The sequence below is a fragment of the Natator depressus genome, chromosome 24, assembly GCF_965152275.1.
Source record: "Natator depressus isolate rNatDep1 chromosome 24, rNatDep2.hap1, whole genome shotgun sequence".
Taxonomy (NCBI): Eukaryota; Metazoa; Chordata; order Testudines; family Cheloniidae; genus Natator; species Natator depressus.
The window spans coordinates 21,960,220-22,027,597 of record NC_134257.1 but is presented as its reverse complement, the minus strand read 5'-3'; the positions used below and the strand labels follow the sequence as shown (position 1 = coordinate 22,027,597).

The window sequence follows — 67,378 nt, the reverse complement described above, 5'->3', positions numbered from 1 at the left end:
ACGTTCCCTCTCCTTCTCCTGACGCTCCCTCTCCTTCTCCTGACGCTCCCTCTCCTTCTCCTGACGTTCCCTCTCCTTCTCCTGACGCTCCCTCTCCTTCTCCTCCTGCTCATGTTGACGTTGTTTCTCCTTCTCCTCCTGCTCATGTTGACGTTGTTTCTCCTCATGTTGACGTTGTTTTTCATGATCCTCCAGCTCCCTCATTTTCCTCTCCCTCTCCCATTCCAGCCGCATCCGCTCCAGGGATGGGGAGCTCCGCTGGGAGGATCCCCTGCTGGCTGCTGGGGTCAGGGGGCCCTCGGTATTCGCTGGGCTTCCCACAACCCCTCCCCCAGGCATAGGTAGGAAGGGTCTCGGGGTGTCCTGGGCAGCAGTCTGACCCCTCCCAGCCTGGTCAGGCCCCACGGCCCACGCTGCGTCCGCCGGGCGGCTTCCCTCAGGGACAGGGATCGGGTCATCCAAGCGATCCCTCTCCTCCAGCTGGGCAATCAGCTGTTCCTTGGTGGACCTCCCGACGCGCAGCCCACTCTGCCTGCACAGCTCCACCAGGTCGCTCTTAAGGCGTTTAGCGTACATCTCCCGGCTGGCCACTCGCAGGCCGGGCAGCTGTCCACGGTTTCCAGGAAAAGCCCCTAGTGTGCCAGTCCTTCTTGAGGTCACCACCTCTTTGCCAGGGTCGAGCTGCAGACTCCTCCGCCCCTGGGACCGCTCGCTGCAATCCCCCGGGGGACCCTGTTACTGCAAAAGTCCTTCTCTCTGGTCACACACTCCCAGGGGTTAACCGCCCCCTGGAACCGTCTCTCTCTGAATCTTCAGCACGCCTGGTCCCCGTCAATCCCCCTTCGTTTTACTGTTCCCCAGTCACTTACTGCAGGAAGCGCCGTTCACGGGGTGCAGTAGATCCCACCGCTGCCACCAGTTGTCACGGAGTGTGGGGGAGTCCAGGCCCTGCACCCCTCTTCCTGGGATTCACTGAGACTCTCAGCCAGCCAGTAAAACCGAAGGTTTATTGGACAACAGGAACACAGTCCAAAACAGAGCTTGTGGGGACACCCAGGACCCCTCAGTGAAGTCCTTCTGGGGGAGCAGGGAGCTTAGACCCCAGCCCTGGGGTTCCCTGTCTTCCTCCACCCAGCCCCAAACTGAAACTAAACCCACCGAGCAGGTTCCCTGCTGCAGCCTCCGTCCACATTCCTGGGCAGAGGTGTCACCTCCCCCTCCCCCTCCTGGCTCAGGTGACAGGCTCTCAGGTCTCCCGTCCCCAGGGCACATTCCCAGGTCAACACTCCCCCCTCCCTGCTGCGTCACATCGTCACAGGGCCCAACCAAATCATCAAAAGGAAACATTTTGTTTTGGATCAAAGTGGAATGAAAAACTGTCAGATTTCCCGGCGAAATGAAAATAGTTGAAAAAAATTATTTGGGGTCAAGTTAAACGTTTCATTCAACCTGAAACAAATGTTTGTCTCTGTTTCTTTTTTGTTTCCTGTTGTTTTAAATTATTTTTAAAAATAAAATGTCGGTCCAGCCCAGCCCAACCTGCCTTTCTGAAACAAAAAGTTGAAATATTTTAACATTTTTAGAATTGTTGTTAAGACCATAAGAGCGGCCAGACCAGGTCAGCCAAAAGGTCCATCTAGCCGAATGTCCTGGCTGCCGACAGAGGCCAGTGCCCGGTGCCCAGAGGGAATGAACAGAACAGGGCAATTATCGAGTGATCCATCCCGCTGTCAGGTCCCTGCATCTGCACTCAGAGGTTTAGGGACACCCAGAGCACGGGTTTGTGTCCCTGCCTATCCTGGCTAATGGCCATTGAGGGACCCATCCTCCAGGAACGTATCTAGTTCTTTTCTGAACCCTGGTATTCCTCTGCTCTTCACAACATCCCCCGGCAGTGAGTCCCACAGGTTGGCTAAGCGTTGTGTGAGGAAATACTTACTTCCTGTAGTTTGTTTTAAACCTGCTGCCTGTTAATTTCATTGGGTAACCCCTGGTTCTTGTGTGACATGAAGAAGTAAACAACACTTCCTTCTTCGCTTTCCCCTCACCAGTCATGATTTGCAAGACCTCAATCACGTCCCCCCTTCGTCCCCTCTTTTCCAAGTGGAACAAGTCTTTTTAATCTCTCCTCGCATGAAAGCTGTTCCATCCCCCTCATCATGTATGTTGCCTTTCACTGCACTTTTCCCAGGTGTCACGGAGTGTGGGGGAGTCCAGGCCCTGCACCCCTCTTCCTGGGATTCACTGTGACTCTCAGCCAGCCGGTAAAACGGAAGGTTTATTGGACAATAGGAACACAGTCTAAAACAGAGCTTGTGGGTACACCCAGGACTCCTCAGTCAAGTCCTTCTGGGGGGCAGGGAGCTTAGACCCCAGCCCTGGGGTTCCCTGCGTTCCTCCACCCAGCCCCAAACTGAAACTAAACCCACCCAGCAGGCTCCCTCCTGCAGCCTCTGTTCACATTCCCGGGCAGAGGTGTTACCTCCCCCTCCCCCTCCCGGCTCCCGGTTACCGGCTCTCAGGTCTCCCATCCCCAGTGAAACCCCCCTGCCACATTCCCAGGTCAACACTCCCCCCTCCCTGCTGCGTCACACCAGGTCTAACAGATCTTGTCATTGACCAGAATGATTTGCAACAAATTGGCCTAAATTACCACTAGCTTTGGTTGCCCTGAATCTGTGGGGAAAAAAACTTTCTGCAAAAAATGTCTTCTAACTCTATTAATGTCTGCTAGCGAGAGCGGGGTTTCCCTGGTTGCCGGTGACAGGAGATCGGCTGCTGGACGGAGTTTGACACGGAGAGCAGAGAGATTTTCTTGGGCACAGAGCCTGCCGGAGAGGCAGGCGTGGGGATTTCTGAGGAAGGGAACTTCCTGCTGCTGTACAGGCCCCTGTGCAAATCCTTTATAAGGAAGCAAGAGGACACCAATGAATACCCCTGCAAGGTCAGGAATTCTGGCGAACCCCTGGGCTCAAAGGGGCGACAATCTCTAATCTATCTCCAGAGATCCTCCTGTGTGGAGCTTAGCTAAGGAGCTAAACACGGACGTGTTATTGCTGAGGCATCCTGCCACAACCCGTGACCGGGGGTTCAGACTGTGTAAAATCATGCTGTAGCACATAGGACTAAGCCAGCCCCCCCCCACCCCCCAGAGCTACATACGCGATGCATGTTACCTGTGGTCGTTTGATGGATTGGTCCGTCCATGAGAGCGGTTGCTGATCGGCTGGAGTTTATCAGACTCTGGGCTGGGGTTATCAAAATAGGCCCCCCAAATAATTTAGATGCTTTTGAAAAATCTCACCCCTCGTTTTGATTTTTTCCCTGTACAAGTGAGCAGTGATTTGAAGTTGCTCTGGGAATCTCGCACCATTATTTTAGTTCCTGTGGGGCCCTACATTAAAAACGGATATTTTCCCCTATTTTTCTTTTAAATTCTCCTGAGGCTTGCTTGGTTTTTGCTTCTCCTTCACAGTATTTGAGTCTATGCCTCATAGTTCACACGCGCTAGATTGCCTTGTGACAGGCAGCAAATAATTCAAGGATGAAGAGGTATTTAAATCCAATGCGGTATTGATTTATAGTAAGTGAATTTCACGTGGGTGGAAAATACTGGTTCGGTGACCCCTAAGAGACACACACACACACACACACCCTCGAGTGTTTAATCTCTTTGGTCACTATTCATTCTGGCTGCAGGGTTTTTTTTAGAAGGTTATTAGAGGTTTAACTGCCACCCTTTGTTTCAGATAGCTGCAAGAGACAGATAAGCACAAGTCATTGCCCGAAGCAACTCAGAAATTGCAAACATCTTGGCGGAGGGGCGTCACTGAATATTGCTTTGGCTTAAGAGTCTGTGTGTAAGACACGGCAGAAGGGGGGAGACACTCAGAGACAGAAGGAGCAGAAAGCGAGATGCAGCCCGAACAAGCAACTGATAGCACAACCCTGAGAGAAGCCCAGAGAGGGAGCTTTTGGGCACAATACTGGCTAAAAGAGGCTTCGAATTGTGAGCAAGGAAACTGTCTCCTGTTAGAATCAGAGAACCATAGAAGATCAGGGTTGGAGGGGACCTCAGGAGGTCATCTAGTCCAACCCCTGCTCAAAGCAGGACCAACCCCAACTAATTCATGCCAGCCAGGGCTGTGTCAAGCTGGGCCTTAAACACCTCAAAGGATGGAGATTCCACCTCCTCCCTAGGGAACCCATTCCAGTGCTTCACCACCCTCCTAGTGAAATAGTGTTTCCTAATCTCCAGCCTAGACCTCCCCCACTGCAACTTGAGACCATTGCTCCTTGTTCTGTCATCTGCCACCACTGAGAACAGCCCAGCTCCATCCTCTTTGAAACCCCCCTCAGGTAGTTGAAGGCTGCTACCAAATCTCCCCTCACTCTTCTCTTCTGCAGACTAAACAATCCCAGTTCCCTCAGCCTTTCCTCGTAAGTCATGTGCCCCAGGCCCCTAATCATTTTCGTTGCCCTTCGCTGGACTCTCTCCAATTTGTCCACATCCCTTCTGGGGTGGGGGGCTCTGTTTTTCAAGTCCTCCTGTGTTCAGGAAAAGTGAATTTGGTCCATGCTTGGTAAATAAACGGGACTGCACCAAAGGAACCAGACTCCATCCTCAATTTCTCCTCCCAACTGGAAGAACGCACAAGATCCCAAATTCTTGGGTCAGAGAGGGTAACGCTCGGGACACAGCGAACTATTTATTCCTGTGCGTGGGACGTCACAAGCACCGTCACCACGCAATGGGGTGTGAGTCTCTCTAGTTTTGTGCTGCTAAAGAACGTCTCCTGCCTGATCCTTTGAAATAACCTTTCTTCATGGAACTGAAGAATTTTTTCCTAAGACGTGGGAGGAAATTAGGGAATTTCTAGGTCCAGTTCGATCAGAAATCCCCCAGACTAGGGCGACGTACTGGCTTTCTCCTCCTCTGCTTCCGTCAACGTTTTATCTGCTCTGAGGGTGGCATCTGTTGCTGCCATCTCACTGGCCAGGAACTGGTCCAGTACCTCTTCTGCCTGGGAAGACGAGATCACATAGTGTTGAATTATTCATGAGCACTCATGAATATGCTAATCACCCTCGTCTCCCAGGGGCCTGCGGCCAATAAAACAGGTTTCCTCTTAGCAAGGGCCATTGCTGTAGTTTTAAAACAAACATCGGGGGGATGAGGTAGGAAAGCCCTGCTGTGGATACAAGGGCGATGGAAGGTCCCTAGAAGTGGGGGGGCCACCAGCGCCCGGACCGCGGCCCCGCCCCTGCACTACCCTTCCCACGAGACCCGGCTCCCACTTCGCCCCTTCCTTTTAAAAGTGATGGGGCTCTGGCCCCCCGTTCTGCCGCCCCGGTGTGGATAGTTACGCCCACTTTCCAATGAAGGGGTTGTCACCCACTCACCTTGACCCCGTTCTTGGGTGTTGCCCGGAAGTTCACCACGCGGCTCTGGTCTCGGAGGTCTTGGTAGCCGCCAGGTAGCCGCCAGGTAGCATGTAAACCCCGTCCGTGTGCTTCTTCCACACAGCGGCCGAGAGCTCCTCCCGCAACACCAGGCAACGTTCCTTGGAGATGCTTCATTTCTGCTGAAGACGTTGCCAAAGGCCTAGCCAAGAAAAGGAAAAAACCTCATTTCTGTCCTCTGCAGCCTCCTCTCTGCTCTCGCTTGTAGCTAGCGGGCGGCCCCTGCCCCGCTGGAGAGAAGGACACAGTCCTGGCCTTTCTAGCCCTTTCACCAGCGGGTAACTTACTCCCACTGCTCGAGCCAAGCTCACCTCGAGCGTGCGAGCTCACAGCGGTTTCAATCCTAGACAGGCCCCGGCACGGCTGCCCTGGGGGATTGAACCGGGGACCTCTAGAGCTAAAAGCACGAGTGTGTTACCATAAGCTCTTGCTGATACCTCACTGTCTCATCCTTGAGGGAGAGCTGCATGAAAAGCTGCAGAGCGTCTGCCAGGCTTTTGCCATGACACTCCGAGAGCTTCATCATGGCCGCCAGGAATGCCACCCGCGTCTCTGTCTCAGCCACGTAGTGAGCCAGCGCCTCCGTGACGCCCATCTCGTTCTCTGTAGCCGTCACGGCGTCCTCCAGGCAGGGCACGTTCCCGCTGTGTGTCGTGTCCACGTAGCTTTTGACCAAGGCGCTGAGCACTGGGAGGAGAAAGGAGCAGAGGGTTAGGAGCTGGGGGGCTTTTTCTGGGCCCTCCAGGGCTGACGGTCTATGCGGGGGACTGGTCCCTTCCTCTCACTCCAAAGCAGCCCTTTGAAGACAGCAATGGACAGGAAACAACTGGCCCCTGCAGGGTGGGAAACGATCATGCGATTAGAAGAGGAGGTGATCCCACTATCAGCTGCCAACCCACTGGGAATCTGGCCCTGCACCAGGCTCAAACGGCTCATGCGATCCTGCCCAAACAGGGGAATCTCGAGTCTCTTCCTGGAAAATGGATCTCACTATTCACACCAGCTTTAGCCGTTTTTAGCCTGAGTGGCTGGCCATATTTGGGGTCTCGTATGTTGTTTCTGTTATTGGGGGGGGGGAACATTACTGATGGAGTCAGCTATTTCTTTGCTACTTCTTTATTTACAAAGTCCTGTTCCCCAGAACATAGCAAGAGGCAGTTTTTTTACTCACAATCCCAAGCCTCTTTCCAGCCAGCACGCTGCCCAAAAGATCTCCCTTGCTCTTAGCCTTTTTCAGGGTCATGTTAGAAGCACGTCTCTGAGGCTTGCTGGCTTCCTTCTGTCTCTGCTTCAGTGGTGATTCTGCTGCTTCTCTGCCACACCCTCCCCTCAAAAACACACACACCTCCACCAAAAACAACACCCATATAGCTCAGATTCCTGAGCAGCCTTGTATATGTCCCACATTTTGGGTGGTGGCTTCTTTAGTCTCAGTTGCCTGGTTCCATAAAAGGAGCTTAATTGCTTCTTTGACACTTATCCTGATTGAAGGGCTGCTGCGACCCCACCGGGTTTCACCCTGTATACCAATGTTGTGTTTCAGTAATTTGCTACTGGGGCAGCCCCTGGGCACTCGGAGCAGGGAGCTTAGCTGGGGGCACTCATTAGGGAGTGCCGGAGAGCAAAGCGGCTGTGTGGGTCTGTGGCTTCCCAACGGGGCTGCATGTGAATTTGAAGCACCCCTATTGATCCCTTTTGTTTCCCGGCCCGTTGATCAATCTGTTAAGCACCTGCATTAGCACAGCGCCTTGTGTCTGGCTGCCCTGCTGCAAACCGACCACTGGCTCCTCCTCTTTGCTGTCTCTGAGCTGGGACATGACGCCACTTTTTGCACCAGGACATTCATTCCCTTTAACAGCTTCAAGCCAGCGGGTGGTGCGAAACTCCAGGGGAGATTTATTCGCTTCTCCTTTCTGCTAAAAGTTGGCAGGGATGGGACTCGCGGCTGATTAGATTTCAGGCGACGGAGTTCGAGCATGTGGAAGTTGCTGGGCCTGAAACCCCCCCACGCAGTGCAGACAGCTCTGTGTCAAATGGAAACCGAAAGCGGCCAGGAAAGCAGCCGCCCTTCGTATAACAGGATCCAATGCTGGGAATTCCTCTTCATGTCAACACAAAGCCTGTCTTGTGTTTCGCTCTAAGCTGTGGGGAAAAGGCACAGCACCATCCCATAAAGTGAGGAGTAAACAGGTACTCTTCCCTCCCCCACAGACACCCGCAGGGGTTTTACTGCCCATGGGTTCCTGGGCCGCCCTCCCCACCCTTTTTAAATATTGGCATAAGAGCTTTTTCCAGTCCTCTGGGACCTCCCTTGAATGCCAAGATGTGTTGCATATCAACATCAATGGTTCAGGGAGATCCTCGGCCAATTCTTTTGCTACTCTTCCATACGGGGTACCTGGTCCTGCTGATTTAGAGATGTGTAACTTTAGCATCTGGTATTTAACATCCCCCCCAGTCACTGGCCGAACAGAAAGCCTTGGCCCCCTTCCTTCCACTCCAGGGCAGGAATATTCACAGAACCCGTCTGCCTTCTTCGCATCCCTCATGAGGCTTTTCCCAGCTGTGACCATTAGAGTGCCCGGGGGTCACATTTTGTAGCTTTCTCCACAGCCACGAGGGCTCGAAGCTTCCTTTTTTTTTAAGCCTGAAACCAGCCCAGACCCACCTGACTCCAGGAGCTGGGGCTTTAAGGAAAACGATAATACTCATGAGCTTTGGCAGCACTGGTCCCTGCTGCCCTCTGGTACGACTAGCCGGGTATATAAAGAGACTGTAGCAGCCACGGGAAGGTCTTGAAAATAACAGGTTCAAGGGACGTGGCATCCAGCAGGACACGCTTTGGGGGGGGTGCCACACTCGGGAGGTGGCTCAGGGGATAAGAAGCGGCTCTCTGGGGAAAGGGGCCTCACCATGACTGAAGGCGGGTGTGATAAATGAAGGGGGGCGGGGAGCTCCCTTTTATGGACACCCAGCCAGCCAGTAGCTATAAAATCCCTCTGAGTAACTGTTCTCTAATCGCTCTGCCTGTAAAGGGTTCAAAAGTCTCACTACTATGCCTAGGTAAAAGAAAGTGAGTGGACGCCTGGCCAAACGAGCCAATGGGAACGCCAGAACACTGAACAGTTGAACAGAGACTCCCCTTTGGTCTGTCTGGGGTTGTTCTCCCGGGGAGAGGAGACAGGGCAGCAGCGATGCCGGAAGACGCTTGGGGCCAGTTTCAGTATCATACCTAGAAACTCCTCAGCTGAAAGCCCAGATACGTAAATAGGTCAGGAAATGTCTCAGAAGACGCGATCAGATTTGTCCCTTTTTATTTCTTTATGGCTTGTGGACTCCTCCCTGCTAACCCCGGGTGCTTTTGTTTTGCTTGTAACCTTTTAACTGGACCTCAAGAAAACTAGTCTTGGTGCTTAATCCTTGAGTTACTCTTAAAATCTAGCAAATGCCTAAATTACCAGATGAATTTTCTTTTCTTTTTTAATAAAACGTATCGTTTTAAGAACCGGACTGGACTGTTGTGTCCTAAGAGGCTTGTGCATCATGTTGTTTAATTAGCTGGTGGCAACAGCTGATTTCCTTTGTTTTCTTTCTCAGCTCTTCCCCAGAGGGGGGGTGAAAGGGCTTGAGGGTACCCCCCAGGGAGGAATTCCCAAGTGCGCCTTCCTGGTCTCTCAAAGGGGTTTCTTGCAGTTGGGTGGTGGCAGCATCGACCCATCCAAGGTCAGACACAAGCAGTGACCTTGGGAGTTCAATACCAGCCTGGAGTGGCCAGTATGAATTTTTAGAGTCCTTGTGGGCCCCACCTTCTGCACTCAAAGTGCCAGAGTGGGGAATCAGCCTTGACATGGTGGCAGCGGTGGGATCATTTTGAACCAGAGGCACAGACCTCAGGATTTTAAAAGGACACATTTTTCCTTTTTGCAGCCTGCAAAGCCAGGGAGGTTTTTTCTTTCTTTTCCTTGCTTTGCTGCCTGAGGGGGACAGGCTCACAGAGAGTTCAGCCTGCCAAGCCAGGGACTCCAAGAAGCAGATATTTTTTTTCTAGCTTTGTGGCAACGAAATAGCTAGGCTAGCGTTGGGCAGACTGTGCGGCAGGTTGCAGTCGGGCACCGACGGCCGAGAGAACCCAGTCTTCCCAAAGCGGCACGCCACGGAGCAGACAGACCCAGATCCAGCCCAGACATCCAGCTCCATGACAGAAATGCAGGGAGGGGATGGGGGACCGGAGACTCCCACCCGAGGGAAGGGTCAGCCCTCCCCTCCCCGGGATCCGGGTGCCAAGCTGGAGGGATGCCCTTAACCCAGACCGAGTTCTGACTGCAGAAGACAGGAATTTCTTCCTGCAGATGAAGCGATTGGAGGTGGAAACGGAGGAGAAGTGCTTAGAGCTGGAAAGGGCGAAGCTGGGTCAACCAGGTAGCCCTACAATCTTCCTCCAGGTACCGCTCTCAGCCTTGACAGCGGGTGTGATAGGCTGTCACCCCCGGGGTGCAGTCTGGGAGCCGTGGGAACAGCTGTGGGCTCTAACCCCCAAGCTGGGCAGGCCTCTCCCACACTGCTTTGTTGGAGATTCAGCCAGCCTCACCAGGCCCTGTTATCACCCAACACGAGAGCAGGTGGCGCCACGCACCCAACTCAGCTACCTGAGTGCTTTACCGCAGCCACTGAAGGACAAAGCGCCCATTTCCCAGCTCCCCTGCCTTGCACCCTTGCTGGAGTGTGACCCTGGAATTAGACCATCATGCACTGCATAGGGATCTGTACAATCTAAGCTCATTAATAATCCCCCCTCCCACCCTCCAAACCCCTTGATCCCAGCCCGGAGCACGCTCCTGCACCCCAAACCTCTCATCCCCAGCCCCACCCCAGAGCCTGCACCCCTTCCTGCACCCCGACCCCTTGCCCCAGCCCAGAGCCCCCTCCCACACCCTGAACTCCTCATTTCTGGCCCCACCCAGGAACCCACACCCCCAACCAGAGCCCTCACCCCCTCCCACGCCCCGACCCCAGTTTCGTGAGCATTCATGGCCCGCCATACAATTTATATTTTTCAGATGTGGCCCTTGGGCCAAAAAGTTTGCCCACCCCTGGGCCAGGCTGTCTCTCCGCAGACTGGCTCTGGTTGCACGCTTCCTTACGGGGCCCCCAACCTGCCACCAGGCCCAGGAACCCCCCCGAGGATTTAAAGCTAATGCAACGCGGTATGAAGTGTCTGGGCCGGGTCTGCCCTGGCATGGCCAGCGAGATCAATGGGCATCTGGCCCCACCCGCCTCAGGCCGGGCTGAGTATCCCACTAAGTGCCTAAAGCCCTTTGGGAATCTGCCCCCTCGGCCTGGTTTAGCGGGTGGGGCTGAGCCCCTACAGCACCTGTCAAGTTGAAAATCAGCCCGCAAGTGTCTTAAGGGGAGAGGGGTCAGAGACGCCCCCAGGTGCCCTCTGCAAGCCAGCAGCTGGAGTGAACCTACAACTTGTAAATACCACAACCGATGCTGTTATTTCACTGTGCCAGTAGATGGTGGTCTTCACAGCAGGGCTCAGCCCCTCCAGCAGGGGGCGCACCCACACAGGCACACACCCACACACGCATGCGCACACCAGGGCTCAGCCATGCAGAGCTTTCAGTTAAAAGCCGATTTTTCGGCACGCTCGGCAGTGCTCGCGCCCCGGCAGGTTGCCTCGCGCCAGGCTCTGCAGCACAGAGTCCCTGGTGAACATTCGGGGTGTTCTGGTCAAAGCGGTTCGAGTTAAATGCCCAGACTACACCCCGCCCCCGCTCAGGAGTGGGGGTCCTGCCGTCTGACGCCCCCGCGGAGTCCCTGCCTGTGAGCCGGTGGAGAAAGGCAGAACAAGAACTGCCGGCTGGGAGCTAAAGCCAGACACGATGCAGCTGGAAATAAGACAATTTAACCAGGCGGTTGATTAGCCACGGGAACACGCTCCCAGGGGAAGCGCTGGATCTTTGCAGGGCCCCAGAGCCAGACCGGCTGCCGTTCAGAAACCTGCTGCTGCCCTTCTGGCCCGTGGGGTTGGCTGATTACTGGGGCATAGCAGGGTTGTTTCTATTAAGAGGAGAAATCGAAGCTACGAGTCAGGTCTGTTCTTGGGTGCGATCCTGTGTCTTTACAACGAATGCCCACCCAGGCCTGCCTCCTGGACTGCAGTGGAGACATACAATAGTGGGAAGTTTCTTGCTCAGACATCCCCAGCGTGCCTCTCCAGCCAGATCTGTGCCTAAGAAGCTGTCCCTTTGCTTCCTGCTCGGGCTCACGCTCGCTCGCCATTGCTTCTCTCCCTTTCTCCTGGATTTTCTGCTCTAAACACCCACAGACACATCAGCCCGAACCTCAGCCACTGCCTTTGCAACCAGGGAAACTACCTGCCTTTAATTTTTGCTCTAGCCTCGGCCTGTGGCCCAGTGCCTTGGACAGTGGCTTCTGTAATTTCCGGCCATCTCACTCCATGAAGGGGCTTAATTGCTCCTTCCATTTAGCTCCGATTGTAGGATCTTCTCCATATCAATATCTGTCAGTGTGCAAGGGGGAATCTAATGCTGCAAAGCCTCATGGGACAGCTGCGTGCTTCCGCAGAGGAGAGAAATAGCCCCTCCACCTCTGTGTTTTCTCAGTGTGGCTGGTGGAGGGAGAGCGACTGCGATTGACTCAGGAGTGTCGTTAATACAGACACTGAGACAGGGCTGCTCCAGCTGATGCAAACCTGTTTAATTCATACCCAGGCTGCAGGGCGCAGAGTCTCCCGGCGCAGGGAGATACAGGCGTTGGAGAGCTTGTAGCCACGTGCCAGCAGCTCCCGTTACAGCCGGGGGGATAATGACGTAGCTTTCAGCATGCTGAGCCGGGGAATGGAGACATTCCCACAGCTGCCTCTCCCTAGACACCCGGCAGCCCCATTCCAGCGCCGGCAGCGGGGAGAGCCCTGGGAGTGGGGTTGCATTTACACATTTATAGGGGCAGAGAGGGAAATCGGAGCCATTTGCTGGAGATCCCCGTGTTACCCCTGTGCATGTGGATAGCACCATCCGCTCAGCACCTAACAGACATACAACGCTTCGTCCTCCCCACCCAGAGGGAAGGTCCCCATTTCACAGAGTGGAAACTGAGGCACAGAACAGTGAGCACAACGTTACACAGAATTACAGTGCAGGAGCTGGGGACAGAACCCAGGCGTCCTGGCTCCCAGCCCAACCACTCTGACCACTAAACCCTGCTCCCCTCTCACAGCAGAGGACAGAACCCAGGAATCCTGTGATTTCCTTTTGCAGACAGCTCCAGGCCGTGTTAGTAGCTGTGGGGGCTGGCAGATCACAGGAATTAGTCAGCAGAAGCTTTTGATTCTAAAGGGAAGCAGCGTTTGTGGGACTGGCTGCCAGGGGGGCTACTTTCGTCTCTGGGTTTTACTCGGGTTACTCGTCCCCTTCCCCTGCTGGCGCCTGGATGTCAGAAAATCGGACACGCTGGCGACGGTTCTCAGCCCCTCCTTGATGGTGCTGAAAAGGCCTGACAGAAAGTCAGTTTTGCTGGCGGAGCTGATCTCCCGCTTGAGGCCCGAGATCTCGTCCTCCATCAGCCTGGCTTTCTCCGCGAAGCCCTTCTGCAGCATGGCCTCCTGCTCCTTCAGCTTGCTCTCCAGGGCCCGCTCCGCCTCCTGCCGGGCACTGGCCAGCTCCTCCGCCACCTTGGCCTCCAGCTGCTTCACGTTCTCCTGGTGGCTGCGCTCCTGGTCCTTCATCAGCTGCTCCGTCTGCAGCTGCTTCTCCTCCACCGCCTTCCGCTGCTGCTCCAGCAGCTCAGCCTTCTGCTTCTCCTCTTTGGGGGGAAAAGAAAGGGGGAAATAGAGGCGCAACCCCTCCCCCAACCGCCCGGAGCAGCCCCCGGGCACCATGCAAACCCACGCCCCCGACTCGGTTGGCATGAGACAGGGAGGGGTGACTAGGGAGCCATTCCCATGCCACCAGCGTCTCAGCATGGGACCTACCTAACCACGGCTTAAAGGGCAGTTTGGATGGGGACCCACAGAGCCCTGGGCATGGAGGAGTAGGGGGCATGCAGAGCCCTGGGCATTGGAGGAGTGGAGGGCATGCAGAGCTCTGGGTGTGGGAAGAAGTGAGGGGCTTTCAGATCACCTGGCATGGGAGGAAGGGCAGGGGGTTGCAGGGAGTCTCTAAAATAAAGGGGGCTGGGAAGGGGCATCCAGGGAGTTTACTGGGGCGGGGGGATGCAGAGAGCTCCTGGGGGTGCAATGAGTTTGGCTGACAGATGCTCTGCAGCGTGTGACCCCGGTATTCTTTGCAGTCTCCCTGGCCGTAGCACCCACGAGCCCCAGTCCTGGCCCAGGGCCCCGCGGCACCAGGCACTGCACGGACATGCTGCAGCGATGGAAACTGGTTCTGCTGCAAAGAAAAGCGGGCAGGGACTTGTTTGCGGGGTCTCACCAGCCACGTGCTTCTCCGCCTCAGTCAGCAGGATGTCGGCCTTCAGCACGGCCTCTGCCTCGACCTTCTTACTGGCCAGGAACTGCTCCAGAGCCTCCTCCGCCTGGACCAGAGATGGCCAAGTGCTGGATTATTCATCCAATCGATATGCTAATGAGCTCCCTCCTTCCTCAGGGGAGCAGGCCTCTCAGGGGGACTCTATTCCGCCTCGGGGCAAAATGTTCTCCCCACGAAGCCGGCGGGATCACAGGGGCCGGAGTCAGGGGTGGGAAGATGGGAGCTGAGCTGCAACACAGGGGCTGATCCCACCTCTCTGCAGCCTCATCCCCTCGGGGGAGGAAAATCGACACTTTGGTGGGGGTTTCCCGACAGTGCACCAGACCGCAGGGTTAGAAAGCAAGTGACTGGGTTGAGAGGAGCTGCCTTCCCACAAGGAAAATGCTCGCACCCGCTGGGGAATGAGGGATGTTTCTCTGTGAGAGCTGCTCTCCTTAAACAGGAATCACTTCAGGGACGTCCTACGCCCTGTGCTATGCAGGAGGTTGGACCCATTGATTACAGGGGGTCCCTCAGTGGGCTGAGAATCGATGAACCTTCTCCCGGAGCTGCGCTCGCTGTTGTAACTGCCAGGCTGGAGGGGAGGGGGGGCTAATTTCAGACACTCACCTTGACCCCTTTGTTGGCCTTCGCCCGGTAGTCCTCCACCACCCGGTTCTGGTCCCTGTCGTAGGCCTGGTACCCGCCGGGCTGGGAGTAACGCCCGGCGCTGAGTTTCTGCTGCATGGCGGCCGAGAGCTCCTCCAGCAGGGTGCGGCAGGTCTGCTCCGAAACGGCCTCGTTTTCTGCGAGGAGGTTTGCGTATCGCTCCGTGATCCCGGCTGGGCAAGGAAAGGGAGAAACCCCATCGCAGAGCCACGGCTGGGGCTGGATTCCGGTGCCCTCCCGCCTCCTCCGGCTGAGACCTGCGCCTGACAGCAGGTCACTGGCCAGTCGGGGGACTGGGGGAGCCGAAGGCTCACTGGCCACTCGGGGGATCAGAGGGTCACGATTCATTGGCCAGTCGGGGGATTGGGAGGGCCAATGGTCCACTGGCCAGTCGGGTCACCCGGGGATTGGACGGTCCCTGGAGCAGGCACCAGGTTTCGGTCGGGTATCCGTACAGCATGTGGCACTACGGGGCCCTGACCCACCACTGGTGCCCAGCGGGCCCCCCTGCCCTGCAAATCCATCCCAGCAACGCTCTCCTTGCTGCTGGGCCCGGCCCGGGACCCCCCACCTACCACCAGCTGCTTCTGGAACCCCTGCTCCTCGTCCTTGAAGGAGCGCTGCATGAAGAGCCGCAGGGCGTCCGCCTCGCACCTCCCGTGCGCCGCCGAGAGCTCGCCCAGCTCCGCCGGCAGCCGCAGCCCCCCCATCCCGGCCGCGTAGTGAGCCAGCGCCTCCCTGAGGGCCGCCTCGTTCTCGATGGCGGCCCGGGAGGTCACCGTGTTGTTCCCCTGCTTGTACCCATCCTGCTCCCCGTCGGCGCCGTTCCCCACCAGGCACATGGGCTGCTCCATGGCCACGGGCTGAAGAGAGGGAGCAGCGGAGAGCCCAGAAGGAAGAGTGGGGTGTGTATGCGAACAGCTGGTGTCCAAAGCGCTCCGCCCCAGAGGGAGACGTGAAGGGAGCATTTATCCCACAGCAACAAATGGCTCCAACCTCAAGTGCTACACCCGGGCTGACCCATAGCTGTAATGATCAGGCAAACGGGTCATTGTGTGGTCATTAGGTTTCAGAGTTAACAGACTGTCACTAGAAATGGGGCAGTGCACGCCACTCACAGGGCTTTCGGCTGGGTTAAGGCTCTTTGCACACTGAGGCAGAAAACCCTGCCTGGAAGAGGTAACATTTGGAAGTTTTCTTTGTAGCCTCAAGGGCTGGCGAGGCAGGGCTGGATTCTCACTGGTGCTAGGGCCCCTTTACACAGCTCAGGAAGGACAGAGCGTTTTATTTTCACCCACTTCCACAGGGCCCCCGTGTTCGAGAGAATCTGGCCCCATACTTCTACAAAACCTTCCCAGTGTGACCTGAATCCACCTGGTTTGCTGACTGTGTCTGCAGGGAGCCGGACCCCAGTGTGAGTTGTGTCTTTCATAGCAATGGCATGTTACCCCTGGAACCTAATGATTGCTTCGTTATCTGTGTCACTGATGATCGTTTCAGCAGGAACACCCAGCCCCGGTGCTTAGTCCGTGTCATTGTGGGAAATGGGGCAGATCTCGGAGTCTTGAATGGAGCAGGCTAAACAACACATGGCCAGCTGGCGACAGGAAGGTGAGCTCCCCCAGGACCCTGACCGGGTCGGCATTTCACACAGCAGGGGGCTTGGCTCCGTGTCCATTTCTTGATGCCAGCCAATCCTGCTGCTTAAACTGTCCGCCAGCATTTGCGCTGCTAGGACCCCCCTGGGTATTTCACTAATGAGCATGGGAGAACTCTATGCCCTGACGGGCCCAATCCTAGCTCCCAACGCACCTGCTCTAGCCACTAGACACCACTCCCCTCCCAGAGCTGGGGATAGAACCCAGGAGTCCTGGCTCCCAGCCCCCTCCGCTGTAACTACTAGCCAATCTCCCAGCACTGACCCTGCCTTGACAGCCCAAATTCAGGGCAGCTAGGGCGGGTTCGCCACTTGTCCCGGCACGCCGGCGTCCGTCCCACGTTTCTTCATTTCAGGGGTGTCGATTCCCGTCACCAGAGAGCCGCAAAGAGACCCAGACACGTGGGCGAGGTTCGTGGGGAGGTTTATTGAAGTGCAGAGTTTCAAGCCGTGTGGCTGCAAGGCAGGGAGAGAGGCATCCCGCACCCATGCCAGCTCCCATCCCTCGGCCTGGGGCAGGGGAGGTATCCGGGGCAGAAGGCCACCTCAGCTCTAGGTGTGGGCAGCATCTCACTCCCCCAGGGGGTGGCGTTCTGGTGGCCACCTCGCTTGGGTCCTGCCCCACAGACCAGGCTAATAGCCCCAACCATCCCGGTATCCGATGGTTGAGGACTTGAGGACTTCAATAGCTCAGACAGAGGTGAGAGGTTTTTCGCAGGAGCGGGTGGGTGAGATTCTGGGGCCTGCGTTGTGCAGGAGGTCAGACTCGATGATCATAATGGTCCCTTCCGACCTTAGTATCTATGAATCTATCTCTCTCCAACAAGTCCTCTGCATCTTGAGGTCGCACGTCTCCCACAATGCACCCTCCCTGCAAGGCCCTGTGGGGTGAGATATTTCTTCCTGACCCCACCAGTGGGGTGGGGGGACAGCCCAGGCCATGAAGCGTGGCGGTTGGGAGCCCTCGGTGTTGCTCTCAGAACCACCCAATGCTTTGCTGGACGTGACTAAGTTGCTCGCTGGCGGCGCGTCCTGTGGCGAGGGGTTCTGTGTGTGAACAGGCGAGCGGGAGGCCGGGGGCCCCTCAGAACAGGCGCCGGATGAGGCTGGTGACGACCCCGGCAGCCTTGCCAGCGTAGCCGGGTAGCACGAGGGAGGCCACGTCGCCCAGCGTCCCCAGCGCCGACTGGATCCATGACGGCTTCCGGATCTCCTCGTTTGCTGCTGCAGGCGCCGGATCTCGCTCTCCAGGCATCCGGCCTCCTCCCGGAACCCCTCCCTCAGCAGGGCCTCCTGCTCCTGGGGGGCAGCGACAGCGTGAGGGGGATCCCCAGCCCGCCCCATGGGACAGCCCCTGCCCCATGGGTGGGGGGGGGATCCCGCCCCTTGCCTGCCATTTGCCAGTGTCCCAGCTACCCCATGCATGGAAGTCCCACCCCCGGGCAGGCTGAAGCTGGTGGCAGGGGCGCCCTTCCCCAGGCTGTGCCCATCCTGTCCCCCCAGAGCCAAGCATCCGCAGCCCCCACCGGTACCTTCAGTTTTTGATCCAGCATCTTGCCCTGCTCCTCCAGCAGCTTCTTCCTCTCGTCCTCCAGCTTCTCCTCCAGCTGCTGCAGGTTCTCCTGGTAGCTGCAGTCCTGGTCCTCCAGCTTCTGCTGCTGCTCAGCCTCCTTCTGCTTCAGGACCTCCTGCTCCCGCTCAGCCGCCTCGGCCCGGGCTCGCTCGGCTGGGACAGGGAGAGAGAGGTGGGTTGGCACGGGGAGGGCCATGGTGACTCTGCCTGCCCGGGCTGCGGCCCAAGCACCCTCCCCCTCCGCCCCAGCGGCGTGACGTCCCCCCAGTGGGTACCTGCCATCTCCTTCTCCTTCTCCGTCAGGGCCTCGTCCGTCTGCAGGATGGACTGGGCACGTCCTCCTTGGACTGGAGGAACTCCTGCAGCACCTCCTCGGCCTGGGGATGGAGAGTGGGAGCCACAGGGTCGGGGGGTTTGTCCTGTGGGGCTGGATCCAGGTCGGGATTCTGGATCACGGCACCGGAGAGTAACTGGCTGGCTAGGCAGCTGGCGGCTGGGAGACAGGACCTTTCCCGTCTAGGGGTTGCTGGCTCTGATCCAGTCTCAGGGCAGGGGACTGGCTAGCTCAGGGGGGTTGGGAAGGGGGCATGGGGCCTTTCCCCTCTAGGGGGCGCCAGCTCCATAGTTAGCATGTCATTCCCACTCGACACCCTCGACGCCTGTTCCGGATGAGCTGGGGGCTGAATCTGGTTTGTAACAGGACAAACGGCCTCATCACCTGGACACTAACTGGCCCCCCACCAGCAGCCCCAGCAGAGTGGCTGAGGACTGGGCTGGCCACGGGAGCCTGGCCGGGGCCACGCTGACAGCGGGGGGGCGGGGCTGTGAGGGTGGGGTAGACGTATTCTGATGCTGCCCCTGATCCCTGGTTCTCAGCAGGGCTTCCTGGGCTGCAGAATGAGGGGACGCACAGACAGACAGAGCCAGGCTCCAGCCCTCTCCTACCTTTATCCCCTTCCCTGGCACCTGCCAGTATCTGTCCACCACATGCCGCTGGTCGTCCAGAAAGCGCTGGTAGCCCCCGGGTACCAGGTAGACCCCCTGGCCGATCCGATCGTCCAGCTCGTCCGACAGCTCCAGCAGGGTGGCCGTGCAGCGATCCAACGACGCCAGCTCATTGCGCCGGCAGAGCTCCTGCTTCTGCTCCTCCAGGCGGTGCTGCCAGGTGGGCACAGACAGGGCAAGGGTGAGCAAGGACAGGGCCCAAATGGGGCAGGGATGTGAGACAATCCGCATGCAGCCGGGGCTGGAGATGAGGCCGGGTCCCCTTGGTCTTGCATCTTGGGTCTCCAGCTAAGCAGGGGCCTGGGTTGGGAGATACCTGGGGAACGGGATCAGGGGAGCCCCATCCCTGCCCATCCTGCAGCGGGGCAGCTATCCCATAACCCCTGGGGCCAGCACGAGGGGCCGTACCATGAGCTCCCCTTGGAAGCTGCGGTCGTCGTCCTTAAAGGCGCGCGCCATGAATGCCCGCAGCGCCTCCCGCTCGCACTGGGCGTGCAGCTCCAGCAGCTCCTGCACGCTCTCCGTGGGCAGCGCCGCCCGCCGCGCCAGCTGCTCCTCGTAGACAGCCACGGCCTCCCCCACCGCCGCCGAGTTCTCGATCTGCGCCAGGGCCAGCACCGCGCTCTCCATGCAGGGCACCGCCCCGCTGCGGATGGCGTCCACGTAGGTCACCGCCAGGTTCCCCAGCACTGCCGGAGGGGCAGGGTCTGCGCCAGGTTCCCCAGCACTGCCGGAGGGGCAGGGTCTGCGCCAGGGTCCCCAGCATGGCCGGAGGGGGGCAGGGACAGCGCCGGGGGCCCAGCGTGGCTGGAGGGGAGCAGGGTCAGTGCCAGGGTGCCCTGCCCCTCCCAGAGCCTCCCCACAACTTCCAGGACTCCGGCTGCTCCCTGCCCCTCCCTGCACCCCTTGACCTGCCCTCCCCCTGCAGGACAGACACGGAGCATGGGACATGCCCCCCTCCCAAGCCCAGATGCGCTCCAGTCCCTCTGAGCATTTAGTGCCTCATCTCTCGTTGAGACGCGCTTAGCTTCACCCCCCACCCACCCCAGCCGCAGGGCCCTGCTCTGCCTTTCTCTGCAGCCCAAACGGCCCTTTGGGACCCAGGTGTCCCTCCCCGGGGAGACGCGCCCACCCTCCTATCTAGGCCTCTCCCCATCTCCCCTGGGATCCACTAACCAGATCTCCTCTGTTGGGCTCCCCCCCACCCGGCCTGTTCTCCCCCTGCGGGTCGTTTCCGCGGCTTTGTTCCACCTCTTGACAATTTTCCAGCAACCCTCCTAACCGCACACCCCAGAGCTAGGCGCAGGCTCCAGCGTTGGCCCCACCAGTGCTGGCCATAGGGGACCCCCTCCCAGCTTGGTTCATCCCGCCCACGAGGCCCATTGGCCCCAGCATCGCATGGGGAGCTGGTGACCCCGTGATGAAGTGGGTTTTTCCTCATTATGTTGTACGTGAGCCTATGTGAGCCTGACTGTTTTCCATGAATGTTGTGTGTGCCTCAGTTTCCCTCTGTATTGCACCAATGCCTTGGTGGTGGGAATAAGGGTGTGTGACTTTTGCTGAGACCCTCGGGGCAGGTGAGGCGGCTCCAGCTGCCTGCACATGGGCAATGGCCCGTGCCCTTCATAACCTGAGACCCAAGAGGGGGATGCAACCAGGTGACACTGTGCCGGGGCCGGGGGGCGGGGGGAGCACAGGACCCTTTGGCTGTGGGGACTCGCTGCGGGGAGAACAGGGGGCTGAACGCTCCGAGGTCAGACCCAGGAAGGCCGAAGCCGTGTAGTCTTCTTGCCCGGGTGACAGAGGCTCAAGCAGAGTCCTGGCTGGCTTCGTTGGGAGCAGTTCCAGGGCATCGGCCCCCTGACTCCGGGACAGCCCTGGCCCAAGGGCTACCGACATGCACTGGCCCCGGTCACCACGTGACCGCCTGGGATGGTCTTGGGCTTCGACGTCTCCCAGACGTGGTGGCAGAACCGGGCCACCTGCTCCCGGAACTCGGGCTCCAGCTCGTCCTCCTGCAGCTCCTCCAGCCGGGGCAGGTCCCTCCTGCCGGCCGGCGGGACAAAGACGAAGGGTTTCCGCGCCGGGAAGAACTGGCGGATGCACTCGCGGGGCAGGTTGTAGAGCTGGGCTCGCCGGCTGCTGCCTGGGGAGGAGACGGGAGCTGGGCAGCAGCCCTGCGCCGACATGTGGCTGCTTCTGGGAGGCAGCGCGGCGGCTGCTGGACAGATTCCCCCCCTGCGGGAAAGAGACCCCCACTATCCACAGGGGATTGAGGGGAGCCGGGGAACCGTCCAAGCTGGAATGTGGCTGGGACAGCGAATGCCCCAACTCCCAGGGACCGGTAACACCCACAAGGTGTCACCAGCCTGGGTTTGTGTCTCGAACAAAAGTCACCCTCTCTGCAAGCATGGCGCCCCCCAGTGCCACCCTGGGGCCAGCCCTGACTGCCAGGGGAGAACCCTGCCCTGCCCCCTGCAGCACGGCACCCCCTAGTGCCACCCTGGGGCCAGCCCCGACTGCTGGGGAGAGCCCTGCCCTACCCCCTGCAGCACGGCGCCCCCTAGCGCCACCCTGGGGCCAGCACCGCTCCCCTACCTGGCTTTAGTTTCAGGCCGTTCTCCAGGTACTCGTCCTCGGTGATCTCCCGCCCGTCCAGCTCCAGCTGCAGCGTGAAATCCCGCACGGCCCACACGAAGGCCGGGAAGAACCGCACGAACTCGGCCGAATCCTCCCGCTCCTGCCGGCTGCCCTCGCCTGCCGCCTTCACCTTGATGTGCTCCGTCAGCTCCGTCACGTAGCTGGGGACCGGCTAAGGAACTGGATACATGGTGCCCCCCGCAGGGGGGTCCCGATCCCTCAGGGCCCCCCAATCCACCTGCGATGGGGGCTCAGAAGGGACCGGGGGAAGGGGAAGATATTCCATCACAACACCAGGAAGCAGGGATCGAACCCACCACCTCCAGGGTCCAGAGCAGCCCCCTGCAGCACTGCAGCCGAAGCAGTGATTCTGCCAGCTGGTGGCAGTAGTGGGTTGTTACCCACCACGCAGAGAGGCCGCTAGAGGGGGCCGTGGTGTCACGATTTCACTGGGGGTGATGAATTTGGATGGAACCACGGGGTCCTTCTCCGGGGACATGGGGCCCCCCAACCTCCCAGCCCCGGCCCCCAGGCAAGGATACTGCAGCTGGTCCATGGCCTGCTGGCTGATGGTGCCCATGCTGTTATAGACCAGGGTGCTGCTGAGCAGCACGGCCAGCGCGAAGATCCACGTGTCGTTCTTCGTGTCGCCCTGGAACGACACCCACCGTCACCGGCCCGAGTGCGCCCCAGCCACAGAGCTCCCAGCCCATCGCAGAGTACGGTGGGATCCCCGGCCCCATGGCACAGATGGGGAAACTGAGGCATGGGGGAGGGGTGGCTAGTAGAACAGCTCGCAGCTCTCTGGAGTCCCAGTCCAGGCCAGGCCACAGTGAATTCCCATTCTTGGAGCCAGGAGAGTCGCTATTTGGGGTTGGCATATTCCCCTCCCCCACCCCGTTAAATCTGCAACTCCCAGAGGCATGGGATGGGGCAGGAGCTCCCATTGCTCTTCTTTTACTGAAGTATGTTTCTAACCCACGTGGCTCCATTTAAACTTTGGGAAGGCGACAAGCCCCTCCCCCTCCGCCATTGGGTCCCGCTGCTCTCGTGCATTTTTTGGGTCCTGACTTTTTTTTGCCCCCTGGTGGCTGGCGATGTCAGCTCTTCCCTCCATCTACAGCAGAGCGATGCCGACATATGGCCAAGGCTGCGGGATCCTTCTCAAAGGATCCATCTTATCAGCCGGGTCTGAGCCCCTCTCCAGAGTGAATGTATTTATCGTCACACTCCCTCTGGCGGGCGGGGTGGGGAAACCGAGTCCAAGGTCACACCGGGGGTCTGTGGAGAAGGGATTTGAAGCTGGCTCCCCCAAATCCCAGGCCTGCCCTCCCCGACTAGAATGGGTCATGAAATTGTCACTGGAGACCGTTGAATTGTTGACACCAAAATCACTGGCGAAACAGGGTTGGTTAAGGTTTCCCGACTTGAAAAATTATTGGGGGAAAAGTTTCAGAATTGTGGAAATGGCCCGACTGGCTGTTTGTCTAACTGGAAACTGGATGTTTCTCAAGGCAAAGTGACGTCTTGTTGCCAACATTTTGGTAAATTTAGACCCAGTCAAGAAAGAAAGAAAAAAAAGATGGAAAATCAAAATGTTTGAAAATGATCCAAGTTTTTGCGTGACCCGGACCCAGGAAACGTTTCCGATTTTCAAGCCCTGACACTTTCACCCCATTTTGACTTTTCATCACGATTCGGGGACAGGAAACATTTTCGCTATCTCAACAGTTCTCCCCGGCCACGACAGGTGTTTCCAGCCACGCCCTTGGGCCTCCCTTCCCAGCCCCGCCACGGCATCCCCAGCCCTCCCAGCATTGGCACTGCCCCCCTCAGAGGCCATCAGCCCCACATCAGACAGAGCCTCCTTCCCCTACATGGGGCTCGCTGAGTCTGCCCCTTAGCAGTGGGAGCTCCTTAAATACCCCATCCCCTTTCCCAGCATGCCTTGCCCTGAACTACAATGCCCAGCATCCCCTGGGAACTACAAGTCCCAGAAGCCCCTGGGAACTTCCATCCTGCTCTGCAAATTGGCTGATTCTCATACACTGCCCCCCGCCCCCACTCACCTTCTCCACGTCCCCCAGCCCCTCGGTGTCCAGCAGCACCAGGGTGTGGCCGGCCCGGCGGGGGTGGGGCAGGCACCACATCCAGATGCCCTTGGTGTGCGACTGGATGGTGGAGCCCAGCGAGAACCCTGGGGAGAGAGGGGTGGAGCTGGGACAGTCGCAGAGCGAGGGAACCCAGGAGTCCTGCCCCGCCGACCACTAGAGCCCACTCCCCTCCCAGAGCCAGGGAGAGAACCCAGGAGTCCTGTCTCCCAGCCCCCCCGCTCTGACCCACTAGACCCCTTTCCCCTGCCAGCGCCAGGGAGAGAACCCAGGAGTCCTGCCGCCCAGGGTCTCCCACCTGTTCTCTTGCCAGCCAGTTTGTTCAGGAGGTAGGACTTGCCGGTGCGGTACAGCCCGGCGATGGCCACCACCACCACGGGCTGGGAGATCTCTGCCAGCACCCGCAGCGCCTCCTGCTGCACCCGCAGCTCCCCCGCCGGGCTGTTCTCAATCAGGCAGATGGGGGCCAGCATGGGGATCTCCATCACGCCGGGGGGGGCGGCCTGCAGGACACAGAGCAGGGAGGGTCAGCGTGAGGGGATGAGACACTGGGGCAGACGACAATGAGACACGGAGCCAGGCCCCCCAAACTGTGGGAGACCCTTCCACCCGCCCCGGGTGCAGCGTACGGACCCCAGCACGGCCCACGGCAGCTCACCCTGGGGCAGACAAGCCCTGGTGCTCCTGGGCATCGCTGCAGACCCCCTGCCAGAGCCCCTTTAGTCGCACCCGGCGGGGCTGCTGCTGGACAGGCAGGTCGGTCCAGTGGTTACAGCAAGACTCCCCGCCACTTGGGCCAGGTTTTGAAAGGTGTTTTGGCAATGCTGCACTCAGCATTTCAAGGCCTGACCATCCCCGGTCTCAACTGCTCTGTGCCTCAGTTTCCCCATCCGTACAATGGGGATAACAGCACCTCTCTGTCCCCCTAGGTGGAGTGAGGGACAATACATGAGGCTGCTGTGATGGGGCCCCTAGAAGGACCATAGAAGGGGAGCCAGAGGCCACAGGGATGGAGCCATGGGGGCATGCGGAGGTCTCTTGCCTCAGTTGCACCCCATCTCCAAGCTCTCTCCGGCTGCCTGGCAGCCGCGGGCTGAGCGAAGATTGAGTTTTTTCCCATTCAGTGGCCAGAATATCCAGGGGAAAGAATTGTTTCGACTCCATCCAAGAGGGGAACATGGCTGGTGGTCTTGCCGAAGCAAAACCCCGCAGAATAAATCCGTTTGGGGGCGGAACGAAATGTTTAACCTTTTCCATTTTTTGTTTTTAGAAGAATCTCACCTGTTTGCGAACTTCGGCTCCAAATGAATCATTTGACCCCCAACTGCCCCCCTCTCTTTTCCATGGCATTTCTAGGAGTTTTTTTACCCTTTCTGGCCCTTTGGTTTTAACACAACCCAGCTCCCTTTGGACACAACCCGGCCTTTCGAAACAAAACGCTGCCACCGGTTTCCCCTTCGGTTTTCTTCCAGCCGGTGACCCCGTGACACTGCATCCCGCAGTCTTCACAGTGCTATTAGGATGATAGGATTATGGCATAATTCTGATGCATTTTCCACAAGTCCTGTGAGCTGTCGCTGGACAAGGGACGGTTTGCTGACTAGGACTGTCCTATGTGTGTGCATGTAACATTTTGTAAAAAGAAAAAAGAAAAGAAGTACTTGTGGCACCTTAGAGACTAACCAGTTTATTTTAACTCTCAGTGGGATCAGAGGGTAATGGCTTGTAGAAAGTGGTGTTGGAGAGCTGCCGACATTTTGGTATCTGAAGTTATAAATATTGACTATGTGTCTGTCCATCAAATGTAGTGACCCCTGGGGAATGCCCACTAGGCAAGACAGCTGGTGGGGAAGGGCCTATTCAGGGCAATGGGCCATTAGGAAAAAACCACAGGCCTTAGGAGACATTTATCTCCCACCTGGGAGCCTTCCTGAGAACACCACAGACAGCCTGGGAGAGACGGCTGCTATGACTCTCCAAGGCCATGCGACCAGGCCACATGATGCTGGTCTCCATCTTGGGATGTCAGGGTTTTCCCATAACCCGGTCTGGGAACCGTGTTTTGGAACAAAGGGCTCCCGCCAGATGTAAAAGCTACATAAAGCAGGGAGTGGCGTCATCTGGGGTTCTTCACTCCCCACCCAAAGAGACTCCTGGAAACACCTGAGGAACAAAGACTGAACTGGGGGAAGTGCTGGGCCCAGGCTGAAGGGATTTCTAGCCTGTGTATGAAACACCTGGGTGCAGCTTTCACCTTACAAATCTGCAGCCTGCTTGTATCATCCATCAGGGTGAGAATCTGCGAGTTCATATCCCATCTTTCTTAAACTTGCTTTGCGTTTTTTGTTTATTTGCCAGGTAATCTGCTTTGAGCCGTTTGCTATCCCTTATAATCACTTAAAATTGATATTTTGTAGTTAATAAACTCATTTTATGTTTTAATCCAAACCTGTGAGCTTTGCCTGGAGTGCTTGGGGAAAATCTCGGCTTGGCTGGCAGAAGTGTGCATTGTTCTCTTCACACTGAGGGAGAGGCGGACGGGGTGTTAAACCCATATACTGCCCAGATTTGACCAGGGCAGGAGGGCACTGCTCTGGGGCCCCAGGCTGGGAGGCTGGTGGTGAGAGACCCGGCGTGTAACTGCAGCTGGGTGTGTCCCCCCCCCGTGTGAATGCTGGGAAAGTGGAGGTGGAGGACTTTGCAGCTTGTCACAGCCGTACAGGGTGAGAGGGAGCCCAGGCTGGTGGGTCAGGGGGCTCAGTGGTACCCCAGTTCCAGGTGGCTCCCTGGGGGGAACCCGTCACAACCCCAACCTGCATTTCCAGCCAGAACCATCCCCCAGCTCGAGCCAGGGCTCTGCTCGTGTGGCCCGGCGGCGCCCCAGCACTGCTGGACCGGCACAGCCCAGCCTGGGCACCCGCGGGCATTGAGCAGAGCCGTCCAAAGAGGGGCAGAGCCCAGGGAGATGGCGCAGCGCCAGGGGCTTTGGGAAGGAAGCGGGTTTCACTGCAGACGCAGCCCCCAGCAGCAGAGGAAGGGGCACTGGGGTCTGCGGGCCCATTCACAGCCATTGTGACGGAGTTAGGGCTTTGGGGTTAGGAGTACAGAGTTAGGGGTAAAGGGTAGGGGTTATGGGGTTAGGGCTATGGGGTAGGGGGTAGAGTTATGGGGTGGGGGTATGGGGTGGGGGTAGAATTATGGAGTGGGGGTAAGGGGTAGCGTTATGGGGTTAGGGCTATGGGGTGGGGACAGAGTTATGGGGTAAGGGCTATGGGGCAAGGGGTAGAGTTATGGGGTAAGGGATAGAGCTATGGGGTAAGGGCTATGGGGTAAGGGACAGAGTTATGGGGTAAGGGCTATGGGGCCAGGGGTAGAGTTATGGGGTTAGGGCTATGGGGCGAGGGGTACGGTGAAGGAGGCTAGGTGAGCGTCAGGGGTTAGGGTTGAGGTTTTAGGGCCAGGGTCAGACCCAGCTCTCCATCCCCTCCGGCAGTGCCGACCCCACCCGTCAGCTCGCCCAGCCCAGATCGACCCTGGGCCCCAGCCCCACGTTAGCAGCGGCTCCCTTTGCTCTCGGCTCCACACCCAGGCGATGGCCCCTGCCCGGGGATGCCAGCCCCGTGCTCGGAGCCGAGTCGATCCGAGCCCCGGGGGGGCAGGGGGGCAGCCGGGACCCTACCTGCCCTGGGGCGAGGGCGGCCAGCCGCGCTCGGTGTCCGCTTGGTCTCCCTCCCGTGCCGGCCGTCCCTCCGTGCGGCTCAGAGCCGAGCTTTCCTTGCAGCTGGTCCAGGGAAAAGGGGACGAGTCAGATGGAAACTGAAAGCGGAGGCTGGCGCCGGTTTAACTGCTTCGGACTCAAGGCTAGGCACCCCCACAGGGACCCACGGGATCAAGCCTGACCCCCTGCACGGCGCAGGCCACAGCCCCTCACCCAGCCCCCCGTAACAGGCCCCGACCTCGGGCCGAGACACTGACGGCCCCAAATCACGGGTTATGGACTCCACGTGACAGAGGACCCACCGTTTACACTAGTTCAAGCCTGCGAATGCCCCGTACCCCGGCTGCAGAGGAAAGCAACCCCCCGGCCCCCGGCCCTCCACTGGGTTTCCCGGAATCAGCCCCGGGCCAGGAAAGGCTCCGGCTGCTTTCGGTTTCCATCTGACTGAGGCGTTCAGGGGATTTAGAGCTGCCAGCCCCAGCTCGTCCCCTGGCCCTGGTACGTAGGTCGGCACCATGGACAGTTGTCTGACAGAGTCGGTGTACGGGGACGGACAGACAGACAGACAGAGAGCGGCGGTGTACGGGGACAGACAGACAGACAGACAGACAGAGGCGGTGTACGGGGAGACAGACAGACAGACAGGCGGTGTCTGGGGATAGATGCCGCCTCCCTCTCACCGCGGGGAACCCAGGCCCTGCGAGGGGACGCGACTCGCTGAAGGTTGCGTATAAACTCAGTGGCACAACAGGGACGGAACCCAGGAGTCCTGGCTCCCAGCCCCATCCTGCTCAGCACCACTAGACCCCATTCCCCTCCCAGAGCCGGGGCTAGAACCCAGGAGTCCTGGCTCCCAGTCCCCCTGCTCTAACCCACTAGACCCCCCTTCCCTCCCAGAGCCAGGGAGAGAACCCAGGAGTCCTGGCGCCCACACTTCTGCTTTAACCACATCCTACCTTAGGAAATGTAGGTGGCAAGAGATAAAACTTTCCCTCCCCCCTTGTTCTTTATTCCATCCGACCCCCCGAGATCTTTATTCCAGACACTTCTCTGCACTTCCCGCTTCCTTCCCTTTCCACCCCACCAGCTCTGAGAGCTACTAACCGGCCCGGCCGGGAGACCAGCCCTTGGCCTTCAGCGCAGAGCAGCTGCTGATCAAATACTGGAGCGTGACTGGACCGGTCACAGAGCAAGAGAGTCCCCTGCCCTAGGAGGAAAACAAGGTCTAGTGGTCAGAGCGGGTGGGGAGGGCTGGGAGCCAGGACTCCTGGGTTTTATCCCCAGCTCCGGGAGGGGAGTGGGGCCTAGTGGTTAAAGGGGCTGAAAGCCAGGACTCCGGCTAGCTGCTCCAAGGCAAATGAGCATGCCAGAGGTGCCAGGCCCAGCTCAGGGCTGCTGCTGGCACACGCAGGGTCCCCCAAGCAGCCAGCCTGAGGCCTCCCCAGTGGCAATGCCCTCGTCGCCTGGTTGGCCCCCTATGGCGGGCATGTTCCCTGCTGGTCTGGAGCCAGGCCATGTTTGTATCTGGCAGCCAGGGCACTGCACAGCCGTGTCCCCTTTCCCGGGCACTGCCTGGTTCCCCACAATCAACCTGGGCCAGGGGCCAGACTGCTCCAGATGGGGACTTTCTAGAGAGGATCAGGATGAGGGCAATCCCAGCTCCTGCCTGAGGCATGGTAGGCCAGGGCGCAGGGCCCTTTCCCACCCAGCCAGCTCGCTTGTGGCGCGTTGTGCCCCCAAGCAGGCGCCCGCCTCCCACCCTGCCAGCGCATCACAGGCCCCTGGAATGTGGCATCCTCCGCTGTGAGCACTTGGGATCCATGCACCAGCTCCCCCTAGTTCACAGACTGGTCCATTGCACCGCCGTGCATTGCACCAGCTCCCCTAGTTTACAGACTGGTCCATTGCACCGCCGTGCGTCGCACCAGCTCCCCTAGTTTACAGACTGGTCCATGGCACCGCCGTGCGTCGCACCAGCCCCCCTAGTTTACAGACTGGTCCATGGCACCGCCGTGCGTCGCACCAGCTCCCCTAGTTTACAGACTGGTCCATTGCACCGCCGTGCGTCGCACCAGCTCCCCTAGTTTACAGACTGGTCCATGGCACCGCCGTGCATTGCACCAGCTCCCCTAGTTTACAGACTGGTCCATGGCACCGCCGTGCGTTGCACCAGCTCCCCCTAGTTTACGGACTGGTCCATTGCACCGCCGTGCGTTGCACCAGCTCCCCTAGTTTACGGACTGGTCCATTGCACCGCCGTGCATTGCACCAGCTCCCCTAGTTTACAGACTGGTCCATGGCACCGCCGTGCGTCGCACCAGCTCCCCTAGTTTACAGACTGGTCCATGGCACCGCCGTGCGTCGCACCAGCTCCCCTAGTTTACAGACTGGTCCATGGCACCGCCGTGCGTCGCACCAGCTCCCCTAGTTTACAGACTGGTCCATGGCACCGCCGTGCGTCACACCAGCCCCCCTAGTTTACAGACTGGTCCATTGCACCGCCGTGCGTCGCACCAGCTCCCTCTACTTTACAGACTGGTCCATTGCACCGCCGTGCGTCGCACCAGCTCCCTCTACTTTACAGACTGGTCCATTGCACCGCCGTGCGTCGCACCAGCTCCCTCTACTTTACAGACTGGTCCATTGCACCGCCGTGCGTCGCACCAGCTCCCTCTACTTTACAGACTGGTCCATTGCACCGCCGTGCGTCGCACCAGCTCCCTCTACTTTACAGACTGGTCCATTGCACCGCCGTGCGTCGCACCAGCTCCCCTAGTTTACAGACTGGTCCATTGCACCGCCGTACGTCGCACCAGCTCCCTCTACTTTACAGACTGGTCCATTGCACCGCCGTGCGTCGCACCAGCTCCCCTAGTTTACAGACTGGTCCATTGCACCGCCGTGCGTCGCACCAGCTCCCTCTACTTTACAGACTGGTCCATTGCACCGCCGTGCGTCGCACCAGCTCCCCTAGTTTACAGACTGGTCCATTGCACCGCCGTGCGTCGCACCAGCTCCCTCTACTTTACAGACTGGTCCATTGCACCGCCGTGCGTCGCACCAGCTCCCTCTACTTTACAGACTGGTCCATTGCACCGCCGTGCGTCGCACCAGCTCCCTCTACTTTACAGACTGGTCCATTGCACCGCCGTGCGTTGCACCAGCCCCCCTAGTTTACAGACTGGTCCATTGCACCGCCGTGCGTTGCACCAGCTCCCCCTAGTTTACGGACTGGTCCATTGCACCGCCGTGCGTTGCACCAGCTCCCCTAGTTTACAGACTGGTCCATGGCACCGCCGTGCATTGCACCAGCTCCCTCTACTTTACAGACTGGTCCATGGCACCGCCGTGCGTTGCACCAGCCCCCCTAGTTTACAGACTGGTCCATTGCACCGCCGTGCGTTGCACCAGCTCCCTCTACTTTACAGACTGGTCCATGGCACCGCCGTGCGTCGCACCAGCTCCCCTAGTTTACAGACTGGTCCATGGCACCGCCGTGCGTTGCACCAGCTCCCTCTACTTTACAGACTGGTCCATGGCACCGCCGTGCGTCGCACCAGCCCCCCTAGTTTACAGACTGGTCCATGGCACCGCCGTGCGTCGCACCAGCTCCCCTAGTTTACAGACTGGTCCATTGCACCACCGTGCGTCGCACCAGCTCCCTCTACTTTACAGACTGGTCCATTCCACCGCCGTGCATTGCACCAGCTCCCCTAGTTTACAGACTGGTCCATGGCACCGCCGTGCGTCGCACCAGCTCCCCTAGTTTACAGACTGGTCCATGGCACCGCCGTGCGTTGCACCAGCTCCCCCTACTTTACAGACTGGTCCATTGCAACGCCGTGCGTCGCACCAGCTCCCCTAGTTTACAGACTGGTCCATGGCACCGCCGTGCGTCGCACCAGCTCCCTCTACTTTACAGACTGGTCCATTGCACCGCCGTGCGTCGCACCAGCTCCCCTAGTTTACAGACTGGTCCATTGCACCGCCGTGCGTTGCACCAGCTCCCTCTACTTTACAGACTGGTCCATTGCACCGCCGTGCGTTGCACCAGCTCCCGTAGTTTACAGACTGGTCCATTGCACCGCCGTGCGTCGCACCAGCTGCCCTAGTTTACAGACTGGTCCATTGCACCGCCGTGCCTTGCACCAGCTCCCCCTACTTTACAGACTGGTCCATTGCACCGCCGTGCGTCGCACCAGCTCCCCTAGTTTACAGACTGGTCCATTGCACCGCCGTGCGTTGCACCAGCTCCCCCTACTTTACAGACTGGTCCATGGCACCGCCGTGCGTCGCACCAGCTCCCCTAGTTTACAGACTGGTCCATTGCACCGCCGTGCGTCGCACCAGCTCCCCCTATTTTACAGACTGGTCCATGGCACCGCCGTGCATTGCACCAGCTCCCCCTACTTTACAGACTGGTCCATTGCACCGCCGTGCATTGCACCAGCTCCCCTAGTTTACAGACTGGTCCATGGCACCACCGTGCGTCGCACCAGCTCCCCTAGTTTACAGACTGGTCCATTGCACCGCTGTGCGTCGCACCAGCTCCCCTAGATTACAGACTGGTCCATGGCACCGCCGTGCGTTGCACCAGCTCCCCTAGTTTACAGACTGGTCCATGGAACCGCCGTGCTTTGCACCAGCTCCCTCTACTTTACAGACTGGTCCATTGCACCGCCGTGCGTTGCACCAGCCCCCCTAGTTTACAGACTGGTCCATTGCACCGCCGTGCGTTGCACCAGCTCCCCCTAGTTTACGGACTGGTCCATTGCACCGCCGTGCGTTGCACCAGCTCCCCTAGTTTACAGACTGGTCCATTGCACCGCCGTGCGTCGCACCAGCTCCCTCTACTTTACAGACTGGTCCATTGCACCGCTGTGCGTCGCACCAGCTCCCTCTACTTTACAGACTGGTCCATGGCACCGCCGTGCGTTGCACCAGCTCCCCTAGTTTACAGACTGGTCCATTGCACCGCCGTGCATTGCACCAGCTCCCCCTACTTTACAGACAGGTCCATGGCACCGCCGTGCGTTGCACCAGCTCCCCCTACTTTACAGACTGGTCCATTGCACCGCCGTGCGTCGCACCAGCTCCCCTAGTTTACAGACTGGTCCATGGCACCGCCGTGCGTCGCACCAGCTCCCCTAGTTTACAGACTGGTCCATGGCACCGCCGTGCATTGCACCAGCTCCCTCTACTTTACAGACTGGTCCATTGCACCGCCGTGCGTTGCACCAGCTCCCCTAGTTTACAGACTGGTCCATTGCACCGTCGTGCATTGCACCAGCTCCCCCTACTTTACAGACTGGTCCATTGCACCGCCGTGCGTTGCACCAGCTCCCCCTACTTTACAGACTGGTCCATTGCACCGCCGTGCGTCGCACCAGCTCCCCTAGTTTACAGACTGGTCCATGGCACCGCCGTGCGTCGCACCAGCTCCCCTAGTTTACAGACTGGTCCATGGCACCGCCGTGCGTCGCACCAGCTCCCCTAGTTTACAGACTGGTCCATTGCACCGCCGTGCGTCGCACCAGCTCCCTCTACTTTACAGACTGGTCCATTGCACCGCCGTGCGTCGCACCAGCTCCCCTAGTTTACAGACTGGTCCATTGCACCGCCGTACGTCGCACCAGCTCCCTCTACTTTACAGACTGGTCCATTGCACCGCCGTGCGTCGCACCAGCTCCCCTAGTTTACAGACTGGTCCATTGCACCGCCGTGCGTCGCACCAGCTCCCTCTACTTTACAGACTGGTCCATTGCACCGCCGTGCGTCGCACCAGCTCCCCTAGTTTACAGACTGGTGCATTGCACCGCCGTGCGTCGCACCAGCTCCCCTAGTTTACAGACTGGTCCATTGCACCGCCGTGCGTCGCACCAGCTCCCCCTACTTTACAGACTGGTCCATTGCACCGCCGTGCATTGCACCAGCTCCCCCTACTTTACAGACTGGTCCATTGCACCGCCGTGCGTCGCACCAGCTCCCCCTACTTTACAGACTGGTCCATGGCACCGCCGTGCGTCGCACCAGCTCCCCCTACTTTACAGACTGGTCCATTGCACAGCCGTGCGTCGCACCAGATCCCCTAGTTTACAGACTGGTCCATGGCACCACCGTGCGTCGCACCAGCTCCCCTAGTTTACAGACTGGTCCATGGCACCGCCGTGCGTCGCACCAGCTCCCCCTACTTTACAGACTGGTCCATGGCACCGCCGTGCGTCGCACCAGCTCCCCTAGTTTACAGACTGGTCCATTGCACCGCCGTGCGTCGCACCAGCTCCCCTAGTTCACAGACTGGTCCATGGCACCGCCGTGCGTCGCACCAGCTCCCCCTACTTTACAGACTGGTCCATTGCACCGCCGTGCATTGCACCAGCTCCCCCTAGTTCACAGACTGGTCCATTGCACCGCCGTGCATTGCACCAGCTCCCCTAGTTTACAGACTGGTCCATGGCACCGCCGTGCGTTGCAGCAGCTCCCTCTACTTTACAGACTGGTCCATGGCACCGCCGTGCGTCGCACCAGCTCCCCTAGTTCACAGACTGGTCCATTGCACCGCCGTGCGTTGCACCAGCTCCCCCTACTTTACAGACTGGTCCATTGCACCGCCGTGCGTCGCACCAGCTCCCCTAGTTCACAGACTGGTCCATTGCACCGCCGTGCGTCGCACCAGCTCCCCCTACTTTACAGACTGGTCCATGGCACCGCCGTGCGTCGCACCAGCTCCCCTACTTTACAGACTGGTCCATTGCACCGCCGTGCGTTGCACCAGCTCCCCCTACTTTACAGACTGGTCCATGGCACCGCCGTGCGTCGCACCAGCTCCCCTAGTTTACAGACTGGTCCATTGCACCGCCGTGCGTCGCACCAGCTCCCCCTATTTTACAGACTGGTCCATGGCACCGCCGTGCATTGCACCAGCTCCCCCTACTTTACAGACTGGTCCATGGCACCGCCGTGCGTCGCACCAGCATCCCCTACTTTACAGACTGGTCCATTGCACCGCCGTGCGTCGCACCAGCTCCCCTAGTTTACAGACTGGTCCATGGCACCACCGTGCGTCGCACCAGCTCCCCTAGTTTACAGACTGGTCCATTGCACCGCCGTGCGTCGCACCAGCTCCCCCTACTTTACAGACTGGTCCATTGCACCGCCGTGCGTCGCACCAGCTCCCCTAGTTTACAGACTGGTCCATGGCACCACCGTGCGTCGCACCAGCTCCCCTAGTTTACAGACTGGTCCATTGCACCGCCGTGCGTCGCACCAGCTCCCCTAGTTTACAGACTGGTCCATGGCACCGCCGTGCATTGCACCAGCTCCCTCTACTTTACAGACTGGTCCATTGCACCGCCGTGCGTCGCACCAGCTCCCCTAGTTTACAGACTGGTCCATTGCACCGCCGTGCGTCGCACCAGCTCCCCTAGTTTACAGACTGGTCCATTGCACCGCCGTGCGTCGCACCAGCTCCCTCTACTTTACAGACTGGTCCATTGCACCGCTGTGCATCGCACCAGCTCCCTCTACTTTACAGACTGGTCCATGGCACCGCCGTGCGTTGCACCAGCTCCCTCTACTTTACAGAGTGGTCCATTGCACCGCCGTGCGTTGCACCAGCTCCCCCTACTTTACAGACTGGTCCATTGCACCGCCGTGCATTGCACCAGCTCCCCTAGTTTACAGACTGGTCCATGGCACCGCCGTGCATTGCACCAGCTCCCTCTACTTTACAGACTGGTCCATTGCACCGCCGTGCGTTGCACCAGCTCCCCTACTTTACAGACTGGTCCATTGCACCGCCGTGCGTTGCACCAGCTCCCCTAGTTTACAGACTGGTCCATGGCACCGCCGTGCATTGCACCAGCTCCCTCTACTTTACAGACTGGTCCATTGCACCGCCGTGCGTCGCACCAGCTCCCCTAGTTTACAGACTGGTCCATTGCACCGCCGTGCGTCGCACCAGCTCCCCTAGTTTACAGACTGGTCCATTGCACCGCCGTGCGTCGCACCAGCTCCCCTCGTTTACAGACTGGTCCATTGCACCGCCGTGCGTCGCACCAGCTCCCCCTACTTTACAGACTGGTCCATGGCACCGCCGTGCATTGCACCAGCTCCCTCTACTTTACAGACTGGTCCATTGCACCGCCGTGCGTTGCACCAGCTCCCCTAGTTTACAGACTGGTCCATTGCACCGTCGTGCATTGCACCAGCTCCCCTAGTTTACAGACTGGTCCATTGCACCGCCGTGCATTGCACCAGCTCCCCTAGTTTACAGAGTGGTCCATGGCACCGCCGTGCATTGCACCAGCTCCCTCTACTTTACAGACTGGTCCATTGCACCGCTGTGCATCGCACCAGCTCCCTCTACTTTACAGACTGGTCCATGGCACCGCCGTGCGTTGCACCAGCTCCCCTAGTTTACAGACTGGTCCATGGCACCGCCGTGCGTTGCACCAGCTCCCCTAGTTTACAGACTGGTCCATGGCACCGCCGTGCGTCGCACCAGCTCCCCTAGTTTACAGACTGGTCCATGGCACCGCCGTGCGTCGCACCAGCTCCCTCTACTTTACAGACTGGTCCATGGCACCGCCGTGCGTTGCACCAGCTCCCCTAGTTTACAGACTGGTCCATTGCACCGCCGTGCATTGCACCAGCTCCCCCTACTTTACAGACAGGTCCATGGCACCGCCGTGCGTTGCACCAGCTCCCCCTACTTTACAGACTGGTCCATTGCACCGCCGTGCGTCGCACCAGCTCCCCTAGTTTACAGACTGGTCCATGGCACCGCCGTGCGTCGCACCAGCTCCCCTAGTTTACAGACTGGTCCATGGCACCGCCGTGCATTGCACCAGCTCCCTCTACTTTACAGACTGGTCCATTGCACCGCCGTGCGTTGCACCAGCTCCCCTAGTTTACAGACTGGTCCATTGCACCGTCGTGCATTGCACCAGCTCCCCCTACTTTACAGACTGGTCCATTGCACCGCCGTGCGTTGCACCAGCTCCCCCTACTTTACAGACTGGTCCATTGCACCGCCGTGCGTCGCACCAGCTCCCCTAGTTTACAGACTGGTCCATGGCACCGCCGTGCGTCGCACCAGCTCCCCTAGTTTACAGACTGGTCCATGGCACCGCCGTGCGTCGCACCAGCTCCCCTAGTTTACAGACTGGTCCATTGCACCGCCGTGCGTCGCACCAGCCCCCCTACTTTACAGACTGGTCCATGGCACCGCCGTGCGTCGCACCAGCTCCCCTAGTTTACAGACTGGTCCATTGCACCGCCGTGCATCGCACCAGCTCCCCCTACTTTACAGACTGGTCCATTGCACCGCCGTGCGTCACACCAGCTCCCCTAGTTTACAGACTGGTCCATGGCACCGCCGTGCGTCGCACCAGCTCCCCCTACTTTACAGACTGGTCCATGGCACCGCCGTGCATTGCACCAGCTCCCCCTACTTTACAGACTGGTCCATGGCACCGCCGTGCGTCGCACCAGCTCCCCTAGTTTACAGACTGGTCCATTGCACCGTCGTGCGTTGCACCAGCTCCCCTAGTTTACAGACTGGTCCATGGCACCGCCGTGCGTCGCACCAGCTCCCCCTACTTTACAGACTGGTCCATTGCACCGCCGTGCATTGCACCAGCTCCCTCTACTTTACAGAGTGGTCCATTGCACCGCCGTGCGTTGCACCAGCTCCCCCTACTTTACAGACTGGTCCATTGCACCGCCGTGCATTGCACCAGCTCCCCCTACTTTACAGACTGGTCCATTGCACCGCCGTGCATTGCACCAGCTCCCCTAGTTTACAGACTGGTCCATTGCACCGCCGTGCGTCGCACCAGCTCCCTACTTTACAGACTGGTCCATGGCACCGCCGTGCATTGCACCAGCTCCCCCTACTTTACAGACTGGTCCATGGCACCGCCGTGCATCGCACCAGCTCCCCCTACTTTACAGACTGGTCCATTGCACCGCCGTGCATCGCACCAGCTCCCCCTACTTTACAGACTGGTCCATTGCACCGCCGTGCGTCGCACCAGCTCCCCTAGTTTACAGACTGGTCCATGGCACCGCCGTGCGTCGCACCAGCTCCCCTAGTTTACAGACTGGTCCATTGCACCGCCGTGCATTGCACCAGCTCCCCCTACTTTACAGACTGGTCCATGGCACCGCCGTGCATTGCACCAGCTCCCCCTACTTTACAGACTGGTCCATGGCACCGCCGTGCGTCGCACCAGCTCCCCTAGTTTACAGACTGGTCCATTGCACCGTCGTGCGTTGCACCAGCTCCCCTAGTTTACAGACTGGTCCATGGCACCGCCGTGCGTCGCACCAGCTCCCCCTACTTTACAGACTGGTCCATTGCACCGCCGTGCATTGCACCAGCTCCCTCTACTTTACAGACTGGTCCATTGCACCGCCGTGCGTTGCACCAGCTCCCCTAGTTTACAGACTGGTCCATGGCACCGCCGTGCATTGCACCAGCTCCCCCTACTTTACAGACTGGTCCATTGCACCGCCGTGCGTCGCACCAGCTCCCCTAGTTTACAGACTGGTCCATGGCACCGCCGTGCGTCGCACCAGCTCCCCTAGTTTACGGACTGGTCCATGGCACCGCCGTGCGTTGCACCAGCTCCCCTAGTTTACAGACTGGTCCATGGCACCGCCGTGCATCGCACCAGCTCCCCCTACTTTACAGACTGGTCCATTGCACCGCCGTGCGTCGCACCAGCTCCCTCTACTTTACAGACTGGTCCATGGCACCGCCGTGCGTTGCACCAGCTCCCCCTACTTTACAGACTGGTCCATTGCACCGCCGTGCATCGCACCAGCTCCCTCTACTTTACAGACTGGTCCATTGCACCGCCGTGCGTCGCACCAGCTCCCCTACTTTACAGACTGGTCCATTGCACCGCCGTGCGTCGCACCAGCTCCCCTAGTTTACAGACTGGTCCATGGCACCGCCGTGCATCGCACCAGCTCCCCTACTTTACAGACTGGTCCATTGCACCGCCGTGCGTCGCACCAGCTCCCCTACTTTACAGACTGGTCCATGGCACCGCCGTGCGTCGCACCAGCTCCCCTACTTTACAGACTGGTCCATGGCACCGCCGTGCATCGCACCAGCTCCCCTACTTTACAGACTGGTCCATTGCACCGCCGTGCGTCGCACCAGCTCCCCTACTTTACAGACTGGTCCATTGCACCGCCGTGCGTCGCACCAGCTCCCTCTACTTTACAGACTGGTCCATTGCACCGCCGTGCGTCGCACCAGCCCCCCTAGTTTATGGACCGGTCCTTTTACCCGCAGTGGTGCATTGCACGAGAGCCCAGATCTGGACCATACCAAGTATCAGCCCTAGCTGGGGGCGGGGGAATAGGGATTATTCCCTCCACAGCAACGGTAAAATGGGCTCCGTTGCGCATGCGCAGAACCCTCCAGCGGGACCAAGTCGCCTCTTCTTCACCTCCTCCACACGGCGCAGGCGCATCGACTCAGGCGAGGCTTCGCGTGCGCAAAGCCCCAAAGTTCGACTCCCTTCATCATTGCGCATGCGCAACTCCTTGCGCCCGGGGCGTAGACGTATATGGGAGGCCTGCGCACGCGCAAAGACCTACGTCGGAGGCGCTGTCGGAGCCCCGCCCCTCGCCTCGCTCCCACTGCGCCTGCGCAGCTCGGTCCTGCCGCGGCGGCCAGACGGGACCGGGTCAGGCCCGGAGGAGCCGGTGAGCGACGGGCGGCGCGGTGCATGGCGGGATAGGGCGGGCCTCCTGCCCCTCCCCCCGGGACAGAGCACCCCCGTACATTGTGGGGTCGGACCCCTCGACCCCCCCCCGGTCCATATAGCCCCAGCCCGGAGCATTGTGCGATGGGACCCTCCTCCCCCGGTCCATATAGTCCCACCCCGGTGCATGGTGGGATAGGGCGGGCCTCCTGCCCCTCCCCCGGGACACAGCACCCCCCTACATTGTGGGGTCGGACCCCTCGACCCCCCCCCGGTCCATATAGCCCCAGCCCGGAGCATTGTGCGATGGGACCCTCCTCCCCCGGTCCATATAGCCCCACCCCGGTGCATTGTGGGATGGGACCCCCCTCCCCCTGGTCCATATAGCCCCAGCCCATTGAGGCAGTGTCCCCCACCCCTTGGTCCTTATAGCTCCAGTGCAAGGTAGGTTTGGATCCTCACATTTCTCCTAATCTGTATAGTCCTGGTGCATTGTGGGATTGTGGCGCATTGGGGGGTCGGCTCCCCTGTGACAGAGCAGGGACTCCACGAGCGAGGCTCTCACCCAAGCCAGGCTGATCGCCGAGGGATGATGTCTGAAACACACAAGCACACGGATGTGGGGGGGAGCGAGGACGTGATCTTCGAGGAGGAGGATGGGACCTCAACTGGTGAGGGCAGGGCAGCTGCTGGTGGGGTGGCTTAGTGGGGAGGGGCGTTGTGAGGGCTGGGATTCACACTCCCCCTCCCCCTGGTCTTTATAACATCAGGCCCAGTGCCTTGTGGGCTTGGAATTCCCTGTCCCCTGGTCAATATAATGCCAGTCCCAAAGCATAATGGGGTTGGAATTCCCCCTTCCCGTAGTCCTGAGCTGCTGGGAGGTGGTCGCACAGAGGAGAGGGGCCCAGTCTGCTGTGATTGGACAACCTCTCATGCTAAACAGGGTCAGGCCTGGTCATGACTGGGGTGAGAAATCTGCCGTTCAACCCAGGGTGATGCTGGGTATGTCCGTGTGTGTCTTGGGCTTCAGTCCTTTGTTTTCAGTCCTAAATTACCGTGCGGTGTGGTGGTTAAACACCCACCATGTCCCACCCCAGAGGGGCCGCATCTCAGCACTAGGTAAACGCTGTGTCCTTTAATAGGTCTTTGTCTCCGCCCCTTTCCCCAGCTCTCTTTTGATTGGTCCCTATGCTGGAAGGGGTGGAGCCCAGGGTTTGCTTGGTGTGTGTAGCTCTTTGGTGCCATTAACCCTCTGTGCTCCCTGAGTAGCTGCCTGAGTCTGTGGGGAGAAGGGGGATTAGCTGCATCCTCCCTGTGCATAATCTCATGCTTCCCAGAACAAGGGGCTCTGGGGAACAGGCCGATAGCTCAGGGCCTGAGGGGCACCGGCAGAGCTGTGGGGAGCCCGGGGCTGTGGGTTGGCGTTGAGGGGCACTGCCAGTGGGTTGGTTGGGTGGGTGGGAAAAGGCAGCCTCTCACCTGCAGTGGATGTTGCAGGCGTCTCCACGGTGCAGGAGGAAGAGGATGAATCGGAAGCAACCTCAGTGTCATCTGGAGAGAGCCGTCCATCCACACCCTCTGCCAATGGGTACCCAGGTAGGTGGGCGGCTCTGCCTAGGGCCGGTCATCTCACGCTGTGGAGCAGGGAGCCAGGACTCCTGGGTTCTCTGTGCAGCTCTGGGAGGGGAGTGGGGTCTGGTGGTTGGAGCAAGTGGAGATGGGAGCCAGGACTCCTGGGTTCTCCTCCGACAGAGATTCAGCCGAGTATTGCTACTAGCCAGACCCCTGTCCGGCAGCCCAGCAGACAGGCTCAGGGCTGGATGGGCCATGCAGGTCAGCCCCTTCTCTAGGGTTGGGGGTGCTGGGGTGTGTGTTCTGGGGCTGCCCGAAGGCTGTGGCCCTTGTGGATCAGGGACAGTTTGCTGACACCCCCCCGCCCCCACCCCATCTCTCTCTAGGTCCCAGGAGCAAGGAGCTGAGGTCAGCAGTATCGGAGCCCCAGCAGGAGGTGGCGGCAGAGGAGGGGGATGCTGGCCAGGGTCGCTTGGGCTCCCCGCAGACCCCCAGCCCCGAGTGGCACGAATGCCCCGAGTGCGGGCGCGGCTTCGGCACCTCGCGGGCCCTGAAGGTCCATCGCAGCTACCATGTGGGCCGGAAGCGGCCGCACACCTCCTCCAAGCCGCCCCCACCCCGGCCGGCCCCACCCTCTGCTGGGGACCCAGAGGGCCGTGATGCCAGGCCTGTGCCCCCCTCGCCCCGAGCTGGAGCCTTCCACTACATCTGCGCTGAATGTGGCCTGGGCTTCGCCTCGCCTGCCTCCCTGGAGGCTCACCGCTGTGAACATGGCTGGCGCCGCAGCCCCCCGGCCCCTCCCCGCAACAAGGGGCCCCCCGCCCCACCCCGCGAGGCCAATGGCGCCCGGGACACCGAGGGGGCAGACGGACCTTACCACTGCACCGAGTGCCCGGGCGAGTTCGGCTTGGTGGCGGATCTGCATGAGCACTACATGCTGCATGCCCGAGGGGAGCTGTAGCCCCCTACCTTGCTGTGGGGCCGGGGGTGGGGAAGGTGGGAGTGAGATGAAGGGTGGCAGTGGTGTGATCTGTGGGTTGGAAGGTGGCAGCAGTGGGTTCCACAGGCTGGGGGTTGGTGGTTGCGGTGGGATTTGTGGGTTGGATGGTGGCTGGATGGGGATCTGTGGGAGGATATGAGAGAGCCAGAATGGTGGTTGTGGTGGGATCCACCACCAGATGAGGATTGGTGGTTGCCGTAGGATCTGTGGGAGTAGGAGAGAGGAGGCCGGGTGCAGTGGGATCTGTGGGTTGGGTGATGTTTGCAGTGGTTTCTGCAGGCTGGGGGTTGGTGGCAGTGATGGGATCTGGGGTCCTGAGCCTCTGAGACAGAAATGGGGGCAGGGGACCCTCTCCTCCCCTTCCTTTATTCTAGTTGATTTGTAGATTCAAGTGAATCTAACCAGGGCCCCAGCCAGCCTGGCCCCATCTTTGCCTCCCCGCCAGAGCGGGGCCTATTATCATCCCTCCCAACCTGCCCCCCAGACCTCAGAGAGGGGAGCCCCATTAGGGGCTTAGACCTGGCAATCTCGACTCACCCTTGGGGCTGCAAGATTGCGGAGCTGGAGGGCCCCGGCCTCCCTTTCCCCTCCCTTGAGGGCAGCAGTGGGGAAAGGCCCCATCACTCATTTCCTGCCCCTCTGCCCCACGCAGATTAGGCCGGCAGCCACTCAGGTGCCCCTTCCACTAGCCCCGGGCGTGTTTGGAACCCAGCGCCCCCAGGGTTTCGGGTGGGACAGATCCCGCCTGCACTCCCTGTCTGCTTCGCCTTGGAGAGAGCGGGTTGTGAGGGGGCGAGCCATCAGCAGATCGATGAATATTAACAAGCTCATTGAAATAGCTTGGGGGGTGGGGTCGGGTGGAGTGGGGATCTTGTTTAATAATAAAAGTGATTCTGTATCTCTGCCATACTCTGTCCCCTGCGCCGGTGTCTGTTGGTCAGTCTGGCCTGTGCTGGGGGGCGCAAGTTGGGGGGACACCTGGCATCAGCGGCAGGGCTGGGGCAGGAGCATGGGGAGGAGGGGGACTGCCTCCCAGGATGGTTGGGCCTGTGGTTCCACTGTGACATCGTCACGGCATCACCCTGCTGATGGGTGACAGTGGTGGGGACGCCGCACCTGGCCGCCCCCCTGCCAAGCCGGTGGTCAGGTGGGTGACGACAGCGGGCAGGCCTGCCCTGTGGCGGGGATACCCTGCCCGTGACAGCTGCAGCGTTGCGTGTGGCATTTTATGCAGGGCTGGGAGGGCCCAGGGCCCTGTGGTGATGTCAGAGCCAAGACTGTGAAAGGCTGTGGCCCCTGGCTTCACTGAGAACTACAACTCCCAGCATGCACCTGGCCGGGCATTGTTCTGGGCTGAGAACTGCAACTCCCAAGGTGCTGCTCACCCGGCCTCTGCCCCTCTGCAAGAACTTCAACTCCCAGACTGCATTTCGTTTGGTCATTTCTCCACTAAGAACTACAGCACCCAGCATGCATGTGGTTGGGGGGGTAAAGAGAGCACCCCTCAGGTGTGGCGAGACTGCCCCCTGAGGGGCGGGGGAATATGTGCATCAGGGGGCCCTGAAGCACCAGCTCTAGGTGCAGGACAGGGGTCCTTTCCCCTTTAGGGGGCACTGGCTCCCATCTGGCCCCAGGTGGGACACCCTAGGCTGTGTGTCTAATTCGTCTCTCCCCTCCCCACTGCCCAATCCCAGGATTCCAGCCAGCCCCCCACCTCACCGCTGGTCCAGGATCTGCCCTGGGAGACAGTGGCTAGGGGTGGCCCTGGCCAAGCCGCTTTATGGGGAAGGGAGGCTGGATGGGACTGTGGGGCAAGACATGGGGCTGAAGATCCAGTGACTGAGCCACCCACTGCTGGCCCCTCCTAGCTTGTCACTGTTCTGCTGGCTGCCCACCCCATGGCCAAGGCGCCCTCTGGGCTGCCCCATGCCCCCAAAGGGAGGAGGAGGGACTGAGGGGGTTGGGGCCTAGGGCTTGTCACTCTGTGGGCTCTCATTCAGGGCCTGGGCCCTACAGGAAGCCCATGGTCCTATATAGCGCTTCAGGACTGAGGCCCCCCTGCCCTCTGGACCCAGTGCAAGGGCAGGGCCTGTGGGGGCAGCAGCAGGGCCAGGTGCAGTGACCAAGCCATGAAACCCACCCTCAGGGTTATGGAGGGGCCCAGGGCCCGTCCACGCAAAGCCTGGGAGCATCCGAGCCCTGGGGCTGCAGCTCCAGAGACACAGGGTGGGAGAAGCTGGAGTCACAGCCTGGAGGTCCCCCAGATTGTGGGGGGACAGTTTCAGTCCCATGGGGAGCAGCAGAGGCAATGAGACTAAACCGGGGATTGGTACATTGTCAAGAACGGAAAACAAACCGCCCCGAGATTTTTCTTTAGGGGGTAGAAGATGGGTCACCTGGAGAGCCAGATGAAGGGGCACCAGCGGAGCTGGTGGGGCAGGGCTGGGATGGCACCAGGCTGTGGGTTGGGATTGATGGGCACCCATAGAGTGGGGGGGGGTAGGGGGCAAGGCTGGGTCTGATGGAACATTTTGATTTGCTGCAGCTGAGATGGGGGGGGGGGGGAGGGAGGCAGCACTTTGTGACAGGAAGTGAAGCTGCGTCCTGGACCAACCCACATCCCTGAGCAGCTGAGGCCATTGTCCCAACACCACTGATCAGCTGAGCAGGGTCCTGGTGCCACAGCCCCTGTGTCACTGCCCCCACCCCACTGTGGGGCAGAGCTCACAGCTGGGAACTAGAGCCCTTGAGTTCTTGCTGCATCCCAGCCTCCTGCCCCGGGGCCAGCGCCCCCTAGAGGGGAAGGGGAAAGGCCCCTGGCCCATTCCCCTTCCTCTGATTTTGAAATCAGACTTTGCGGTTCCCCCGCGTCCCCAGCAGCTGAAGGCAGAGCCTTTCCAATTCCCCCAGCCCTGGGGCTACGTGCACATGCCTGCTTGTAGCCTTCCCCTGCCCTGCGGCCAGACCTGCCCAGCTCCAGCCCGCCCCAAGAGACAGACACCCTGTCCTGTGCTCAGCTTCCAACTCTTTATTGTTTCCATATGAAAAATAGGACCTTCCCCTCACCCCAGTGCCCCTGCAGCCTGGTGGGGGAGCCCGGCTCTTTTCACCACCCGAAGTCTCCCCCTTCCGCTCCGAACTGCTGCCGAAAGCTTCCTTCCCATGGCTGCCCAGCTCCGCCCCAAAGCATGTAGTGAAGATGGACGCCCCCTTGGGGAGCAGGCAAGTGCCCTTGGCATCTGGTCTGTGACCCCTGCAGCACTGGACAGTTATACTGGTTAGCTTGGTGCCCACCCACTGGCATAACGGCCCTTTGTACTGGAGTAAGTGCCTCCGTGCCAGGGGCTGCACTGGGATAACTATAGCAGGGTAAAAATCACCCCCGCGCTGACACGGCTTTATCAGGACAAGATCTGGGTCCAGCTACACTTGGGAAGTCAGAGAGATCATGCCACACTGCCAGGTAATGGCCCAGGGACCGGACACAGGGGCTCTGGAAAGCACCCCCCCGCCCCAAGCACAGAAAGAGGACATGTTCGGGTTAGGTCCTCTCCCGCCAGGACTCCAGTGGGGGCACTGCAGACTCCACCCGGGCTAGGGAGTGACGGCCGGTACTGCGGAGCGCTTGGTGCTCGGCTGCAGGGGAGGCGCGAGGCGCTTATGGGAGGAAGAGCAGGGTGTGTGGAGAGAGATGCCATGGGGTGCGTGTGTCGCACACTGACACGGGGGGAGGGGGAGGCGTTTCAGAGGTACAGCCTGATCTCTGCAGCCCCCTGATCCAGCTAGCCCTCCCGCCCTGGGACCGGATAGGAGACCGCACTCCCTAGAGGGGACAGGTCCCGTGCCCCATTCCCTGCCCCCCTGAGCTAGCCAATTCCCTGCCTTGGGGCCGGATGGGAGCTGGCGCCCTCGAGGGGGGAAAGGCCCCATGTCCTGCTCCATCCAATCTGCTCAGTCCCATTAAAGTCCTTCCAGTCCCATTCTAGCTCGACTTCCTGCCAGGCGGCCAGCTGTCCCAGCGCCCGGAGAGGGCTCGGTGGCAGAAGAGGGGGGCAGTCTGCTGCAGTCCCAGCTCTCCCCACTGGGGCTGGAGGGGGAGCTAGAGCTCGCCGCGGGCGTGCCGGATGTAGTGTTCGTGCAGGCCGGCCTCCTGGGCGAAGCTCTCGCCGCACTCCGTGCAGGAGTAGGGGCGGGAGGGCAGCAGCTCCAGGGGGCGCTGGTGGGAGGCCTGGTGGCGGCGCAGGTTGGAGAGCTGGCGGAAGCTCTTGCCGCAGTCGGGGCACTGGTGGGGCAGGCTGCGGCCGGCGGCGTGGCCCAGCCGGTGACGCTGGTAGCTGGCCAGCTGGCCGAAGCGGCGGCCACAGTCGGGGCACTCGAAGGCGGGGCGCAGGCAGTCGGGGCAGTCGGGGGGCGGGGCGGGGGCGTGCCCGCGCTGGTGGCAGATGAGGGCGCGGGAGCTCTCGAAGGGCTTGCTGCAGATGAAGCAGACGAAGAGGGCGTCGCGCAGATTCTCCTGCACAAAGTCCTCGGGGTGCTCCCGCTTCATATGCCGCTCCTTGAACTTCTCGTCCGGGAAGGTGATCAGGCAGTGGAAGCACTGGTTGGAACCCAGGCGATCTGGGGGCAAGGGGAAGGAGGGAGAGCTCAAGGCTCCAGCCTGGGCTGACCCCCACCTGCAACTCCCTGCCCAGTCTGGGCTCCCCACGCCACCCTCCGCTGCCGGGATCCCTAACACCTCTGATCTGCATGCCCCGGCGGTGGGGAGAGGGAACGGAGCTCCCCGCCCTGAGGGAAGGGCCAGGAGCCCGGGCATTCGGGGGACTGGAAGCTGGGGTGCAGTTCCCCAAGGGAAGGGCCGGGAGCCCCAGCGCTGTGGCATTTAAAGCCCTAGAGAACAGACGCAGGGAAAGGCTGTGACCACCTCCGGTACTTACAGACAGGGCTATTGCTGGAAGAGGCCTTGACCTTCCCCTTGGGACTGGGCTGGGCGGGTTCGTCCTCAATGCAGATCGGTTCCAGGTCGGAGCTGGGGCACCGTGTCCGGGCCGGGGCAGCCTCCTGCTTGGCAGGGAGTGCAGGCCGTGCTGGGATCTCCTGCGGGAGCGGTTCAGCCAGGGGCTGCTTCTCTGCTGTGACTTCAGACATCTTCTCTCTGCGAGGGGAGGGGTGAGTTGTGTGAGAGCACACCCTCCCCCCGGATCAGCCCCGTGGGGCCAGTTAGCTCCATATCCCACCCCCTTCCTGTCCCCCCCAGCTCAGACCCACAGGCCCATCTAAGCCCCTATTCAGCCCCCTCCCTGCTGCCCTGGATCAGCCCCATGGTTTTTTCCACTCTAGGTTTCTTTGCCCCTCCCCATGAAGCACCTCAGCTTCCCACAGGGCCCCTCGCTCCACCAACCCCATGCATTTCCTCCCGTCGCTCCCCCCAAGGAGCCCCGTCCTGTCCAACCCTCTCTCCATGCAGCTCCCAGCTGTCCCCCCCATGCAGGCTCCCCCACTCCCCACGTACTCCAAAGGCTCCCCACATGAAGCCACTACTGCCTGGGGACTCCTCCCTCCCAGGCCTCCCCTCCCCATGGAGGCCCCCCCAACTTCTTTCCCCCCTACAGATCCTTCTCCCTCCCCCCACATGGAGCCCCCCAAACTCCCCTCAATTCTTCCCATGGACCCCGCCTCTTCCCACCCCCCATGGAGTGCTCACTGTCTAAATCCCCCTCTCATGGAGTCCTTCACCACCTTCAAGTAGAGCCCCCAACCCCTCCCGCCACAACACAAAGCTACCTCTCCCCATGGCCCCTTTCTCACAACCCTCATGTGCAGCCTCCCAAAGCCCCTCAACCCTCTCCTCACAAAGCCAGATCCCTGTGGACCCCCTCAGCCTCCCCCCCACCAGGGACCCCTCCCAGCCTCCCCCCACGGAGACCCCCCTCGGCCACCCCTCCCTCCATGGAGACCCCCCTCAGCCTCCCCTCCCCCACGGACCAGTCCCAACCTCCCCCCATGGAGACCCCCCTCAGCCACCCCTCCCCCCATGGAGACCCTCCTCAGCCACCCCTCCCCCCCGGACCCCTCCCAGCCTCCTCCCATGGAGACCCCCCTCGGCCACCCATCCCCCCACGGAGACCCCCCTCGGCCACCCATCCCCCCACGGAGACCCCCCTCGGCCACCCCTCCCCTCATGGAGACCCTCCTCAGCCACCCCTCCCCCACGGACCCCTCCCAGCCTCCTCCCATGGAGACCCCCCTCGGCCACCCCTCCCCTCATGGAGACCCCCCTCGGCCACCCCTCCCCCCACGGAGACCCCCCTCGGCCACCCCTCCCCCCACGGAGACCCCCCTCGGCCACCCCTCCCCTCATGGAGACCCTCCTCAGCCACCCCTCCCCCACGGACCAGTCCCAGCCTCCCCCCATGGAGACCCTCCTCGGCCACCCCTCCCCCCATGGAGACCCCCCCTCGGCCACCCCTCCCCCCACGGAGACCCCCCACGGACCAGTCCCAGCCTCCCCCCATGGAGACCCTCCTCAGCCACCCCTCCCCCCATGGAGACCCCCCCCTCAGCCACCCCTCCCCCCCGGACCCCTCCCAGCCTCCTCCCATGGAGACCCCCCTCGGCCACCCCTCCCCCCGGACCCCTCCCAGCCTCCCCCCACGGAGACCCCCCTCAGCCACCCCTCCCCCCACGGACACCTCTCTCTCTCTCTCTCTCCTCCTCCCTCGCCTGCTTCGCCTTCCTGTTTCCGATGCCCACCCAGCCAGGACCCCTCCGTTTCCGGTGGGGCTGCCCCTACCTGAGCCTGACCCAAACTAGCGGCCCCCGGGACTGCTCCCTTCCCTTCCCCTCTTACCCCCATCTGGGCTCCCTCCCCCCAACCCTGACCCCGGATATGTGTAATTTTACTCAGGCATTCATCAGGGCAACCCAAAAGACAGGGGGACGCGGGGTCCTTCTGTCCCCAGCGTCGCGCGACTCCGGCAGGTGCGTGCGCATACGCGTTCAGAAAGGCGCGTGGCAAAGTGGACTGCGCATGCGCGACATAGATCGTGTGCCACTGGGCCCGATGATGCGCATGCGTATAAGTTCCACTCAATGCGTCGCGGCAACGATGCTACGACTAAAGGCCTGCGCATGCGTGATACTTCTTGGTGGTGGTGAGGGGCTAGAGTCATGCGCATGCACAGTCTGCCGGGAAAGCATCTCCAATGAGGGGGCGAGACAATTCAGGGGCAGCTGCAGGCTCCTGCGGGAGGCGCCCCACCCTGATATCCCAGGGTGCACCGGGGCATGGAGGGGCCGCGTTCCCAGCGCCCACCGAGGCATCCACCACCCCAGATTCCCATGATGCACCGGGGGGTGGAGCGCCCCATATTCCCAGAGTGCACTGGGGTGTTCAGAGCCCCAACTTCCCAGAATGCACTGGGGCATGGAGATCCCCAAATTCCCCGGGTTGACTGTGGTGCCAGCACCCCCAAATTTCCCTGATGCACTGGGGCATAGAGAGCCTCAAATTCCCAGGGGGCACAGGGGTGTCCAGAGCCTCAAATTCCCAGGGTGCAGTGGGGCGTGCAGTGGGGCACGCAGTGCCCTGCCGCAGGGTGGCGGTCAGCAAGGGCGCCCCCTTTCCTCTCCCAGGCAGGGCCGGCCCCAGTTCGGCCCCGGGGTGGCGCGCCCCAGCCAGCAGCCGCGCTTTCATTGTTAACGTTTTTTTCCATCAACACAGAGCAAAGGTCCTGTCTGGGTCTCCATTTTATTTCTGATTGAAGGAAAACAGACAAGAAAGAACTAATACGAAGTCTGCACTGCGGAGGGCCCCGTGTGTGTGACCCTGGCTGCAACATCAGCCTCGTTGAGCTCAGTAGGGCGCCCCCTAGACGGGCAGGTCGCACCTTATTCTCACAAGTGCAGGACACAGGACAGAACCATGCAGTGACATAGCCGTATAACCACACTCAGCAACCCTGTGTCACACGGCCTCCCTGGCTGTCTCTCAGCACCAGGAGAGGGATCCCCCCAGAAACAGCCCCTGAGCCCCACCCCAGAGGTGGCTGCATCTCAGCGCTGGGTGAGGAAACACTCTACAAACAGCCCCTCCCCCTACTCCTTGGCATAGGCTCGGCGCAGCATCCGCTCTGCGTCCTCCGTCATCTCTGCCAGGGCCTGTGTCAGCACCCTGTAGGTGGCCTCCAGGGAGATCTCGGGCTGCCCCTCGGCCCCATGGCCCCCGTAGGGCACCAAGCTCCACATCCAGGAGGAGAAGGGCACTGGCTTAGTAATCTGCTTCAGCACCTGCTTCGGGTCGGGCCGCTTGAGCCAGGGGCTCCGGATCTCGGCCTGGAGCAGTCTGACGGGCTTCCCTGTGGCTTTGGCCACCTGGGCCAAGGACTCCTCAACCAGGCCCAGCTCGATGGAGAAAGCCGAGGCTGTGTTGATGAGGCTGGTGGCCACGTCCGGGCCAGGTTTCTCTGCAGAGTAGAGGCAGCTCTGCAGGGTCTTGTGCCAGACGTCCTTCATCAGCGCCTTGCTCTTCCTCCTCACCAGGCGGCTCAAGGCCATGGGGATGGCCTTCTCCAGTGCCTCCCTCTTCAAGGCTGGGGCGTCGCTCTCAAGGGCCGCCTGGAGGGCCGGCAGGTCGTAGGCCTCGCGGAGAAGGCTGGAGACAAGGAAGACCCTTGGGGAGCCCACGCCATCCTTCTGGAGGGCGTCCACACAGCTGCTCCGGATCTCCTCCACGGGGCGGGGCTCGGGGCCAGGTTGGGCGTCCACATCCACCTTGGTCCTGACGAAGAAGAACCGCTTCCCGGCCGCGCTGACGGCCCGGGCGAGCTGGCTCTGGGTGTGGCGGTAGCGCTCTGAGGCCGTCAGCAGGAAGAAGTCGTAACGGGACAGATCCAGCCGCCCCACGTCCTCCTCCGTCACCCCCACTCCTGGCAAGTCCCACAGATACAGGCCAGGCACAGTGGGGTGGGCGTAAGCTGCGGCTTTCTGGGTGGTGGCTGTCACCCCCGTGGGGGCCGCCCCTGGCTCCCCGCAGCCCACCCCCCTCAGGGCGTTTACCAGCGCCGACTTGCCCGAGCCGGCCTCCCCCAGCACTGCCACGTCCAGCCGGATCTGCGAGGGCTCCTCCAGTGCCGAGCAGATGATGGCAGGCACCTCTGCCAGTCCCCCCGTGGCGCAGGCCTGGTACAGCTCCTGGATCTTCCTCGGGCTCACGGCCCTCAGGTCCTCCAGCTCCCCGTCATGGGCCCTGCACAGAGAGGACGGGACAGGGGGATTGGAGCCCCTCTGCTGTGCTTTGGGTAGAGAGGAAGCTTGTACCTGGTGTTACCGGAACCCAGGACACTGGGGGTCTGGTCCCAGCTCAGCCACAGACTCCCTGTGAGTCACTGCCTCTCTCTGGGCCTCAGTTTCCCCACCTGTGTAATGTGGGAGAAGGAGCCTTCTTTTGTCTATGCAGATTGGAAGCTCCACCTCTTGGAGGACATGGGGCAGGGACTGTGTCTTGGGCGGGGTCCATGCAGCACCCCACAATGGAGCCCCTGATCTCGGGCGGGATCTGTGCAGCGCCTGGCACAATGCGGCGGGGGGGTCTGTGCAGCACTTACTGTGATGTGGCCCCTCAATACCCAGTGTGGAAGTTTTACTGCAGTTTCTGTGAAAAAGCTGATTTTTCAAAGTGCTGTAAAATTTTCCCCACTCCCCTCCCAGAGCCAGAACCCAGGAGTCCTGGCTCCCGCCCTGCCCTGCCCTGCCCCGCTAGACCCCACTCCTTTCCCAGAGTTGGGGAGAGAACCCGGGAGTCCTGGCTCCCGCCCCACCCTGCTCTGACCCGCTAGACCCCACTCTCCTCCCAGAGCTGGGGAGAGAACCCAGGAGTCTTGACTCCCGGCCCCCCTGCTCTGACCTGCTAGACCCCACTCCCCTCCCAGAGCTGGGGAGAGAACCCAGGAGTCCTGGCTACTAGCCCCACCCCGCTCACCTCTTCAACTGGATTAGCTCCTCCTCCAGCTTGTCCTGGAACTGGCTGAACTGGTACCTGTCCGTCTCCAGGCCCGAGACCAGGAAAACCCTGCTGGTCTCCAGCCCGTTCTTGGCCAGCGCCTCGGCCACCCCTTTCCGGGCCAGGGCCAGCGCCTCCGCCGAGCTGTACCGGGCCTGGAACCGCCTCTTGGCTGTGTGCAAGTCCAGGTCCACCTTGGTGCGCACCACATAATAGGGCTTCCGCTTCTGCTGGAAAGCCTTGAGGAGCTGCAGGTGGGGATCTGCCGGGCTTCCCTCGCCCACCACCAGCACCAGGCAGCCGTACTTCCCCAGGTCCCCCAGCCGCTTCGTGTAGTTGCCCGGCTTCTCCGGCTCCTGGAAGCCCGGGAGATCCCACAGCGCCAGGGTGGGGTAGGCGGGGTGGGTGTAGCCGGCCGGCTGCCCTGGGGGCTCCGGCGCCTGCTGGAAGAAGACCTGGGGGTCATCCAAGCCGGGGCGTTCTCCCACCAGGGCGTTGATCAGCGTGGTGACCCCGGCGCCCCGGCGGCCCACCACAGCCACGTCGGCCTTCAGGGCATTGACCGAGTCCACCAGGGCCTGGAGGCGGGCGGCGGCCGTGCCGGGGTCCTGGGCTTCGTAGCGGGCCAGCAGGTCCCGGAGGAAAGCGTCGTCCAAGCCCGCCGGGGCTGCCATGGCCAGAGCTGCAAGGAGAAGCAGGCTGGAGTCAGGACTCCTGGGTTCTCTCCCTGGCTCTGGCAGGGGAGGGGGGTCCAGTGGTTAGTGGGGGGCGCTGGTGGTTGGGGCGGAGAGTCAGGACGCCTGGGTTCTCTGGGGTCGCTGGTGGTTGGGGCGGGGAGTTCAAGTGGGGTCTAGTGGTTAAAGCGGGGGGAGGGGTGGTGAGCCAGGACACCTGGGTTCTCTGGGGGGCTGGTGGCCAGGACGCCTGGGTCCTCTCGGGCTCTGGGAGGGGAATGGGGTCCAGTGGTTGGGGAGGGGGAGCCAGGACGCCTGGGTTCTCGGGCGGGGGGGGCTAATGGGGGGGAGCCAGGACGCCTGGGTTCTCGGACGGGGGGGGGGCTGATGTGGGGGGAGCCAGGACGCCTGGGTTCTCGGGCGGGGGGGGCTGATGGGGGGGAGCCAGGACGCCTGGGTTCTCGGAGGGAGGGGGGTCCAGCCGCTCACCCGCAGTGGGTCCCTCCAGGCCGAGTGACAGCGGGGCCGGGAAACAGAAACCAAGACGGCGGCTCCTCCCCCGGGGCCGGGCCGAGCCGAGCCAGGCCGGAGGGGGAGGAACCGGGAGAGACGCCGGCGGAGCCGTGAGTGCGGGAGGGAGCCTTCGTGTGACCCCCCCACCCCGATCCGTCCCCCTTCGCCCCCCTCCCCTGCACCCCCCGATCCGTCCCCTGCACCCCCTCTGTCCGCCCCTTCGCCCCCCTCCCCTGCACCCCCTCTGTCCGCCCCTTCGCCCCCGTCCCCTGCACCCCCCGATCCGTCCCCCTTCGCCCCCGTCCCCTGCACCCCCCGATCCGTCCCCTGCACCCCCGATCCGTCCCCCTTCGCCCCCGTCCCCTGCAGCCCCCGATCCGTCCCCTGCACCCCCGATCCGTCCCCCTTCGCCCCCCTCCCCTGCACCCCCCGATCTGTCCCCTGCACCCCTCTGTCCGCCCCTTCGCCCCCGTCCCCTGCACCCCCCGATCCGTCCCCCTTCGCCCCCGTCCCCTGCACCCCCCGATCCGTCCCCTGCACCCCCGATCCGTCCCCCTTCGCCCCCGTCCCCTGCACCCCCTCTGTCCGCCCCTTCGCCCCCGTCCCCTGCACCCCCGACCGATCCTCCACTGCACGCCCCGATCCGTGCCCCTTCGCCCCCATCGCCTGCACCCCTGATCCGTCCCCTCCACCCCCCCCCCGATCCGTCCCCCTTCGCCCCCCTCCCCTGCACCTCCCGATCCGTTCCCTGCTCCCCCCTAGGTCCGCCCCTTCACCCCCTCCCCCTGCACCTCCTGCCCCATCCCTTGCACCCCCCGATCCGTCCCCTGCACCACCCTCTCTCCACCCCTTCACCCCCGTCCCCTTCATCCCCTCTGTCTGCCCTTTTGCCCCCCATCCCCTGCACCCCCAGATCCATCCCCTGGGCCCCACTCTGTCCGCTCATCCCCCTGGACCCCCCTGACCTTTCAGCTGATCTTTTCACGATCAGACCCCCCTCCGTCTGCCCCCTGGACCCCTCTGTCCGCCCCATGCACCCCCCACCCTTGCCCCTCCCCTGTCCCCCTGCACACCTTATCCATCCCCCTTCACCTCTCTCTGTATGCCCCATGCACGCCCCTGTCCACCCCCTGCTCCCTCCTCTGTCCCTCTGCACCCCCCTGTCCGACCCCAGGCACCCCCCTTTTTCCACCCTGTGCACCCCCCATCCAGCCCCCTGGACCCCCCGATCCGTCTCCTGCACCCCCCAATCCATCCCCCTGTACTCTCCTCTGTCTGTCTGTCCCCATGCACCCCTTCTGTACCCCCCTCTGTTTGTCCATCTCTATGCACACCTCTCTATCTGGTTCAAGAGGGGGGCTGGGATCAGGGCGGGGTGGGGCACGGTCAGGAGGGGGTGGGATGTCAGGGGTTGGGAGCGTCGGGGTAGGGGACAGACCCCCGGAGCCACGCCCCTGACAATCACGTCTCCTTCTGTCTCCGCAGCACCCAGATGAACGAAGCCCCGGGCCCCGAAATGCCCTCGCAGCCCCCGGCGGACGCCTCGCCGGGCTCCCCAGACCGGGGCGACGTCTCGGTCGTGATCGTGGGGGTGCCGGGCTGCGGCAAGTCGGCCCTGCTCAACGCCGCGCGGGGCCTGGCGGAGGACGACGCCCGCGCGGCCCCGCTGGGGGCCCCGGCTAGCTCCGGGGGGCCCGTGCTGTACCCCGACCCGGCCCGGCCCAACCTGCTGCTCTGGGAGCTGCCCCTGACGGAGGGCGAGGGGCCGGCGCGCTGGCTGGCCGAGGGGGACGTGGTGGTCCTGGCCACCGACGGGCTCTTCGGCGCCAGCCACGCCCGCCTGGCCCAGGAGGCCCGCGGTGCTGGCAAGACGGTCCACTTTGCCCGCACCAAGGCCGACCTGGACCTGCACACGCTCCGGCGGCTCCTGGGCGGGCGCTACGACCGGGCCCGGGCCCTCGATGCCCTCCGGGCCGCCTGCGCCCAGTCTCTGGCGGCCCATGGCCTCGGGGAGCCCCCGCCCGTCGTCTTCCTCGTCTCTGGCCACGAGCCCCAGGAGCTGGACGGGCCCCTGCTGCGCCAGGCTCTGGTGGGAGACGTCAGGGTGTACGAGAGGTGCGGCTTGTTTATTGTAGGGTCTCCCGGGTGGGCTCCTAAAGTGGGCATGCTCGGGGGAGGTAGGGCTGGTTTGTTATTGTAGGGTTTCTTGAGGAGACGACTTTGGTTGTTGCGGGGGGAAGGGCCTCAAGTAGGGTGTTATTGTAGGGTCTCTTTGGAGGGCTGCATGCAGTGCTTGGGTTCTTTTTATAGGGTCTCCCAGAGATCCCAACACCCAGCCAGTCCCCCCCCATGTCTCACACTCACTGGTCCCCCCACTCCTCACCCCATGTCTCCCCTGCTCTGCCTCCCCCCCACTCCAGCCCCTCTCCCCGTACTCCCTGGTCCTTTCTTACTCTGTTCAGTCCCCCCCAGCGTCTCATGCCCCTTCTGTCGCCCCCCCAGTGCCACCCATTGTCTCACGCCCCCATGCCCCCCAGTGCCACCCATTGTCTCATGCCCCCTGTGCCCGCAGGGTGCTGCACCCGGTGGTCTCCGGCTTTGAGCAGATCAGTGAGCGGGAGGTGGCCGAGATCCAGGAGGCCTACGAGCTGGGTGGCCTGGCAGAGGTGGTGACCCGGGTCCAGTGCAGCCTGGAGACCCTCTGGAATGCCCGGCTGGATGTGGCCGTCACCGGGGAGTCGGGGGCCGGCAAGTCCACCTTCGTCAATGCCCTGCGAGGCCTGGGGGACGAGGACGAGGGGGCGGCCCAGACCGGTGTGACCGAGACCACGGCCCAGCCCACGGCCTACCCCTACCCCGGCTACCCCAATGTGACGCTGTGGGACCTGCCCGGCATTGGCACGCCCAGCTTCCGGGCCGACTGTTACCTCGAGGCCGTGGAGTTCCCTCGCTACGACTTCTTCATCATCCTGGCCTCGGAGAGGTTCAAGGAGAACCACGTCCGCCTGGCCCAGGCCATCGTGGAGCAAGGCAAACGCTTCTACTTCGTGCGCGCCAAGGTCGACAACGACCTGGAGGCCACGCGGAGGAGGAAGAACCCACCCGAGGAAGAGGAGGTGCTGGAGGAGATCAGGAGGGACTGCCGGGAACGGCTGAGCCAGGCCGGGCTGGGCGACACCAAGGTCTTCCTCCTCAGCAGCTTCGAGATAGAGAAATACGACTTCCAGGCCTTCGAGGACACCTTGGAGCGGGAGCTGCCCGGGCACAAGCGTCACGCCTTCCTCCTCTCCCTGCCCAACCTCTCTGGGGCCATCATCGAGAAGAAGCGGCTGCTGCTCCACCAGGAGGTCTGGAAGGTGGCCTTGGTCTCCAGCCTGGTGGCCGCCGTGCCCTTGCCGGGACTGGCCTTCACCTGCGATGTCTCCATCCTGCTGAGGAAGCTGGCCGCCTACCGGCAGGATTTCGGGCTGGACGCGGCCTCCCTGGCCCGGCTGGCGGAGAGGGCTGGGAAGCCGCTGGAGGTGCTGCGGGCCGAGGTGCACAGCGTGCTGGGGCGTGGCATCAACAAGGAGGTGGTGATCGGGCTGCTGGGGAAGGCCACCGGCGGGGGCTTGGTGGTGGTCAACTTCTTCTTCCACCGGATCCCCATCTATGGGGCGCTGGCCTCCGGGGGCATCTCCTTCCACACCACCTACTCCATGCTCAGCCAGTGCCTGGAGGAGCTGGCGGCTGACTCCCAGCGGGTTCTGGTCAAGGCCTTCGACAGCGAGGTCTGAGGGGGCTTCCAGACAAGCTAGGCGATCCCCTCCCTCAGCCAAGGCAAAATGGCCGTGTTATTGTAGGGTCTCTTGGGCGGGCGGGGGGCCGCCTGCATTGCTTGGTTATTGTAGGGTCTCTCGGGCGGGCGGGGGGGCCGTGTGCATTGCTTGGTTATTGTAGGGTCTCCTGAAAGGGGCCTCCACTCCCAGTCCTCTTCCAAAATCTGTGGTTCTTCCCCCCCCGGATTCCCATGGCTACCGTCTCAGCACACCCCCCGCTGGGTCAATGGGCCATAGTGCCACTGTCCTCAATGGGGCCAGGTCCCCAGCTGGCCCCAATTCCCTAGCGCGGTGCTAGGGGGCGCTGTGCTGCAGCGGGTGGGGTTGGGGGCGATCCTCCTTGCAGTTCTCCCCCCACGGCACCCGAAATCCCCGAGCTCGTGAACACAGACCCCGTCTCTGCCCTGTCCCATGGCTGCTGCGGCTCATGCAGGGATCTTGGTGTGACGCAGGCCCACGGACGGGGCCTCTCCCAGTCCGGGGGTGGGTCTGACCTGGCTTGTGGGGCTTGGGTCCAGCCCTGTTCCCTGGCTTTTGGGGGGCACTGGGACAGCCCTGAAATTCAGGGGGGGGTGTTCTGCATGGGGTCCCTGATGGTCCTCGAAAGGGGCAACGTTGGGGGGGGGTGATTCCTTCCACAGCTCTGCTAAGAACACCCGTATGGGTCTGTACAGCACCTAGCGCTACGGTAACGCACCTAATAAATAGCAATCATGATGTACCACACCCAGTGCTACCGTAATGCACCTAATACAGTGGTTTTCAAACTTTTTTTCTGGCAACCCAGTTGAAGAAAACTGTTGAAGCCCAGGACCGAACAGAGCTGGGGATGAGGGGTTTGGGGTGTGGGAGGGGCTCAGGGCTGGGGAAGAGGGTTGGAGTGCAGGGGTGGGGCCAGGAATGAGGTGTTCAGGATGTGGGAGGGGGCTCAGGGCAGGGCGGTGGGGTGCGGGAGGGGGTCAGAGCTCTGGGCTGGGGCCGGGGATGAGAGGTTTGGGTTTTGGTGGGCTCTGGGCTGGGGCAAGGGATTGGGGCACGGGCTTACCTCGGGCGGCTCCTGGGCGGTGTTGCAGCCGGGGTGCAGAGGCAGGCTTCCCAACTGTCCTGGCACCGTGGACCACGCTGCTCCCCGGAAGCAGCAGGTCCGGCTCCTAGGCGGAGGTACGCAAGTGGCTCCGTGTGACTTGCCCACAGGCATTGTCCCCCAGCTCCCATTGGCCGGTTCCCAGCCAATGGGAGTGTGGAGCCGGTGCTTGGGGCGAGGGCAGCGCGTGGAGCCCCATGCCCCCCCCGCCACTTCCAGGGCGCAGCGTGGTGTCAGAACAGGTAGGGACTAGCCTGCCTTAGCCGGGGAGCACCACCGATGGGACTCTTAACGGTCTGGTCGGCAGTGCTGACAGAGCCGCCGCGACCCAGTGCCTTCCATTCCGCGACCCGGTTCCGGGTCGCAACCCACAGTTTGAAAACCACGGACCTAAAAAATAGCAATCGGTATGTACCGCACCCAGCACTACCGTAATGCACCTAATACGTAGCAATGGTGATGTACCGCACCCAGCACTACCGTAATGCACCTAATACGTAGCAATGGTGATGTACCGCACCCAGCACTACCGTAATGCACCTAATACGTAGCAATGGTGATGTACCGCTCCCAGCGCTACCGTAATGCACCTAATACCTAGCAATGGTGATGTACGGCTCCCAGCACTACCGTAATGCACCTAATACCTAGCAATGGTGATGTACGGCTCCCAGCACTACCGTAATGCACCTAATACCTAGCAATGGTGATGTACGGCTCCCAGCGCTACCGTAATGCACCTAATACCTAGCAATGGTGATGTACCGCATCCAGTGCTACCGTAATGCACCTAATACATGGATGCTGTACAGCGCATTGGGTCCTGGGCCTGGACTGGTGCAACTGAATGCTACCGTAATGCACCTAATAATTAGCAATGGTAATGCGTGCCCTCCACCTGCGCGGGGGCTGGATCCTGAGCCCCAGAGAGAGACAGAGTCTGGTGCCCGGTTCCTGTGTGTAAGACAAAGGTCATGTCATGGAGAATCCCCCCTCCCCCCGGATCTCTGCCTGGTTCCTCAGCCAGGACTCCTGGGTTCTCTCCCCAGATCTGGGAGGGGAGTGGGGGCTGGTGGTTAGTGTGTGTGTGTGTGGGGGGGCTGGGAGCCAGGACTCCTGGGTTCTCTCCCCGGCTCTGGGAGGGGAGGGAGGAGGAAGAAGGAGTCATTTGCAACAAAGAGCCACATTGTGCCTCAATAAACTGACCTTCCCTGAGACTCAGGCTATTTTTAGGCTGCTCTTTCCTGCGGGGGAAGGGGGAGCAGTTCGCACACATCTGCTGGCCGAATTACAACCAGCCCCACATCACCTTCCCTGCCCCACTGAGCCGCCCACCCAGTGCCCCCTAGCACCGGCCCTGAAGGCCAGGGGACAGCCCCCCACTCCACTCCCTGCAGCACAGCGCCCCTGAGGGGGACTGAAATCAAGGCCCCGATCCTGCTCTGATTCCTGCTAGACCAGTCTGCCCAGATGCCTGGCATCACCTGGGGTGCCTCAGGGGAGCAGCCGTGCCCTTCTCGCCTGGCACCATGGGACGCTGCTGCAGGTTTGATGTTGCATGGGGGGGTTGGGGACAGCGAGTCCCAGCAGCAGCCTCCTGCCTCTGGGTGCTCAGCCAGGCCCTGTTCCCCAGCCAAGCCCCCCCTGCTCTAACCACTAGCCCCCACTCTCCTCCCAGAGCTGGGGATGCAACCTTCCATGGCATTGGCCCAGGCTGCTAGGAGCTTCCCCATCTGGCCTGCAAGGTGCCCCTGGTGCAGTTATGGGCTCCACCCTGGGTGTAGCAGGGAAAGGGTTAAACACGCCTAGGAACCGGCTTCTGTATCTGCCCGATACAGGATCTGGGTCTAGTGGTTGGGGGGCGGGGCCTGGAGCCAGGACTCCTGGGTTCTCTCCCCAGCTCTGGGAGGGGAGTGGGGGCTGGTGGTTAGAGCAGGGCGGTTGGGAGCCCGGACTCCTGGGTTCTCTCCCCGGCTCAGGGAGGGAGTGTGGTGGGTTGGAGTTGGAGGCCTAGGTGGCCAGGCCTGGAGAATGACTAAGGGGCACAGAGCTGTGGGGAGGGGGAGGGCTGGAATCCTGGGGGCTGCGGGTCGGGACTGAGGGGCACCGGTGGGGGCTTTGCTAATTCCCATGCTACAGGCCCATTGCCCTGGGCGTCGGGCCTCTTGCTCTGCGGCTTCTGGATGACGCAGTCGCTGCCTCTGGAACAAATCAGCCATGCAGCGAGGGGCAGCCGGTATGTCTCCTAGCCAGTGCCATGGCTCAGCCCCACTGCTGTAACCCATGAGACCCCACTCCCCTCCCAGAGCCAGGGAGAGAACCCAGGAGTCCTGGCTCCCAGCCCCCCCCCCCCAAACCACTAGACCCCACTCCCCTCCCAGAGCTGGGGAGAGAACCCAGGAGTCCTGGCTCCCAGGCCCCCCCGCCAAAACCACTACACCCCACCCCCTCCTAGAGCCAGGGGAGAGGACCCAGGAGTCCTGGCTCCCAGCCCTGCTGCTCTAACCCATGAGAGCCCGCTCCGCTCCGAGAACCGGGGAGAGAACCCAGGAGTCCTGCCTCCCAGCCCCCCCCCAAAACCACTAGACCCCACTCCTCCACTGATCTTCCCTACAGAAATACCCCACGTGCTGCGAACTTTCTCCCAGCAGTGCCGCCTGCCTCTCAGGCCTCTGGCGGTTGGGTACATTCCTGTGGTGGGGCCAGGGGATTGAATTGCACTGGGGGGGAGGGGGGGGAAACAGGTAGAGCCGGGCCCTGGGAGTTTTCCAACCAAGCCCAGCCCAGGCCGGGGCCGCCCCTGGGCCTGCCGGCCCAGCCCAGCCCTATAACAGCCCCCGGAGGCAGCACTGGCCCCGCAGCCGGCCCAAGCCTGCGAGACAGCATGGGGGAGCTGCCGAGCCTGTGGGTGCTGGCTGCACTGCTGGGCCCAGGTGAGTGACTGGGGAGCCGTGCACACCCCAGGGCACCCCTGTCCCCTGCCCCAGGGACCCCCCAGCCCCCAGGAACCCTTGTCCCCTGTCCCAAGCCCCAGGGACACCTGTACCCAGTCCCAGCCCGGCCCCAGGGCACACCTGTATCCAGCACCCATGGACACCCCCCATTCCCCAGCCACGGGGCACCCCTGTACTCATCCCCCAGCCCCCAGGAACCCCTGTACCTAGCCCCAGGCTCCCCCTGTACCCCCGAGCACCCCTGTACCCCTGCACCCATCCCCCAGGGTCACCCCTGTACCCAGCCCCCAGGGCACCACTGTACCAAGCCCCACAGACACCCCTCCCCTCTCCGCTACTCAGTCCGCGCACCCCAGAGCACCCCGGTACCCACTGTCAGATCGCCATAGACACTCACTATCTATCCCCCATCGAGCCCCATACACATGATCTAGCTAGCCCCACAGATACCTCCTCTAGCTGGGGGGGGGGGGTTGCGTGGGGATAGGTATGGGAAGGGGGGAGGATGGATCCTGTTGCCACTTCACCCAGTGAATTTTGGTTATTTAATGTCTAATAGAGCCTCAGGTCTGGGAGGGGAGTGGGGTCTAGTGGTTAGGGCAGGGGGAGGCTGGGAGCCAGGACTCCTGGGTTCTCTCCCCAGGTCTGGGAGGGGAGTGGGGTCTAGTGGTTAGGGCAGGGGGGGGGCTGGGAGCCAGGACTCCTGGGTTCTCTCCCCAGGTCTGGGAGGGGAGTGGGGTCTAGTGGTTAGGGCAGGGGGAGGCTGGGAGCCAGGACTCCTGGGTTCTCTCCCCAGGTCTGGGAGGGGAGTGGGGTCTAGTGGTTAGGGCAGGGGGGGGGCTGGGAGCCAGGACTCCTGGGTTCTCTCCCCAGGTCTGGGAGGGGAGTGGGGTCTAGTGGTTAGGGCAGGGGGAGGCTGGGAGCCAGGACTCCTGGGTTCTCTCCCCAGGTCTGGGAGGGGAGTGGGGTCTAGTGGTTAGGGCAGGGGGGGGCTGGGAGCCAGGACTCCTGGGTTCTCTCCCCAGGTCTGGGAGGGGAGTGGGGTCTAGTGGTTAGGGCAGGGGGAGGCTGGGAGCCAGGACTCCTGGGTTCTCTCCCCAGGTCTGGGAGGGGAGTGGGGTCTAGTGGTTAGGGCAGGGGGAGGCTGGGAGCCAGGACTCCTGGGTTCTCTCCCCAGGTCTGGGAGGGGAGTGGGGTCTAGTGGTTAGGGCAGGGGGAGGCTGGGAGCCAGGACTCCTGGGTTCTCTCCCCAGGTCTGGGAGGGGAGTGGGGTCTAGTGGTTAGGGCAGGGGGAGGCTGGGAGCCAGGACTCCTGGGTTCTCTCCCCAGGTCTGGGAGGGGAGTGGGGTCTAGTGGTTAGGGCAGGGGGGGGGCTGGGAGCCAGGACTCCTGGGTTCTCTCCCCAGGTCTGGGAGTGGGGTCTAGTGGTTAGGGCAGGGGGAGGCTGGGAGCCAGGACTCCTGGGCTCATTCTGGGACCATGGGTCGGTGAGAAGGCATGCAGTGAGACAGGCTGAACAAGTGACTCGTTCCCCTGGCTGCAGGGCCACTGTGTCCATGGGGGCAGGATGGAATTTCCCAGACGCTGGCAGGTTGATGGGCCCCTGGGGCCGACCTGGGGGGTGGGGGTGGGGGGCAGGAGGCGGGATGCCGGGTGAGATGGGCCCGTTGGAGGGCCTCTAACTGTGCCTCCCTCCCCTGTGCCCAGGGGGCGCCATCTCCTGCTATAACTGCACCAGCTCGGAGGGCTACAACTGCACCACGGACCAGGCCACCTGCCCGGGCACCGTCAACAGCTGCATCACCATCGCCTGCATCGAGGAGCAGGTAGGGCCTGGCCTGTGGGGCTGGGGGAGTGGGGACAGCAGCGCTGCGAGCTTCCCCCCAGCAGTGCCCCCTGGAGCTGCAGGCCTCCCCTGACAGCGGTGACCCCCAGCACTCCAAGTTTCCCGTGCCCCCCGGCTGCTGCGAGCTTCCCTCCAGCAGTGCCCCTGTTTGACGTTGCGCACACCTCCCCAGCAGTGCCCGCCCACCCCAGTGTGGCGAGCTTCCCCCAGAAGTGCCCCCTGGAGCTGCAGGCCCTCCCTGACAGCGGTGACCCCCAGCACTCAAGTTTCCCGTGCCCCCCGGCTGCTGCAGGCTTCCCTCCAGCAGTGCCCCTGTTTGACGTTGCGCACACCTCCCCAGCAGTGCCCGCCCACCCCAGTGCGGCGAGCTTCCCCCCAGCAGTGCCCCCCCAAATGCCATAGGTAGACTGAGGGGGGTGCAGGTACAAACCCTGCGTGTGGCCTAGCCTCTTGACTGCTCCATCCCAGGGGAGTTCTCCCCACAGATCAGGGCTTGCACCATCCCCGTACCCCTCGCCTCACCCCCGGTGCCTGCCATGTCCTTCCAGGGAGGAGGACAAGGAGAAGACCGTGTACGAGAAGAAATGCAACTCGGACGACCGGCTTTGCAACCAGTTCTACGGGCTGACGGCCGGCGCCTACCGTCTGCGCTGGAACTCAACGTGCTGCCGGGCGGACCGCTGCAACCTGCCCGAGATCACCCGTAGGGAGCCTCCTGGGCAGCGCCAGGACACCTGGGTTCTCGCCCCAGCTCTGGGAGGGGAGTGGGGGCTGGTGGTTAGCACGAGAGGGCGGCTGGGAGCCAGGACTCCTGGGTTCTCTCTCCAGCTCTCAGAGGGGAGTGGGGTCTGGTGGTTAGAGCACGGGGGCTCGGAGCCAGGACTCCTGGGTTCTCTCCCTGGCTCTGGGAGGGGAGTAGGGGTCTAGCGGCTCAGAGCAGGGTGGGCTGGGAGCCAGGACTCCTGGGTTCTCTCCCCGGCTTGGGGAGGGGAGTGGGGGTTAGTGGTTGGAGCGAGGGGGAGGCTGGGAGCCAAGATTCGTGGGTTCGATCCCTGACTCTGGGAGGGGAATGGGGGTCTCATCGTCAGAACGGGGCTGGGAGGTGGGAGCCGGGACTCCTGGGTTCTATCCCTAGCTCTGGGAGGGAGTGCGGTCTGTGGTTGTGGGGGGGGGGGGGCGGGCTGGGAGCCAGGATGCCTGGGTTCCATCCCCAGCTCGGTCTCACTCCTTGTTGTGTCTCCTTCCCACAGTGCAGCCCAGCTCTGGGGGCCCAACGGGCTGCAGTGCCCCTCGTGCTTTGCCCGCGGCTCGGACGTCTGCGTGCCCAGCGAGGTGCTGAACTGCACAGGCCTGCAGACCCAGTGCATCCAGTTCGCCGCCACCGCCGGCCAGGTACCGGGCGGGCGCCCCGCTGGGCGTGGGGCCGGGGAGTGGAGGTTCAGTCGTGTGTGTTTGGGGCGCTCTTGTGCCGACGAGGGTCATGGCCATGGAGGGGCTGCGGGTCTGTTACCCCCGGGACGGTTGGTGGGCTGGTGCCCAAGGGGTAGTTGCGGGGTTCTGTGGGGGGCTGGTGCCCATGGGGGCTGGTACCCATGCGGCAGTTGGGGGACTGTGTGGGAGGGTTGGTCCCCAGAGCGTGGTGGGGAGGCTGTGGGGGGGCTGGTGCTCATGGGGCGGTTGGGGGGCTGTGTGGGAGGGTTGGTCCCCAGAGCGTGGTGGGGGGGCTGTGGGGGGGGCTGGTGCCCATGGGGCGGTGGGGGGGCTGTGTGGGAGGGTTGGTCCCCAGAGTGTGGTGGGGGGCTGTGGGGGGGCTGGTGCCCATGGGCGGTGGGGGGCTGTGTCGGGGGGTGGTGCCCAAGGGGCGGTTGGGGGGTGCATCGGGGGTCTCTTGCGCCCCTAACCCTCTCCCCTCCCCCCCAGGGTTCGAGGGTCTCCGGGTGGCCTTCATGGGCTGTGCCACTCGCAGCCTGTGCGACGTGGGCGCCGTGGCCCTGTTCGCCCCCCAGCGCCAGGCCGTGCTCAAGACCAACACGTGCAGCGCGGGTGGGGCGGCCCGGGGGGGGCTGCCCCTCCTCGGCCTCGGGGGGCTGCTCCTCTGGGCGCTGCGCCCCTGATCGCATCGTCCCCCCTCTGCAGTGCCCCCCTTTGGTGGGGAGCCCCCCCCCCGATTGACCTCCCCCCCGCATAGGTCTGGGAAGTAGTCCCTTCCCCGGCTGTTGCTCCCGGTCATCCTCCCCCCAGCCTGGCACTGCCCCCCATCACACCCCCAAAGCTGGGTGCTGCCCCCTTAAATGCCACCTGTGGATGGAGCCATGCCCTTCCTCACCCGCCCCAGCGCTCCCCCCCCCATCATCCATCCCCCGACACGGTACTTCCCATGGCCCAACTCCGTGTCCTCTTCCCTGGGTTGGATCGGGGCTGGCGCCCCCTAGCGAGGACAGGCGCCGTGGCCCAGTCCCCACCCCCAAGCCAGCCAGTCCCCCACCCTCGGGCCAGATGGGAGCCAGCGCCCCCTAGTGGGGGACAGGCCCCGTGCCCCATTCCCCGCCCCTCTGAGCCAGCCGATCCTGCCGTGGGGCCGGATGGAGCCAGCACCCCCTAGAGGGGACAGGCCCCGCGCCCCATTCCCCGCCCCCCTGAGCCAGCTGGTCCTGCCCTGGGGCTGGATGGAGCAAGCGCCCCCTAGAGGGGACAGGCCCTGCGCCCCATTTCCCTGCCCCCCTGAGCCAGCCAGTCCCCGCCCTCGGGCCAGATGGGAGCCAGCGCCCCTAGTGGGGACAGGCCCCGCGCCCCATTCCCCCGCCCCCCTGAGCCAGCTGGTCCTGCCCTGGGGCTGGATGGAGCAAGCGCCCCTAGAGGGGACAGGCCCTGCGCCCCATTTCCCTGCCCCCCTGAGCCAGCCAGTCCCCGCCCGCGGCCAGATGGGAGCCAGCGCCCCCTAGTGGGGACAGGCCCCGTGCCCCATTCCCCGCCCCTCTGAGCCAGCCGATCCTGCCGTGGGGCCGGATGGAGCCAGTGCCCCCTAGTGGGGACAGGCCCAGTGTCTGTTCGCTGGCAGTGATTGCCAAACCCACCGCTTGCAGAGTTTCTTTCCGATCGGATCCGGGTTGATTTTCCGGTTTCATTCTCTTCTCACCAAACCAGCTCACGCACTGGGAGCGGCCACTTTGAGCCAATAATGCAGTCGCAGAGTTTTATGTAATAAACTTGCAAATACGAACAAGTTTGTGTTTGTGTAAGCGGGGGAATAGTCCCGCTCTTGTGGGAACTTTCCTGGCTTCTGCACGACCCCGGTGAAGTGGGCTAGCGAAAGGATCTGAGTCCTCGCTCCCACTTCCTTTACCCAGAGGCCTCCCTGCCCTGAGGACTCCCCTTCCACTCTCCCGTCTGCCCAGAGTCCTCGTAACCCCGACAAGGCTGGGCCCAGGATTCCTGGGGGGCTCGACCCCCAACCCTGCTGCGGTCACCTAGGACAGGGGCCAGGGTGTCCCCACTCCGGGGGCTCTCTCTGCACTGGGCCACTTCTCTGACCCACTGACCATTACATACAAGTTAAAGCAAATGCAAGTTATTTAATCAACATTAATGTTAAAGAGAGTAAGGGAAAATGGGAAAGATCCCAGGCCTCCTGCTCTGGCCCTGGCCGTGCTGCAGGGATGCTGGGGGTCGGACACTCGCTCTGGGGGTGGCCACAGGCTCCAGGTGGCAGAGCCCTTCTTCCCAGCGTTGCCCCCACCCTGTCGGGGTTACCAATCCCCCTCCCGAGTCTGGCCTGTGGAGCCTCCTGGCTGAGGCATCTCCCTGCGCTGGGCCCACTGCCCAGGGTCCCCCCTCGCTCTCCCCAGCTGCTCACCGCACCCAGCTCCGGACGGCTCCAGCCCCAGCTGCACCACTCAGTCTCTGCTGCTCTGCCCCCAGCTCCCTGGGCTGCTTCTCTGGCCCCTCTGGCTCTGGCCCAGCTCTGCCCCCCAGCTCAGCTCGGGCCCTGGCTTTCTCCTTAGCTCAGCCCCACTCTGTCTGTCTGACCCAGGCAAATCTAGCTCACCCGCAGGAGGGGACCTGACTCCCTCATTAGCCTGCCCGCCCTGTCACTCAGGCTGACCTGGGGCATTGGCCTCTCCCCGGTGTTCCTGGGGGCTCAGTCTCAGGGTCCTGATTCCCCATCGACCCTTCCCCCTTTTTAGTACTGGGAGCTAGCAACTAAAACACCCCCCCTGAATATTAGTAAGGGGGCAACAGTCCCCTTACACTTGGGTGCAGGAGGGGTGAGAGGTCGGTTTTTGGAAGGGAGTTTAGGTTTGGGAAGGGGTGCGGGGGGCAGGCTCTGGGCTGGGGCAGGGGGTTGGGGGTGTGGGAACGGGTGCGGGGGGCGGGCCCTGGGCCGGGGTTGGGGTGTGGGAAGGGGAGCGGGGGGCGGGCTCTGGGCCGGGGCAGGGGGTTGGGGTGTGGGAAGGCGTGCGGGGGGCGGGCTCTGGGCCGGGGCCGGGGGTTGGGGTGTGGGAAGGGGTGTGGGGGGCGGGCTCTGGGCCGGGGCCGGGGGTTGGGGTGTGGGAAGGGGTGCGGGGGGCGGGCTCTGAGCCGGGGCAGGGGGTTGGGGTGTGGGAAGGGATGCAGGGGGCGGGCTCTGGGCTGGGGCGGGGGTTGGGGTGTGGGAAGGGGTGCGGGGGGCGGGCTCCGGGCCGGGGCAGGGGGTTGGGGTGTGGGAAGGGGTGCAGGGGGCGGGCTCTGGGCCGGGGTTGGGGTGTGGGAAGGGGTGCGGGGGGCGGGCTCTGGGCTGGGGCGGGGGTTGGGGTGTGGGAAGGGGTGCGGGGGGCGGGCTCTGGGCTGGGGCGGGGGTTGGGGTGTGGGAAGGGGTGCGGGGGGCGGGCT

At 61.9% G+C, this 67,378-nt stretch overlaps 5 protein-coding genes and 1 pseudogene across 6 annotated transcripts; 3 read left to right on the top strand and 3 right to left on the bottom strand.

Annotated features, from left to right (window-relative positions):
- Positions 1–17,243: 17,243 nt before the first annotated feature.
- On the bottom strand, positions 17,244–28,471 carry LOC141976956 (guanylate-binding protein 3-like). The gene is given in 13 exon segments (XM_074938126.1): positions 17,244–17,496; positions 17,499–17,577; positions 17,811–18,004; positions 18,127–18,186; positions 18,189–18,228; positions 18,797–19,009; positions 19,265–19,545; positions 20,760–21,002; positions 21,455–21,657; positions 22,039–22,148; positions 23,566–23,693; positions 23,906–24,110; positions 28,430–28,471. Coding segments are annotated over 12 exon segments (1,872 nt in total). The 5' UTR covers positions 24,093–24,110; positions 28,430–28,471; the 3' UTR covers positions 17,244–17,362.
- A 10,441-nt stretch (positions 28,472–38,912) lies between these two features.
- On the top strand, positions 38,913–41,599 carry ZNF428 (zinc finger protein 428). The gene is made up of 4 exons (XM_074938237.1): positions 38,913–39,052; positions 39,534–39,722; positions 40,549–40,647; positions 41,010–41,599. Exons 1-4 carry the CDS (start codon positions 38,914–38,916, stop codon positions 41,582–41,584), a joined length of 1,002 nt encoding a protein of 333 aa, XP_074794338.1. The 5' UTR covers position 38,913; the 3' UTR covers positions 41,585–41,599.
- Positions 41,600–44,644: 3,045 nt separating this feature from the next.
- On the bottom strand, positions 44,645–48,617 carry ZNF576 (zinc finger protein 576). 2 transcript variants are annotated; one of them, XM_074938228.1, is made up of 3 exons: positions 48,524–48,617; positions 46,558–46,775; positions 44,645–46,240 (listed from the first exon to the last, which is right to left on the bottom strand). In XM_074938228.1, the coding sequence occupies exons 1-3, from the start codon at positions 48,529–48,531 to the stop codon at positions 45,723–45,725; spliced, it is 744 nt and encodes a 247-aa protein (XP_074794329.1). In that variant the 5' UTR covers positions 48,532–48,617; the 3' UTR covers positions 44,645–45,722. The 2 variants fall into 2 exon arrangements, with proteins under 2 accessions (XP_074794329.1, XP_074794330.1); XM_074938229.1 differs by lacking the exon at positions 48,524–48,617 and adding an exon at positions 48,313–48,375 and having other exon boundaries at positions 46,558–46,771.
- Positions 48,618–49,363: 746 nt separating this feature from the next.
- LOC141977582 (interferon-gamma-inducible GTPase 10-like) lies at positions 49,364–52,846 on the bottom strand. Its single transcript, XM_074939093.1, has 3 exons — positions 52,784–52,846; positions 51,600–52,302; positions 49,364–50,867 (listed from the first exon to the last, which is right to left on the bottom strand). The coding sequence occupies exons 2-3, from the start codon at positions 52,292–52,294 to the stop codon at positions 49,718–49,720; spliced, it is 1,845 nt and encodes a 614-aa protein (XP_074795194.1). The 5' UTR covers positions 52,295–52,302; positions 52,784–52,846; the 3' UTR covers positions 49,364–49,717.
- LOC141977225 (interferon-inducible GTPase 5-like) lies at positions 52,682–56,647 on the top strand. Its single transcript, XM_074938604.1, has 3 exons — positions 52,682–52,917; positions 54,293–54,922; positions 55,380–56,647. Exons 1-3 carry the CDS (start codon positions 52,682–52,684, stop codon positions 56,581–56,583), a joined length of 2,070 nt encoding a protein of 689 aa, XP_074794705.1. The 3' UTR covers positions 56,584–56,647.
- A 3,920-nt stretch (positions 56,648–60,567) lies between these two features.
- On the top strand, positions 60,568–64,623 carry LOC141977176 (phospholipase A2 inhibitor gamma subunit B-like; annotated as a pseudogene).
- The last annotated feature ends 2,755 nt before the right edge of the window (positions 64,624–67,378 follow it).

Excerpts from the sequence above, each read along its gene's own strand:
- ZNF428 (XM_074938237.1), top strand. The coding sequence starts at position 38,914 with ATGGGAGGCCTGCGCACGCGCAAAGACCTACGTCGGAGGCGCTGTCGG. Across the intron at positions 39,053-39,533 it reads GGTCAGGCCCGGAGGAGCCG|TCCTGGTGCATTGTGGGATT; the intron begins GTGAGCGACGGG and ends TAATCTGTATAG. Across the intron at positions 40,648-41,009 it reads CTCTGCCAATGGGTACCCAG|GTCCCAGGAGCAAGGAGCTG; the intron begins GTAGGTGGGCGG and ends ATCTCTCTCTAG.
- ZNF576 (XM_074938228.1), bottom strand. Across the intron at positions 46,241-46,557 it reads TTCCAGCAATAGCCCTGTCT|ATCGCCTGGGTTCCAACCAG; the intron begins GTAAGTACCGGA and ends CCTTGCCCCCAG.
- LOC141977582 (XM_074939093.1), bottom strand. The coding sequence starts at position 52,294 with ATGGCAGCCCCGGCGGGCTTGGACGACGCTTTCCTCCGGGACCTGCTG. Across the intron at positions 50,868-51,599 it reads GAGCTAATCCAGTTGAAGAG|GGCCCATGACGGGGAGCTGG; the intron begins GTGAGCGGGGTG and ends CTCTCTGTGCAG.
- LOC141977225 (XM_074938604.1), top strand. The coding sequence starts at position 52,682 with ATGTGGGGGGAGCCAGGACGCCTGGGTTCTCGGGCGGGGGGGGCTGAT. Across the intron at positions 52,918-54,292 it reads GGAGAGACGCCGGCGGAGCC|CACCCAGATGAACGAAGCCC; the intron begins GTGAGTGCGGGA and ends CTGTCTCCGCAG. Across the intron at positions 54,923-55,379 it reads GACGTCAGGGTGTACGAGAG|GGTGCTGCACCCGGTGGTCT; the intron begins GTGCGGCTTGTT and ends CTGTGCCCGCAG.